Genomic DNA, 72,089 nt, shown 5'->3' on the forward strand with positions numbered 1-72,089 from the left:
TTGGCTTTCTGACCACTCTCCTGCTCAGCGTTTTGTACCTCGCTCACTCCTGGTTTTACTCGGCTCGTTCACCACTCTTGTTGCTAACGGTGTCTCCGTGGGCAGCTGCCCCGTTTCCCTAGCTTCTGTGTACCCCTGTCTGTTTTGTCTGTCTTGCACTTACTGAGCGTAGGGACCGTCACCCAGTTGTACCCCGTCACTTAGGACGGGTCGTTGCAAGTAGGCAGGGACTGAGTGACGGGTAGATTAGGGCTCACCTGTCTGTCTCCCTACCTTGTCATTACATATGGAAGATGGAGTCAGTCTCACAGACATAGGAGCAGGTACAGACTGATTGCCCACGGGCGTCGACACAGAACCTGTGTCTGGCAAATCCTTTACACTTGCTGGCTACCGCTTGCCTCAGGCTGGCACATGTGGGAAGGCTCCTGCCTGTAATCCACCACTGTTTACATGACACTTGCACACCACGTAGATGGTCCTGCCGCCACCCGCAACACGTTTCTGGACCCAGAATTAGGACTAACGTCAACTCCACAGCTTTCTCTCCAGTTCCTCTGACAGCATTTATCTCTCTCACTCTCCACAGCTAGTTTCCTCCTCTTGTACCTGAACACTGGTTGGCGGAAACACCGCTGTTTTATAGAACAGGCGCCACCCCCAGCATCAGGATGCGGCGTAGCCACGCTGTCACATCCTGGCACTGTTATGGCACAGCAGAAATTTAGCAAAGACAGCGTACGGGCCGTTTTAAAAATAATTTCTTATGGTAATGTTAGTGTATTGACTGTAATTTCGGGTCATATTAAATGTACCTTGATAAAAAGATCTTTGAAAAACTGAGAAATGCAGTGATTCCAAACTGAATATCTGTAGTAAATCTATAACGCTATGTTGATCTCTGTTGCTTATTATGTACAGAGTTTGGACTTACCAAGCCACCAACACGACAACGTTTTACTGCACAATATATAAATGCAATCGTTTTAAATATGGCGTGTAATAGGATCCAGCATTACAATTTATTGCAATAGGTAAAAAATATAGAATTTGAAATGACATTAATTATTTATAACGCTTCGGCTCCTCTGGATATATTTTGGATGTTGACTAATACAGACGTACAACCTGCAGATGTCACTGTTGTCGTTACCATTTGGCTGCCTGTACGATCCCATATATAATTCATTTAATTGCTTTTACTGAGTAGCGACAGCTGTTGTCCAAGTGATACCGACCTGCATCATACAATGTTAATTAACATGGGATCCATGTATGCTAGACATTTCACTTTAGGTACAGTGGCATGGTATGATTGCCTGCATATAGGAATGTAATGTTATTTTGAACTAAACTTGATGTTTCAAAGCTTATTTATTCTGAATACGTAGTGTAGCATATAGCATATGTTGTATTGACGAGGCAACGAGGCACATGCCTGGTGGGTAATGAGGCACCTGCTGCTAAACAAAGCCAAGTTTAAGTGGATGTAAAGCTCATTATATCAGCTACAAGTTATCAAACACAGACAAAACTTGCTATTTGTGTTGGCTAGTCGCAGGGTGGCAGAAGGGTGGTGGGGTGAATTGCTTTATAAGTATGGCATCGATAAAAAAAAAGTCAGTATTGCACATGGGAACCAGTTAGATTCTAGTTTTCATTTTCCTAGAGCGTATTTAAAATAGGTGATCCAAGGTGTAGTTGTAGGGGGCGAAAATATAGCAGTATCTATTATTACAGTAATGAAGATAACTAATATATGTAGGCTTTTTGTTTTTATGTAATGTATGTGTAATGGCAGGAAGGAGGTGAAGGGAAAGTGAGCCCTAATCTACCCACCGCCCTGTCCCTGCCTACTTGCAACGACCTGCCCTAGGCGACGAGGTACAACTGGGCGGCGGTCCCTACGCTGGCTAAGTGCACAGGAAGACAAACAGGGAACACGCAAGGGAAGGGGCAGTAGCCACGGAACGCCACGAGGAAACGGGGCGGCGAACGAACAGTCAGGACCAGGACGAAGTGAGTACACCCGAGCGGCCACGGAGACAGAAGCAAGCCATGGCAAGCAAAGCAGGTCAAGCAGAACTGCAGCAAGGCAGAAGCACGGCAGAAGCAGGCTGGAGCAAGCAGCAGTGGGGCCAGGAATCCAAAAGAATTACAAGCACTGAGGGAGAGCACAGGGCAGGTAATAAAGGGCAGGGGGCGGAGCTAACTCCGAGAGACCAGGCCGCGATAGGCTCTCCCACTCCTGAGCCTGCCACCCTGGTTGGTGGGAGAAGGTGTCAGTCGAACAGGTCTGGCCTCAGGTGTGGATTGATTAATCCCAGGAGTGTAGCTAGATGAAGTACCTGGCAGATCCCTAACAGTACTCCCCCTTTTATGAGGGGCCACCGGACCCTTACTAAGGGGACCCGGTTTAGTGGGGAAGAGGAGGTGGAACCTCCTGATCAATACTCCAGCGTGAACATCACGGGCAGGTACCCAAGTCCTCTCCTCCGGCCCGTATCCTCTCCAATGGACCAGGTACTGGAGGGAGCCCTGGACCATCCTACTGTCCATAATCTTGGCCACCTCGAATTCCACCCCCTCAGGGGTGAGAACGGGAACAGGAGGTATCCTCGAGGGGGACCAGGACGGGGAGCAGCGTTTAAGGAGGGAGGCATGGAAGACGTCATGTATGCGAAAGGATGGGGGGAGCTCCAGACGGAAGGATACAGGGTTGAGGACTTCAATGATCTTATAAGGTCCAATAAATCGGGGAGCAAACTTCCTGGACGGGACCTTAAGGCGCAAGTTCCTGGACGACAACCAGACCAAATCCCCGACGACAAACCGGGGGTTAGCAGAACGTCTACTATCCGCCTGAATCGGCGAACGAACAGTCAGGACCAGGACGAAGTGAGTACACCCGAGCGGGCACGGAGACAGAAGCAAGCCAGGGCAAGCAAAGCAGGTCAAGCAGAACTGCAGCAAGGCAGAAGCACGGCAGAAGCAGGCTGGAGCAAGCAGCAGTGGGGCCAGGAATCCAAAAGAATTACAAGCACTGAGGGAGAGCACAGGGCAGGTAATAAAGGGCAGGGGGCGGAGCTAACTCCGAGAGACCAGGCCGCGATAGGCTCTCCCACTCCTGAGCCTGCCACCCTGGTTGGTGGGAGAAGGTGTGGTGTGGATTGATTAATCCCAGGAGTGTAGCTAGATGAAGTACCTGGCAGATCCCTAACAGTATGGGCAATAAAATATGTGGATATTTCTTTATTAGAATTTTCGTGTAACATTTTTTTTATCCCATGAAGAAAACTTTTTGACAACTTTAATTTATACTTAGAATGTATTAGCATATTCCTGTCCGTATGACACAGGCTGTTGTTAGGGCAACACATAGTGTGGTTGATGCTTCCTTGAGGAGTTTATTGGGGATTGGAGGTTCCTCCGATCCCGGCCGTATTGACAGAACTGGAACTGGAGTGCTCATTATTCTCTTCTGAAGCAACGCCGAAAGACGTCATTGAACACTCCGGAAGGGGTAAATGCCTGTTATAAAATGTGTTTATAAATAAAATCTTCCCTGGTTTTTTCCACCCAGAAGTTTCAACACAAACAAATGTTTGAGTATTTCTTTATTGTTAACAAACCTGGCCTTATGAGGAAAATGGGAGCTCCGGACCCTTCAGGGGGAGGGATGTCTTGATCTAGGGGAGAAGAGGAGGGACAATGATATCAGGCGCTCCGAGTAGTGGTAGAGCACCAATGAAGGGAAAGGTATCACCCTTCTGTCCACCCTATAATATGAGGGGTTTGCCCTGAATTTCTAAATGGGGGACTGAATGACATGGAGGGATAATTGTTGAGTACTGACGTTTTTTCTTTCATGTTGTACTGTACCGTTTATTTAAAAAAAAAAAACTGTAAAATAAAAACAAAAACGGAACAAAATATTTTTTTAAAAGTGGGGCTATATTTTTATTATATTTTCTATTTGGCTGCTGTTTTGGTTTTGTTTCAAAACGCAAACATATACACTACCGTTCAAAAGTTTGGGGTCACTCAGACAATTTTGTGTTTTCCATGAAAACTCACACTTATATTTATCAAATGAGTTGCAAAATGACTAGAAAATATAGTCAAGACATTGACAAGGTTAGAAATAATGATTTTTATTTGAAATAATAATTTTCTCCTTCAAACTTTGCTTTCGTCAAAGAATGCTCCATTTGCAGCAATTACAGCATTGCAGACCTTTGGCATTCTAGCTGTTAATTTGCTGAGGTAATCGGGAGAAATTTCACCCCATGCTTCCAGAAGCCCCTCCCACAAGTTGGATTGGCTTGATGTGCACTTCATGCGTACCATACGGTCAAGCTGCTCCCACAACAGCTCTATGGGGTTGAGATCTGGTGACTGCGCTGACCACTACATTACAGATAGAATACCAGCTGCCTGCTTCTTCCCTAAATAGTTCTTGCATAATTTGGAGGTGTGCTTTGGGTCATTGTCCTGTTGTAGGATGAAATTGGCTCCAATCAAGCGCTCTCCACAGGGTATGGCATGGCGTTGCAAAATGGAGTGATAGCCTTCCTTATTCAAAATCCCTTTTACCTTGTACAAATCTCCCACTTTACCAGCACCAAAGCAACCCCAGACCATCACATTACCTCCACCATGCTTGACAGATGGCGTCAGGCACTCTCCTAGCATCTTTTCAGTTGTTCTGCGTCTCACAAATGTTCTTCTGTGTGATCCAAACACCTCAAACTTCGATTTGCCTGTCCATAACACTTCCAATCTTCCTCTTTCCAATGTATGTGTGCTTTTGCCCATATTAATCTTTTCCTTTTATTAGCCAGTCTCAGATATGGCTTTTTCTTTGCCACTCTGCCCTGAAGGCCAGCATCCCGGAGTCGCCTCTTCACTGTAGACGTTGACACTGGCGTTTTGCGGGTACTATTTAATGAAGCTGCCAGTTGAGGACCTGTGAGGTGTCTATTTCTCAAACTAGAGACTCTAATGTACTTGTCTTGTTGCTCAGTTGTGCAGCGAGGCCTCCCACTTCTCTTTCTACTCTGGTTAGAGCCTGTGTGTGTTGTCCTCTGAAGGGAGTAGTACACACCGTTGTAGGAAATCTTCAGTTTCTTGGCAATTTCTCGCATGGAATAGCCTTAATTTCTAAGAACAAGAATAGACTGTCGAGTTTCACATGAAAGCTCTCTTTTTCTAGCCATTTTGAGAGTTTAATCGAACCCACAAATGTAATGCTCCAGATTCTCAACTAGCTCAAAGGAAGGTCAGTTCTATAGCTTCTCTAAACAGCAAAACTGTTTACAGCGGTGCCAACATAATTGCACAAGGGTTTTCAATTGTTTTCTAATCATCCATTAGCCTTCTAACACAGTTAGCAAACACAATGTACCATTAGAACACTGGAGCGATGGTTGCTGGAAATGGGCCTCTATACACCTATGTAGATATTGCATTAAAAACCAGACGTTTGCAGCTAGAATAGTTATTTAGCACATTAACAATGTATAGAGTGTATTTCTGATTAATTTAATGTTATCTTCATTGAAATAAACTGTGCTTTTCTTTCAAAAATAAGGAAATTTCTAAGTGACCCTAAACTTTTACGGTAGTGTATATGTGTGAAGCTAGGTGTTGTGTTGCATGCTGATGCCCGAAGGAGTAAGGCCCCATGCACAGGACCGTAAAAAAACTCTGGAATTGCGGACTGCAATACGATCCGCATTTACAGACCCGCCCGGTTCTATTGGCCGCGGGCCCCTTTTCGTATCGCTACGGAAGTCTCCGTGCTGTAGAACCGTGCCGGGAATTATGGAGCATGTCCTACTTTTCAATTTTTACGGGCCGTGCTCCAATACTTTATAAATGCGGCCTGCGGCAGTCGGCGGCCGGCCATGCTCGCAATCGCGGGTTGTGATTACGGGCTTAGCAGTTTGCATGAGGCCTTAGGGTTTATGTGAGGACTTGTATTGTTCTTTTTGGTCTGGGATTGTTGCTTTGTGGAGGCAGTCCACAAGCTCTAGGGTCCGGACTGGTGTACATGCTCTAGTGATAGTTATAGTTGGGAAGGGGGAAAAAAACAGATCATAAGTGAACAGAAAGGGGTGGTCACGGTACTCACCCTCTGTGTTTGTGCAGGACGGTCGGCACAATTTGATTCTTAAACATGGATAATTACAACAAACAGTAAAATAAATGATAAAATAGCGACACGATTCAACCTAGTACCTAGGTCTTGAAGGAAGACCTAGGTACTAGGTTGAAACGCGTCGCTATTTTTTGTTGCAATTATCCACATTGTTTTAGAGAAATAAATCATTTATTTTACTCAACCACCTGGGAACTAAGTACTTACCTTTCTGGCACAAACCACAAGCAACACAGGAGCGCCACACGAAAGATTGAGTTTTATCTATTTCGAATTCATTGGACTAGTGATAGTTATATATTGGTTACTATGTAGACAATGGGTGGTTGATGCACCCTCGAGGTGTTTGTGGATAAATGTTTAATCCCCTTTATAAATTGTGTTCATTAATAAAATCCGCAATGTTTGAGTATTTCTGTTTTGTTAGTAAACCTGCCCTTACGTGAATCATGTTGGCTGCAGTTACTACCCTCTGGAACATCCCTTTTCTCTATTTCTGCTATGTGGTCAATTGGAGTTATGACTACAGTCAGTGTAGACAACAACGATCTGATTTGTTACAAAAATGTATGTCAAATATATTTCTGTGCCTTAAAATGTATTATCATCAGAAATATATTAAACATATGCATATTGCTTATTAACTGAATCACAAAGCTCCATTGCAGACTCTAGACGGGAGAATTCAGCAATAGGATTAACATTTGATCTCACAGGTATTTAGCCAAATCAAACAGCCTCCATCTGTCTAACTGGTTAAGGAACGGGATCGGCTTCTGTTCCTTTGTGGCTCGTTCTTCCTGTTATCATTCCCATTTTAATGTTTTTCAGTAATGTTATATTCAGGAACAACACATGATTCTTTACCTACAGTCATTGTCACTATATGTAACCAGCAGACTTTGCTTTACATGGCACATGCCTCCGAATCAAAAGTTGGGCATCACGGCAGCATGGTTTATATGAAAAAATAATGTTCTGCGATGGTGAAGTTCATATAAAGGAACTCTTCTGATAAAAACAAGAGGCAATAAACCTCACTGACTCCTTATAATGAATCCCTTTACAGGGAAATGTAAAAAATCCAGAAAACATGTTCTGTATTACTCATGCACCTCAGGGGTATTAGGAAGATGGTGAGCATGTAAGTTTTTTGACCTTTCCCATCCATGGAGACACCGGCTTCATAATGCTTGTCCTGCTGTTATTGTGAAAAGGCAGCAGTATCTTCCCCAGTGTTAACATGAAGGAAAGGTTGTCACTGTAAAGACCTCACAGCAGACCAGGACAGAATAGATTGTCAAATCTTAAGAAATTAGATTTCTAAAAATGTATTAAACCGTTAAAAAATATAAAATGTGAAAATCCGGCACCCCTTAATCCAGAACGTCTCATAATCTGGCATTTCCTGCACAGAACTACAGTAAAATGACCATAAAGCAGGATAAGAAAAACATAGCAACTTTTCTTTCCAAAAACAGTGCCATACTTGTCCGCAGTTTGTGTGTGGTATTGAAGCTCAATCCCATTCACATTCACTTCAATGGAGTTGAGCTGCAATACCAGTCACAACCCATAGACAAGTGAGGTGCTGATTCTGGAACAAAGCTGCCACGTTTTCTAATCCTGGACAACCCCCTTAAGGGCTCATGCACATGACTGTATTCCAGTTTAGTAGATCCTCCAAGTTGCTCTGAGCCATAATAGAAGTCTACTGGGCCCTAATGTACCTCTGTATGGATATCTTCTATACAGAGGAATACAGAGGTTCTTTTCTGTCTTATTCATACAGCATAGCTGTGATACAATGCCGTACGGTGGACCATGGAGTGCCTACAGCGAACCGCAGGGACTCCATGTTCCTATGTACATGACACCTAAGCGCTCATGCACACAGCCTTATAACGGCTCCATTTTTTATGGAGCCCTAATGGGGCCATAGAGGTGCATGGGGCCTTTACTATACCTCCGTATGCTTACCATACAAGGACATACAGAGGTTTTTTCTGTTGGATTCTATATGCGATTATCAGTTTTAGTTTTTCTTTTTTAACTATCGGCTTATTTTGCCATCATCCAAATAGTTATTCTATATTTTATGTGTCCATGTTTGTATCTTTGTTGCTGTTTGCAACATTCATAGACACTATTATATGATCTCTGAAAATTATGAAATCCCTTCCCCTCTGGACGGGGACAAGGGATATAGACTGAAATCTAACAGTAAGGCCCTGTTCACACAGATTTTTTTTGCAGATTTCCAGAAAGAATTTTGAGGCAGATTTTGACCTGCCTGTACGCTGTTTGCCGCATTTTCGCTGCGTTTTTCGGCCACGGCCATTGATGTCAATGGGGGGTCAGAGACGGAAACGCCCAAAGAAAGGGCATGTTGCAAAAAAAAACGCTTCCACCTTCCATTGAAGTCGGAAACCGCGGCAAAAATCTCTATGTGAACAGGGCCTAAAGCTGCTACATATCGACCCCCCCCCCCAACATGATTCTCCATCATTTACGGCTTTATCAGTGAGCTGGAATGACCCTCTGATAATCCAGAATATTTTATAATCCGGCACCTATAAAGTCCCTTTGATGCCAGATTTAGGGATTTTTACTGTATATTGTTATGTATATGTAATGATGGAATCAGTTCCAAAATGAAAAAATAAAATAAATTAGAAAACATAACTTGTTATAAGTAACTGTAATAATCTTCAGTACCATGGCCCTGTCTATACTGAAAGATACAGAAAACTCATCTCTATATGATACTTCACCTCTTTACTGCTCTTCTCAGGGTCATAATTGTCATCGAGTCTGGACCCGCTACATCTGGGGTCCTCACAGTACTACTTCAATAGCCCCTCTTTTAATCCACCACAGACTATTACACATGTCAAACAATACTACAGCCAGGATGTTAGATAGGGAAATTATTCTGAACCTTACTGGACCTTCTCCAGCCTCCATTACTTCTCCACCATGAATATCATTAGAATCTAGCACATAATATTAAGTGTTTTTATAATAATTTGTTTTCTAATGCATATATTTTTCCTTTTCTGTGCAGAAAGAAAGCATTATTCTTGAAAAACGCCTGTTTGAATTTATAGATATTTGCTAATGCATTTTTTTACTGCTACAAGAAATATTGAATGCATCCAAGAAGTAACATATTTGTAAAAATAATAGCACAAATGAAATCTAAAAATCCAGCCATAGCATTTGTTTTACAAGAGGTTGTGTTTCACGCCAGTATATGACTATGGAAGATGGTGTAATACTAAACCAAATGGCTCATCATGTGGTAATTTTTGGGGATAGGGTCAAAGATGGGCAAGTATAGATCCTCTTCCCCCCATGAGCCCGGAGAACTCACATCAGCTTTTCCTACCATTTTAGAAATGTTGGCATGAGTTTGTCTTAAACCCCTTGGGGCTCATACATATGGTTTTACTATGCATCCATATTGTATGGATTCACAATAGGGCGCCCAGAGTCTGCTTTGGGCCCATACTGTACCTTTTTTCTGGAGGCACACAGAGGTTTCATCAAATCCCACATTAAATAGAATATGGTTTTTATGGGTCAGTGATATGAACTTTGTGTGTTGCCATAAAGAGTATTTTCTGTGTGTATGAGGCATTAGATTCATAACACATAAGAACATGTGTGGCACATTTAATTCTATCCCCCAATTGACACTTCTGTTGACTGGAATATTATACCCAAAAGTTGGCTTTCAGGTGACCTTTCAGAATATGCTGTCATATGTGTGTACATGAGGCATAACACAATTTCTGGCCATTATATGACATGTATTCTGCATTTTTTTTTAGAAGTTTTCCCCTCTGCAGGCTCTGTAATTCTTAAATTTCCCTGAGCCAATGGGTGGAGCCTAACTGCTATAATGTCTTCTATATACAGCAGACATATAAGACGAGAATCCTGTTCTCCTATTTCTATCTATCACATATAGAAGCAGTGTAATGGCAGGAAGGAGGTGAAGGGAAAGTGAGCCCTAATCTACCCACCGCCCTGTCCCTGCCTACTTGCAACGACCCGCCCTAGGCGACGGGGTACAACTGGGCGGCGGTCCCTACGCTGTCTAAGTGCACGGGAGAACAAACAGGGAACACGCAAGGGAAGGGGCAGTAGCCCACGGAACGCCGCGAGGAAACGGAGCGGTGAATGAGTAGTCAGGACCAGGATAAAGTGGAGTATACCCAAGTAAGCACGGAGGAGGAAGCAAGCCAGAGGCAAAGCAAAGCAGGTTAAGCAGAACAGCAGCAAGGCAGAAGCACGGCAGAAGCAGGCTGGAGCAAGCAGCAGTGGGGCCAGGAATCCAAAAGAATTACAAGCACTGAGGAGGAGAACACGGCAGGTAATAAAGGACAGGGGGCGGAGCTAACTCCGACTGACCAGGCCGCGATAGGCTCTCCCACTCCTGAGCCTGCCACCCTGGTTGGTGGGAGATGGTGTCAGTCGAACAGGTCTGGCCTCAGGTGTGGATTGATTAATCCCAGGAGTATACCTAGACGTAGTACCTAGCAGATCCCTAACAGTATTCCCCCTTTTATGAGGGGCCACCGAACCCTTACTAAGAGGACCCGGTTTAGTAGGGAAGAGAAGGTGGAACCTCCTGATCAATACCCCAGCGTGAACATCACGGGCAGGTACCCAAGTCCTCTCCTCCGGCCCGTATCCTCTCCAATGGACCAGGTACTGGAGGGAGCCCTGGACCATCCTACTGTCCATAATCTTGGCCACCTCGAATTCCACCCCCTCAGGGGTGAGAACGGGAACAGGAGGTTTCCTCGAGGGGGACCAGGACGGGGAGCAGCGTTTAAGGAGGGAGGCATGGAAGACGTCATGTATGCGAAAGGATGGGGGCAGCTCCAGACGGAAGGATACAGGGTTGAGGACTTCAATGATCTTATAAGGTCCAATAAATCGGGGAGCAAACTTCCTGGACGGGACCTTAAGGCGCAAGTTCCTGGACGACAACCAGACCAAATCCCCGACGACAAACCGGGGGTTAGCAGAACGTCTACTATCCGCCTGAATCTTTTGTGCGCTCTGGGACGCCTCTAGGTTCTTCTGAACCTGGGCCCAGACAGTGCACAGTTCCCGATGAACATCCTCTACCTCAGGATTATTGGAACAACCAGGGGAAACGGAGGAGAACCTTGGGTTAAACCCGAAATTACAGAAAAACGGGGAGACCCCTGACGAGTTACTGACCCGGTTATTCAGGGAAAATTCAGCAAGGGGAAGGAATGAGACCCAATCGAATTGACAGTCAGAGATGAAACACCTTAAATATTGTTCCAGGGATTGGTTAGTCCTTTCCGTTTGGCCATTAGTTTCGGGATGGAAGGCGGAGGAGAAGGACAGATCAATCTCCAACTTTTTACAAAAGGCTCTCCAAAATAAGGAAACAAATTGTACCCCTCTGTCAGAAACGATATTGACTGGGGCCCCATGGAGACGCAGGATGTGTTTCACAAACAAAGAAGCTAACGTCTAGGCGTTAGGTAGCTTCTTAAGGGGCACAAAGTGGCACATCTTGCTGAAGCGGTCTACTACCACCCACACCACCGACTTGCCCTGAGATGGAGGCAAATCGGTGATAAAATCCATGGAGATATGGGTCCAAGGTCTCTGGGGAATGGGCAAGGAACGTAGTAGGCCCGCAGGTCGGGACCTAGGGGTTTTGGACCTAGCGCAAACCTCACAAGCGGCGACGTAAGCCCTAATGTCTTTAGGCAACCCAGGCCACCAATAGTTTCTGGTAATGAGGTGTTTGGTGCCCAAGATGCCAGGATGACCAGATAGAGCGGAGTCATGGTTTTCCCTGAGTACCCTTAGCCGGTATTGCAGGGGAACAAACAGTTTGTCCCCAGGGACGTTCCCGGGAGCTGCACCCTGATCAGCCGCGATATCAGAAGCTAAATCAGAATCCGTGGCAGAAACGATTATACCAGGGGGTAAAATACCAGCAGGATCCTTCTCGGAAGGAGGATTGGCCATGAAACTACGTGACAGGGCATCAGCCTTAATATTCTTGGACCCAGCCCTATAGGTAACCAAGAAATTAAATCTGGTAAAGAATACTGCCCACCGAGCTTGTCTAGGATTAAGCCTACGGGCCGATTCTAGGAAAACCAGATTTTTGTGATCCGTAAGGACCGTTACCTGGTGTCTGGCCCCCTCCAGGAAGTGCCGCCACTCTTCAAAAGCCCATTTAATGGCTAGAAGTTCGCGGTTGCCAATATCATAGTTACTCTCCGTGGGCGAAAACTTCCTAGAGAAGTAAGCACAGGGGCGGAGATGGGTGAGGGAGCTGGTACCCTGGGACAAGACGGCCCCCACTCCCACCTCGGATGCGTCAACCTCCACAATAAATGGCTCCTCTTGGTTGGGCTGAATCAGCACGGGGGCCGAGATAAAGCACTTCTTGAGGGGCTCAAAGGCCTGGACGGCCTAAGGGGGCCAACGGAGGACATCAGCACCCTTGCGAGTAAGGTCCGTAAGAGGCTTAGCGACGACCGAGAAGTTGGCAATAAATCTCCTGTAATAGTTGGCGAACCCTAAAAAACACTGTAACGCCTTAAGGGAGGCAGGTTGGACCCATTCCGCCACAGCCTGAACCTTGGCAGGGTCCATGCGGAATTCATGAGGAGTGAGGATTTGCCCGAAAAATGGTATCTCCTGTACCCCAAAGACACATTTTTCAGTCTTAGCAAACAGATTATTCTCCCGAAGGACCTGGAGCACCTTCCTGACATGCTCCACGTGGGAGGACCAGTCCTTGGAAAACACCAGTATGTCATCAAGGTACACAACAAGAAAATTACCCAGGTAATCTCTCAGGATTTCATTAATAAAATTCTGGAAGACAGCAGGGGCATTACACAACCCAAAGGGCATGACCAGGTATTCGAAATGACCCTCGGGTGTGTTGAACGCAGTTTTCCACTCATCCCCCTCTTTGATGCGGATAAGGTTATATGCCCCCCGTAGATCGAACTTAGAAAACCATTGGGCTCCCTGAACCTGATTAAAAAGATCCGGAATCAAAGGAAGTGGGTACTGGTTCCTTACGGTGACCTTATTCAGGTTACGATAATCAATGCACGGCCTAAGACCACCATCCTTCTTCCCCACGAAGAAGAAGCCAGCACCTACAGGAGAAGTCGAGGGGAGAATGAAACCCTTGGCCAGGCATTCTTGGATATACACCCTCATCGCTTCACGTTCAGGACATGAAAGATTAAATATCCTACCCTTAGGAAGCTTGGCACCAGGCACCAAATCGATGGCGCAATCGTAATCTCTATGGGGGGGCAACACCTCGGAGGCCTCCTTAGAAAACACATCGGCGAAGTCCTGAACAAACTCAGGAAGCGTGTTTACCTCCTCCCGGGGAGAAATAGAGTTAACAGAAAGACATGACATAAGACATTCACTACCCCATTTGGTGAGATCCCCAGTATTCCAATCAAACGTGGGATTATGCAACTGCAACCAGGGAAGACCTAATACCAGATCAGACGATAATCCCTGCATCACCAGTACAGAGCACTGCTCCAAATGCATGGAGCCAACCAGGAGTTCAAAAACAGGAGTATGCTGAGTAAAATAACCATTAGCAAGGGGAGTTGAGTCGATACCTACTACAGGGATAGGATAAGGTAAATCAATAAATGGCATCTTTAGAGACATAGCAAATTCCACAGACATGATATTAGCAGATGAGCCAGAATCCACGAAAGCACTGCCCGTGGCAGACCGGCCAGCAAACGAGACCTGAAAGGGAAGCAAAATTTTATTGCGTTTCACATTAACGGGAAATACCTGTGCGCCCAAGTGACCTCCCCGATGATCACTTAGGCGCGGAAGTTTTCTGGCTTTTTATTCTTGCGCCTGGGACAGGTGTTCAGAAGATGCTTGTCGTCCTCACAGTAGAAGCAGAGACCATTCATTCTGCGAAACTCCCTACGTTGTCGAGGGGACATGGAGGCCCCGAGTTGCATAGGTACCTCCGAGTCTTCCGTGGAGGGGCGAGGAGCCGGGACCTCGGGGGGGGATCGCAGAAAAGTCAGAGGGGAGCACATGGAAGCGTTCAAGCTGACGTTCCCTGAGACGTCGGTCAAGTCGTACTGCTAGGGCCATAACCTGGTCAAGGGAGTCAGAAGAGGGGTAGCTAACCAGCAGATCCTTCAGGGCGTCAGATAATCCTAACCTAAACTGGCACCTTAGGGCCGGATCGTTCCACCGAGAAGCTACGCACCACTTTCTAAAATCAGAGCAGTATTCCTCAACCGGTCTCCTACCCTGACGTAAGGTCACCAGCTGACTCTCGGCTAAAGCAGTCCTGTCAGTCTCGTCGTAAATGAGTCCGAGGGCAGAGAAAAAACGATCAACAGAGGAAAGTTCAGGGGCGTCAGGAGCCAAGGAGAAGGCCCACTCTTGGGGCCCTTCCTGGAGTCGGGATATAATGATACCCACCCGCTGGTTCTCGGAACCTGAGGAGTGGGGTTTTAGGCGGAAATACAGTCTGCAACTCTCCCGGAAGGAGAGAAACGTCTTACGGTCCCCTGAGAACCGGTCAGGTAACTTGAGGTCGGGTTCTAGAGGTGAGGTGAGGGGAACTACTAAGGCAGAGTCACCCTGGTTGACCCTCTGGGCCAGGTCCTGGACCTGTAGGGAGAGGCCCTGCATCTGCTGGGTCAGGGTCTCAAGGGGGTCCATGATAGCGTCAGCGTAGGAGAAATGGTAGACTAGGTATGGGCTTGTAATTATGTAATGGCAGGAAGGAGGTGAAGGGAAAGTGAGCCCTAATCTACCCACCGCCCTGTCCCTGCCTACTTGCAACGACCCGCCCTAGGCGACGGGATACAACTGGGCGGCGGACCCTACGCTGTCTAAGTGCACGGGAGAACAAACAGGGAACATGCAAGGGAAGGGGCAGTAGCCCATGGAACGCCGCGAGGAAACGGAGCGGTGAATGAGTAGTCAGGACCAGGATAAAGTGGAGTATACCCAAGTGAGTACGGAGGACGAAGCAAGCCAGAGGCAAAGCAAAGCAGGTTAAGCTGAACAGCAGCAAGGCAGAAGCACGGCAGAAGCAGGCTGGAGCAAGCAGCAGTGGGGCCAGGAATCCAAAAGAATTACAAGCACTGAGGAGGAGAACACGGCAGGTAATAAAGGACAGGGGGCAGAGCTAACTCCAACTGACCAGGCCGCGATAGGCTCTCCCACTCCTGAGCCTGCCACCCTGGTTGGTGGGAGATGGTGTCAGTCGAACAGGTCTGGCCTCAGGTGTTGATTGATTAATCACAGGAGTATACCTAGACGTAGTACCTGGAAGATCCCTAACAAGCAGCAGCATGGAGGAGATTATACAGCAGTAATGAGCAGTGTAGCTGAGAATTCAGCACTGGGTGAGAAATAATACTTACCAGAAGCTACAGCACATCTGTCTTTGTGTTTCTTTCTCACTCATGCTCTCAGACTTGTATTGGCAGCATGTCTATTTCACTCTGCTCCTGCTCCCTCCTCCTTCTCCCTCCTCCCCTCTCTATGGACTTGTATGAGTAGCGTGTTTGTGTCTCCATGCTCTCTTCGCTTGCTCTCCTCTTCATAGATTTCTATGGGCAGCAACTGTGTGTCTCTCTCTGCTCCAGCTCCCCCTCCATAGACTTCTATGGGCAGCATGTCTGTGTCCCCCACTTCCTGCAGTCCGTCTCCTCTGCTCTGTAACTAGAGATATATTTTGATTGACAACAGGGGGTGGAAATCAGATTACAGGAAGACATCTACTGGTAGTAACTTCACACAGAATTTACATGAATAAAACAATTACATTTTAATAGTAAGTAAATTACAAAGTTGATATATATCAGTTATACTATTAGATTAGCATAAGTTGTTTGAAAAGTTAATGTCCATTTAACTTTTCTTGAATTACATTAAGTTAAACAATTTGCTGTGATACCAATTCAATACAGTCTCATACCATCTTGTAAAAAAACGTATATATCTGTAAAGGATCTGCCAGGCACAGCTTCGGGGTTAACGCCCATAGGTAATCAGTCGGCACCTGAGTCTATGTCTCTGAGACTGACTCCAGCTTCCACCACTCAGGCTGGCAGGCTTAGGAGTGGGAGAGCCTATCGCAGCCTGGCCAGACTCAGCTAGCTCCCGCCCTCTGTCTATTTATACCTGCCTTTCCTGTTCCTCCTTGCTTGTGATTCTTCTCGTGTGGTTTCCTGGCCCAGCTACAGCTCCTGACTATTTGATCCTGCTCCATACTGACCCTGGCTTACTGACTACTCTCCTGCTCTGCGTTTGGTACCTCGTACACTCCTGGTTTGACTCGGCTCGTTCACCTCTCTTGTTGCTCACGGTGTTGCCGTGGGCAACTGCCCCATTTCCCTTAGCTTTGTGTACCGTTGTCTGTTTGTCTCGTGCACTTACTGAGCATAGGGACCGCCGCCCAGTTGTACCCCGTCGCCTAGGGCGGGTCGTTGCAAGTAGGCAGGGATAGAGTGGCGGATAGATTAGGGCTCACTTGTCCGTTTCCCTACCCCTATTGTTACAATATCAATGTATATATTTTTTTAACATGGGAGTCTTTGGGCGACAAATATCAAGGTATCCGTCAAAGCCATCCATAAAATTGCGTCATAATGTGTCACATGACGGAAACCAACGGCAGCTGACAGAACCCAATGATTTTAATGGGTTCCGTCAGTGTCCATCGTTTTGCCAGACAGAATTTTGTCTGCGGAATCTGCGACGGAGGCCCGTAACTGAGCCTCTGATGCAGACATTAGCAGAGCTTTAGACACATCTGTAAATCTTAGACTATGTTCATACCTGCTTCTGTGTGCCGTTGTTCTACTTCGTCAGAGGAGCAGAACAAGGCAATAGCGGAAGCAAATGTTCCAAGGCACAACGGATACCGACATCGCCGACGGAACCCATTGACTTCGGGGTGTCTATGATTTTGCGCTATTGTTTCCGGTAATCCCTGCCAGATCTGCGACGGAGGCCCCCAACAAAGCCTCCAACGCAGATGTTAACAGGGTCTTACTCTAGCTTTCGGTGCTGTTCCTCAAGGGGATACTTACCACAGAGGCCATGCGGCTGCCATGGTGCCCATGGCGAGAGGGGTTCCAGCACTGGGTTGGTCCATGCGCCAAATTTATTATGTGATTCAAACACTTTTTGCACCTACCTTGATATTTTGAAAAGTGGCTAGAAAAGAGACGGGGCTAAGAAGGATTGCAAAATGTGCCAAATTTATTAACGGCATACACCATTTTTTGGCGCACAATAGTGTTATACACCAGTCATGAAGTAACCAAAGGAACAGGAAACTGTCTATAATAATAAAATATGTCTATTTACAAAAAATACTTATCTTACATGACTTGAATACAAATTAAATGTTAGTAACAGCAAAATTCCTCCAAAAATGAAAATGATGATACAGGGAGTGGGTATGAGATTGAGCAATGAATCTCTGAATGTTTGAATATTTAATTTATGCAAACACCATCAAGTGATTGCTTTCCGTAGTAAATCCAATGTGAATTAGCTAATTGAAGTCAGGCGCGCGCAGATATTTTTTCCTGTTGATACCGCACACCAATGTTCTTATTAAGCTGAGCAGGGTGTAAATTATATAATTCAAATTTATTTAACTTGTTAGGAAATATCCTGCCTACTGTGAGTGGTTCTCATTCAACTGACCAGTTAACACTTTCCCTAGCAGTTTAGGTTTAGGGAGAGTAGTAGCAGCTTTTTATGAAGCATGTTCAGTCTCAGGCCTCCACATCACGCTCCTAACAGGCTCTAGCCTAAAACACTGAATAGCGAAGCAGGGAGCTAATAGCTCTCTGCCCCAGCATAGTATTCAACTTTTGAAAGTTAAAAGTGGTGTTTACCTGGGAAAACCGGGCCATTGAGCCAAAAGTTTGAAGCTTGTTTCCCGGATGCCCGATGCTAGCGACGCCACTGAAGTTAGTAAACAGATAACTCCATGATACACACAAGGATTTTATACATGATGGCTAATATTATGCAGACATATAGAAAACTACAGTTATGCTACCTACTGTATGTATTTAGATGTTTGTTCACACAGTTGAGGAGTGCAGTTATATACATTCACTATGAGGCTAGGGCCACACCGCGACATGTATTGCACAACATCAAATCGTATGAGCGTCGCACGATCTGATGTTGCGCAACTTTTTTGGGGGCCTGACTTGTGTGCGAGTCGCATATGACAGCGACTCACAATGTTTTTCCATGACTTTATAAAGACATGTTGCATCACATTTTCACGCGAGTCGCAGTTGCAGGTGATTTTTTACATTGCTGTCCATGGAAACCCATGTTGCGTGCCACTTGCGACCCAACAGCCATGGGTTTGGATTTTTTGCAACAGCCACATCAGGTAACGTGTCACATTGCAACCCCATAGATAATCATTAAATGCGATGTCACAAGTGACATGGCGATTTTCTTGTAACACGTAAGAGCTTAATTCATTAGTGGCATGCGGTTGTGCAATAAGAGGGGGCAGTTGTGGTAAATGGTCACAATCTCCAGGACTGGAACCACATTGGCAAAAATCAGCAGTGAACGTGACAATATGGCTTTTTTTTACCCCCGAATCCTGTAGCTTTGTAATAACGTATTGAGACGCTGTAGCGCTGCTTAGAGTACATGTTCCAGGAGAGAGGGAGAAGTCAAGCAGAGATTTCAAAGCAGATTGTAGGAGTGAGAGATGGGAGGCGTAAATGCCAGATGGCAAAATATTGCAGTAATCCGCATGAGGGCATAAAATAATGTTCTTACAGCGGCTTGTCACAGCAAAGGATTTTAGTGATAATATACTTGAAGAAACAACAGGTTTAAGCTAGAGTGAATGTATGAAAAGGAAGGTGTCAGATAATATTCGTAGGAGATATATAGCCTAAAATAAAATTAATGCGCATTGCGTTCAGTCTCCAATATTTTTCCTACACTTATTCTGTCATCTATCGGAGCTCGTCTGTGGTTGTCGAGTCTATGAAGTGAAGCTGCAGCTTGGAAAAGGACACAAATCCATCAAGTTCAACCTTTGTTAAATCTCCTCTATATTGATCAAGAGTACGGCAGACACATTTGTATTCAGTTCCAGTGGGGTAGCCGTGTGCAGAAAAGTGTCCTATTTTAAAAAGTACAGGCAATTGCACCGGAGGAACGGTCCCAAATGTCAGGGTTAGGAGCAAAGTGGCTAGACGCACTGCTGCAAGGCTGACATGCCAGGATCCAGATAAATGTACTGTATATAGGCAATGTATAAGTAGCTACAGAGCAGGATGTCAGAGAAAGACAATGTTATTTTAAGGGCTGAATATAGGGAAAAAGAGTGCAGCAGCGGAATAGAAAATAAATAAAGCCCCCCACCTCCCAGGTACTGGTTTGCACTCTCAGACCCAATTCTCCTATTTTTACAAACTTTCGTTTACCAAGGAGGGATATTGGTACGCATCTTAGGGCATTACAACAACCAGAAAATGCACCTAAGCTCTTCAAAATAAAAGACTTTGTATTACATTTATAATTTAAATTCTGCACCCTCCCGGCTGCTGTCCTCCATTGTACTGTGTGAGCTGAGCCCCCGAGAGATCATCACATGAGCACACCAGGTTTTTATTCACTGTAAGTAAATAATTAGGCCATGTTCACACGTGCCAGAGTTTTTCCGCTGCAAATGTTGGTGCAGATTTGGGGCAATTACGCAACGAATCTGCACCAACATTTGCATATTTGACAGGTAATTCAGACGTTGCAAAAAACACAGCGGACTTGCCACAGATTTCAGTTTTTGTATTGCAAAGGCTGAAATCCGAAGTGAAATTCCGCTTCTTCTCCGCAACAGACAATGCATGCTGAGGAGGGAAAATTCCGCACCGCAGCCTATCGTCCGCAGCGGAGTTTTCCACAATGTCTGAACTAACTTGCCTAAAAATGCATTGAAACAAATGTAAAAAACGGACGCAGGAGAATTCCACTGCGGACTGTTCCGCCACGTGTGAACATCCCCGTAGGGTGGCTTCGCACACAACGTTTTTAGGAAAAGTGACACGTTTTAATTAGTGTTTTTCCTGGTATTTTTTTACCACGTTTATTTTGCCCCATTTCTGTTCTGCAGCTTCTTTATATCCACTGTACATAGAAACCGCAGAACGCTCTTATCAACTGAATCCGTCAGTGAGTTGGAATGATGGCTCGGCTGACAACGGCTTCTGTTTACCTCATCTAACTCTAAGGACGGGTTCCCACAGGTCGGATACGGAGTGTATCACGCAGCGTGTCCGACCTGGAACCCGCAGTACATTCCGTCTGAAAAAATCACACCATTATGGTGCGGTTTTTCAAATTTCTGCTGTGGAAGAAAGCGCTCATACTTACACCCTCCATCTTCTCTATACATAGTCTGCCCTCCTACGATTGCGTTGCAGGTCATGTGACGCTGCAGTCTGTTATTGTCTGCATCGGTCACATGGGATGAAATGTCATCCTAGGAGGCCAGACTGGGTATGTTCACACGTAGTGACCAAAAACTTATGAAAATACGGAGCTGTTTTCAGGCAAAAACAGCTCCAGAAGAGGCTGGACGGCAGCACGGAGGGCTTAACGGGAAGCCTCCATGACTGCCATAGAAGGGACAGCCAATAGGGGAAGAGAGGGTTAGTTGAGGCAGGGAGAGGGAGGAGATGGAGCGGGGAGGAGCTGGGGGTGTTTCTGTTCTTCCCGCTGTTTTCGGCATTGAGCCGGAAGCAGCGGGAGGAGCAGCAAGTAAAATAATCAGCTCCCCTGCTCCGGCTTACCTGATAGGCGAGCAGCAGCAGTGGATCACGATCCGGGCTGGCTGGAGGAATCAGGGGCGACGCTGGCCCGGATCCTTCAGGCGGGCCCGTCTTCGCGCCGAGCCCGGCGCTCTGTGTCGGCGGCCCGCAGGGATGCGCTCCCCTCCCCCGCCCCTGTCTCAGACGCTGGTCACAGGGCTGTGGGGGGAGAGGTGAGGATCACTGCCCCTGCTCCAATAAAGCAGGGGGTGTCAGGGGAGCGGCGGTAGCTTAGGATAGGTCACCCCGCCGCTCCCGGAGGTCCCGCCACCTGATCGGGTGAGTCCGGATGTGGCCCCCGCGGGCCCGCGTCGCAAGGGACACCCTTAGGGACGCTGTAGGCCAGGCTGCTGGGACGGGCACCTCCTCCCAGGGCCTGCGTCCTGGCAGGAATCCCCGGCCGCGACGGAGCTCGGCGGTTAACAGGGAGTCACAGGCCGGGCTCCCTGTCACACTTCCACAATCAGAGGCAGTTTTCGGCATGCAGTCCACGGCCGCCCCGCATGGTGATGTTCCGGCCCGGGGGCAGGCTTCCTCAAGAGCATCGGTGAGGACGTCAAGATCTGCGACGACGACGCGGCAACAGGTTAGGTCGGGAATCTGGGTCCCTGAGGTCGGGCGGCAGGTTGTCGGCCCCTCTGCCAGCGTGCCTGGATCCCTGTGTCGGAGATGTCGGTGCGAGTACCAATCGGCAGCAAGAGAGGATCTGGAAGATGGGGGAGCTGGATGAGTCGCAACGCGGTCAGAATTTTCCGGCTGGCGGGAATACAGTGCCTGGGCAGCCTGGTGAGTGTATAACTCTTACTCTACCGTATTCAGCAATTTTCATGTCGGGTGTTGGGGGTGGGGGGCAGCGAGCGCGGAAGTATCGGCGGTCGGTGGCGCGATGCATACCAGTTTTAGTGGGTTGTTTGCGCGAGTTGGTCGGGCGATTGGATAGGGCAGCGGCGCCTGTAGTTCCAGCGGGGTCCTCGGGGGGAGGTCCGTGACCGGATTTGGAGGACAATGTACGTGGTAATTTTCTTTTCTGCCGCTTGCTTAAGTCAAGTTGGAATGGCAGGCGGGATGAGAGTAAGAAGGGGGAAGAGGAACGTCGGCGGTATAGGCTTATCCCGCAGACGTTCGTCAATTGGTCCCAAGTTTTGCTACTTGGCAAGCGTGAGCGGAGAAAAGGTGCCGGAAAATTTCTCGGCGTTGTTTTTTATGGGTATGCCATCGGGTTGGCCTATCGGGCGTACGGGGGGAAGGGAGATTGTTCAGGGGCATTGTACGGTGTACGTAGCTACCAAAACATGGCAGTCTCCACTTCTCTGTGTTGTCTTTTTGTTCTAGAAGTTGACTGGCCTCTATCCTCTTTTGTCAGGCTTGGTTGCGGCCCGGCCGGCGATCAGGGGATCAAAAAGGATATTGCGCGGTGGTTACGAGCTACGGCCCGGTTAAGCAGTCCTTTCCCGGGAGCGTGGGCAAGGTGGTCAGTCTAGTCAGTCCGGACAGGGCTCTGGGTCAAAAGTTGGGGTTCTGATGGCAATTCCGCGATGGCCGATGTAAGTATGGTGCCACGGGTAGATTTGAGCGTGTCTGTGCGGAGCGCAACGGGTACTGGCATTGGGCCGGAAAAGGCATGCGGAAAGGTATGCGGCCGGGCCCTCAGTCTCCTGCCTTTGGTCCAGTGATGGCCGCCGGTGAGGGTGAAAAGGATGGCCCGGTATCTAAGTGATGGTCCGGATAGAGGTGCAGCTAGGATAATTTACGAAGGGTTTTTGTGTGGTTTTTGTTATCCCTCCTCCTCCACACGAGGTTCCGGTTACCCGTCGCATCCTTGAATCGGCTTATTTGCACTCGGCGGTCGGCTCGGGTGAACTTTGGAAGGAAGTGTCGTTGGGTCGCGGGCCGGGCCGGTTCCGATCCGCCGATAGAGAATCTAGTGGTATTCCCCTTAGGGTTTTGGGCCAAAGCGGGGCCTCATAAATTCCGGCTGATTCAGCATTTGCTTTCCCAGGGGATCGTACGTGAATGAGGGGATAGATAACGACTTATGCTCGGATTGTTTACGGGTTATTCGACACGGCGGTGCATTAGTGCGGTAGGCGGGGCCCGGGTCGGTGGTGGAAAAAACTGACCTATAGGCAGCTTTCCGGTTGCTGCCTGTACATCCAGAGAGCCAATGGCTGTTGGGTTGCTTCTGGAACGGGGGGTTTCATGTCGATAGGTGGCTTCCGATGGGATGCTCTCGGTCTGGCGCATGCTTTGAAGCAGTTAGTAGTTTCGTGGAATGGGTAACGAAGGGTGTAGCTGGGGTGGATTTATTAATACATTAGCTTGATGAGTTCGTGCGTCGGCTCTAGCGGTTCCCCTGTTTGCGGTAACGTATTGTATTCATCGCAGAAGGTTGCGACAGATTTTGGAATCCCTCTGGCGCCTGGTACAACCGGGGGCCCGGTTTCTACCATTTGTTTTAAGGGATCGAAATGCATTCAGTCGCAATTTAGTGTAGGCTTCCTGAAGGAAAAAATTACTGCCATTGCGGCAGGAGGTGAGGCGGGCTTGACGATTGTAGAAGATCATTTTGCGCGATCTCCAGTAGCTGCTGGGGAAGTTGAAATTTGCCTGTCGGATTATGCCAAGGGGTAGAATTTTAGTAGGCGATTGGCGGCAGCAACGGCGGGTATCCGGGCATCCCGCTATTTTTTGGGAGGATTGGTTTGGATCACAAGGCTGATCTGCAGGTCGGGGATGCGTTCCTAGGGCAATATAACGATAGATCGCTGTGGATGTCACCGGTACATGATATGGGCAAGTTGGAGCTGTTGACTGATGCGGCGGGGCCGGTGGCTTTGGCGCATAGGCAGGAGGTCAATGGTGTGCGGGGAACGGGCCGGATAGCTGGGTGACCAGGGTATTATGCGGAATCTGGCCCGTCTTGAGCTCTCCCCAGGGTGGTTGTGGTGACCATTTGGGGGGGGGGGGGATAGGCCCAGGAATAAAAGGTTCGGTTCCACTGCAATGATATGGGGGTGGGTTAGCAATTAACAACTTATCTTCTCCACCTGTGGTTTCAGTTTTGTGTCATCTAGTTTTGGTGGCTTGTCTTAAACACGCGGGTTGTTGCGCTGCATGTACCAGGGGTTTCCAATTGTATTGCTGATGCTCTTTCTCACTCGCAGGGGGATCGATTTCGCTAATTGGCACCGGCAGTGGAGCTGTTCGGTTTGGTTTGCCCGGAACATCTCTGGGATCGGGTTTTCGGTACCGGGGAACGGTTGATGGGGCGGTCGCTGGCTAGGGTGACTTGTAGCACTTGTTCGGCTTGTTGGCAGCAGTGGGAGGAGCGGGTGAGAGTTTGGGGTAACATCAGTACGGAAAAGGACCGGTTGGTAGCATGGTTGTACTGGGGGATGTTGGGGAGGTGGTGGGGGGGTCGCATCGGGGGTATGCGTCCCCCAAAAAAGGTACATGGTTTGAAGACTTCATAGGGTGTTATCCCTTTGAAGTGGTCTTCTGGTGGTTGGAGCCATCTGCAGAGGTGAGTGGGGCCTCCGAGCTGGTTCACGGCTGGAGGTAAGGTGTTGGTGGTGGTTGCAGATGGCTAACTCGAGGTAAAGCATATCTAAAAAGTCGTTCCCTGGCCAAAGTGAGTAGTTTGTTGCTGGGGGGGGCGTTTTGATTTAAATCACAGGGTTTCCAGGATGTTTCCAGGAGGTGTCCAAGATGTGACCCAGATGTGGGTCTGTGGGGGGATAGACTGGAGTTGTTTTGCGGCGGTCCAAGACTGATCAAGTGGGTCGGTAGTGTTTTGCCCTTCCGGGGTCGGCGATGTGTCCGGTTGCTTTTACGGTTGCTTTCAGCCATGCGGTGGGGTGCCGGAGTCGCCATTACTCCGTCATGAGAATGGCTCGATTTTGTCCGAGTATCAAGTTGGTGCTAGATGTTAAAAATGATTGGCTGAGGTTGGCGTGGGGCAGGGGTATTACTCGTCCCACTCATTCAGGATCTGCGCTGCTACTGAAGCGGGGCGTTGGGGGTTGGAGGATGAGGGTGTTCGTCGCAGTAGCCGATGGGAGTCCGATAGGTTTCGGTCTTACGTGCGCCCTCATTTGTTGGGTGTGGGTAATGGTGTTTGATTGTTTTCATATGAGGGGTGCGCCCATTTCGGGAGTGGGTGCGGGAGATTAAGCGCAATTTATTGTGTTTATGGGCATCTTATCCTCACCTAGTGATTGTGTGGTCGGACATAGTTCCAAGGAATATTGGCGTTTAGCGAGATCAGCCGAGAAGGTGAACAAAGCCCGCAGTAAGGTGAACCGGGCGGTGTCACGTTTTGTTGCCAAGAACGGGGGCATTTGTGTTTGTCACATGGACCTGGAGTCAGGAGTCGGGAATTATTGGAGGGGTGAGGGGGTACATTTGACCGAGGTTGGAATTGATCCTGGCCTTAGCAGACGGAATTGAGAGGGCGGTGGTGGTTTGGAGGGACTCACAGGCTTAAGGTGGTCAAGGCCTGTTTCGCTGTGGCGGGGGGAGTCCTTGAGGTTGGTCAGTACAAAATGGTGGGGGGGTCGCATCGGGGGTATGCGTCCCCCAAAACGGTAGATCATTTGAAGACTTCATAGGGTGTTATCCCTTTGAAGTGGTCTTCTGGTGGAAGGTATATCACTTGAAGGCTTCATCGGGTGTTATCCCTTTGAAGTGGTCTTCTCGTGGAAGGTATATCATTTGAAGACTTCATCGGGTGTTATCCCTTTGAAGTGGTCTTCTGGTGGTTGGAGCCATCTGCAGAGGTGAGCGGTGCCTCCGAGCTGGTTTACGGCTGGAGGTAAAGAGTTGGTGGTGGTTTGCAGATGGCTAACTTAAAGGAAATCCGGTGTTAAAAGGGCTTCAAGGACTTCCCCTGCTCTGTTAAGTGTTAATAATGTTGATTGTTATTTATGATTCTGACCCATGTTGGGTCATGGAATTATAGGAGGAATTCTCTGGTCAAATTCCTAAGGGAGTTATCCGAATGTTTCGGATTAAATTGCATTAAAAAATAATGTCAATTAAAAACGGTTGCTGTGGCCATTTCACATCCAACCTCGGTTGTCACGTGTCTTTATGGGAAGGGAAAGGGGAATAAAAGGTTAACAGGGTCAATCAGCACAGGACTCTACTTAGGCCAGTCAAGAAGAGGCTGGACGGCAGCACGGAGGGCTTAACGGGAAGCCTCCATGACTGCCATAGGAGGGACAGCCAATAGGGGAAGAGAGGGTTAGTTGAGGCAGGGAGAGGGAGGAGATGGAGCGGGGAGGAGCTGGGGGTGTTTCTGTTCTTCCCGCTGTTTTCGGCATTGAGCCGGAAGCAGCGGGAGAAGCAGCAAGTAAAATAATCAGCTCCCACCCTCCCGCCCTGAATTAGGTGGTAATTTTGGGGGATCTGGATTGGTTTGTGGGTTTGTCTATTTTATCGTGCTTTTGAGGTATGCTTATGTAACTTGTGTTTTCTTTTATTTCTTTTGAGCAGGTCCGGGTGTCATGGCAGCTGGCGGGGGGAGTCCTTGAGGTTGGTCAGTACAAAATGGTGGGGGGGTCGCATCGGAGGTATGCGTCCCCCAAAACGGTAGATCATTTGAAGACTTCATAGGGTGTTATCCCTTTGAAGTGGTCTTCTGGTGGAAGGTATATCACTTGAAGGCTTCATCGGGTGTTATCCCTTTGAAGTGGTCTTCTCGTGGAAGGTATATCATTTGAAGACTTCATCGGGTGTTATCCCTTTGAAGTGGTCTTCTGGTGGTTGGAGCCATCTGCAGAGGTGAGCGGTGCCTCCGATCTGGTTTACGGCTGGAGGTAAAGAGTTGGTGGTGGTTTGCAGATGGCTAACTTAAAGGAAATCCGGTGTTAAAAGGGCTTCAAGGACTTCCCCTGCTCTGTTAAGTGTTAATAATGTTGATTGTTATTTATGATTCTGAACCATGTTGGGTCATGGAATTATAGGAGGAATTCTCTGGTCGAATTCCTAAGGGAGTTATCCGAATGTTTCGGATTAAATTGCATTAAAAAATAATGTCAATTAAAAACGGTTGCTGTGGCCATTTCACATCCAACCTCGGTTGTCACGTGTCTTTATGGGAAGGGAAAGGGGAATAAAAGGTTAACAGGGTCAATCAGCACAGGACTCTACTTAGGCCAGTCAAGAAGAGGCTGGACGGCAGCACGGAGGGCTTAACGGGAAGCCTCCATGACTGCCATAGGAGGGACAGCCAATAGGGGAAGAGAGGGTTAGTTGAGGCAGGGAGAGGGAGGAGATGGAGCGGGGAGGAGCTGGGGGTGTTTCTGTTCTTCCCGCTGTTTTCGGCATTGAGCCGGAAGCAGCGGGAGAAGCAGCAAGTAAAATAATCAGCTCCCACCCTCCCGCCCTGAATTAGGTGGTAATTTTGGGGGATCTGGATTGGTTTGTGGGTTTGTCTATTTTATCGTGCTTTTGAGGTATGCTTATGTAACTTGTGTTTTCTTTTATTTCTTTTGAGCAGGTCCGGGTGTCATGGCAGCTGGCGGGGGGAGTCCTTGAGGTTGGTCAGTACAAAATGGTGGGGGGGTCACATCGGGGGTATGCGTCCCCCAAAACGGTAGATCATTTGAAGACTTCATAGGGTGTTATCCCTTTGAAGTGGTCTTCTCGTGGAAGGTATATCACTTGAAGGCTTCATCGGGTGTTATCCCTTTGAAGTGGTCTTCTCGTGGAAGGTATATCATTTGAAGACTTCATCGGGTGTTATCCCTTTGAAGTGGTCTTCTGGTGGTTGGAGCCATCTGCAGAGATGAGCGGTGCCTCCGAGCTGGTTTACGGCTGGAGGTAAAGAGTTGGTGGTGGTTTGCAGATGGCTAACTTAAAGGAAATCCGGTGTTAAAAGGGCTTCAAGGACTTCCCCTGCTCTGTTAAGTGTTAATAATGTTGATTGTTATTTATGATTCTGACCCATGTTGGGTCATGGAATTATAGGAGGAATTCTCTGGTCGAATTCCTAAGGGAGTTATCCGAATGTTTCGGATTAAATTGCATTAAAAAATAATGTCAATTAAAAACGGTTGCTGTGGCCATTTCACATCCAACCTCGGTTGTCACGTGTCTTTATGGGAAGGGAAAGGGGAATAAAAGGTTAACAGGGTCAATCAGCACAGGACTCTACTTAGGCCAGTCATGAATTTCAGACGTTTTTGCAAGTACTCGCGTTTTTCGCGGCGTCTTTTACAGATGTTAATGGAGCTGTTTTTCAATGGAGTCAATGAAAAACGGCTCCAAAAACGTCCCAAGAAGTGACACTTCTTTGATGCGGGCGTCTTTTTATGCGCCGTCTTTTGACAGAGACGCGTAAAATTACACCTCGTTTAAACAGAACATCCTAAAACCCATTGCAAGCAATGGGCAGATGTTTGTAGGCGTAATGGAGCCGTCTTTTCAGGCGTAAATTGAGGTGTAAAACGCCCGAATTATGTCTGAAAATAGGCCGTGTGAACATACCCTAAGGCTTCGTTCACATCTACTTCAGGGTTTCCGTTACTCTGCTCTGTCATAGGAGCAGAACAACAAAAATACTGGAGGCGCTGGATACATTGCATGACGGACACCATCGGCGCCGACGGAGCCATTGCCATTAATAGGTTCCGTCGGGCTTCCGCCATTGCGTCCATAATTTTTCCGGACAAAATAGCGCCACATGCTGCTTTTTTGTCTTGCATTTTTGACTGGATCTGTGATAGGGGACCTTGATGAAGCCTCCGATGCATATGTGAACGAAACATAATACTTAATAATCTAAGTTTAGAAAAAACGTTAATACAAAAAAATGACATAAGCGATTTTGTATGCAAAAATACATACAGTACAGTTCATTAAAATAAAAAAAATAAGGCACGAATTGTGTCCATAGCCTTTAAGGTTCCTACTGATTGACTGCAAGCAGAGATTTTGAAAACTGTGAGGAATATATACAGAAAGTATGTTGGGAAATTGTATAACTTTTTATTAGGACTCCACACTTGCGTATAAAAATTCTGATCAAATACGGATACACAATAAGGATAGGTTTTTTTTGCAATTTGTTCAGTTTTTGTTTCCGTATGATATAAGTTTTTGTTCTGTATTTTATCATGAGTTGTCCATTTTTCACCCATATTTCTTGCATTCTTTGTTAAAGAATTACATTAGGTCCATAAAAGTCTATGGATATGTTCGGCGTATATACGCCAGTAAATATAGTCACAAGCAGCAGATTTGTTGCAGAAATGTAAGCGACTGTCCCATTTATCTGAAGGAGAGCAATGGAGCGGGGCGAAGCCGTAGTGGAATGCGGCTTGACTGGGGTAGAATCAGGGAGGCTGAGAAGTTACTGTAAGGGGTTAACGTTGTCAGGAAGCTATAGGGTTAAAATGTAGGTGGAGTGTGGGTGGGCTTTGGCAGGGGACAGGTTACTTAAGGGGCTTAAATGAGGAAGTGAGGCAGTTTGGCATGCAGAGGGAGAAGTTCCCGCCCTTAGATTTGTATTTTATTTCAGATTTTTATATTGCGCTAACATGATTTTCTTTTCAGGGATTGGAGCTTTCTTATCATAGCAGCGGTTGTTTTTGTGTTTCGTGGAGAGGGAGTTCCTTCGAGGCAGAAAATTGATGGTAAGGTGCACCAAAATGGGCCGTGCATCGGATTGGTGTAAAATACACCAGGTGGAGTTCCTGGGGGGGTGGAGTCCCCAGAAGCAGTTTACAAGGTGTATACGGTGCCTTTGGGTCAGGTGTTGACGGCAAAGGGTAAAATTAGTATTGGAGGCTGCCTTCTAGGAGCTCTTCCTGCCTCCCATATTTGATATATGCTATTATGTTATTATTTGTTATTATTGGTTATTTATATGTAATACTTATATATTTATGATTATGCTGAATTTGCATATTTGGATGAAAATGTTAATAGATATGGCTGCTACGGCCTTTCACCACAACAATTGTCTGAGTCTTATTCAGGGGAAAGAGAGAGGGGTGATGGGGCTTGCAGAAATCCATGCACATGCCGCAGAAACAACCTCATTCAGATGTACCGTATAGAAGGGAATTTTATTCTCAGAAATTTCTGGAACGAATATGCCCTGTGCGCTGCAGGGAATTCTGGGTGAAAAACCTCACCGAACTGTGGTGCAGTTCTTTGCTCGGAATGTCCGCTGCAGAAAACTGCAGCACTTAGCCGGCCTGCTAGGAGACCGCACCCTGTGATTGGCTGCAGCGGCGCTCACATGAGATGAGCGTCATCCTAGGAGGTCGGCCTGCTGACATCATTCAGGTTGGCATTCTGGGATGTTTTTCCATCCCATGTGACCGCCGCTGCAGCCTTTGATTGACTGGATTTTTTTCTTGAGTTGCGTTTTTTTGTGACGGAATCGCAAAAAAACGCAATAACTTCTATTTGTTGCAGGTTTTACCTCCCAATTGAATTCAATAGGGAAAAGCCGCAACAAATAAGCAGCGTTTACGCAAATACAATTGACATGCTACAGAATAAAATTTCGCACAGCAGGACAATTTCTGAGCGGTTTTCCGCCGAGTATTTACGCAGCGTCTGGATGAGATTTGTTTTATTCCGTTGCGGAAAATCCACAGTATTTACACAACATGTGAACTGATCCTTAAAGTGCAAATACATGATAATAAATAGAATATGCCTCGGGACCCTCTTAGTGTTCCAAATTCAAGCAGGTTCCACTTTGAACGTGGCCCTCGCCGATTTACTAATCTTATAGAAACGAGGGGACAGGATCCTAGGAAAGGCACCATCTCCACACGGAATTCATTTTTCTATATATGGTACAAATATAAAGATTTCCATTAACATGGACTTTAATCAGTTCTAATTCGGAGCATATTTCTCTATTTTTTCTAGAAATGTCCCTTTCAAACAGGACAAAGCACGTGCCCGAACAAGTCCCTATTCTCCGAAAAACTAGGTCACGGTACAAATAAGAGATTAGGTAGTTATATCCTTAAAGAGTCCCTCACAAAAGCTGGCGCCTTAACTAGGAAGCTACATTTCCATGCTGGCCGACCCTTGTGTCTCCAGACAAATATTGCTGATCCTTGTTTTCTTTCCTCATACAAGTCTAATTTCAAAGCCATCGATTGATAAAGGATTGATACCAAGTTATATCCAGCTTCCTTTCCTTACTCCGTAAATAATTAAAGGAAGAAACTATAAAGATTTTACCTCTAAAGTGTGGTAAACATTTAGATGATATTTTATGTTTTAGCCTGAGTCTGTACTCTGGAGAGCACACAGTTAAAATAGGAACCTTGGCGAACAATGAATTCTGCGCAAGGTATTGATCCGCGCCTTTCCAAATGCAGCACTGCAGTATGGATTTTTAATGAGTGTGTTTAACCCTTCTAGCTCTGGTGTATATTGCTAATAGAGGGCAGAGGTGTAACTGAAAGAGGATCTGTCGCCCCACCTGACCTGTCTGTTTTAGTGGATAATTGTATAATAAACATTTCTGGAGCATCTTTTCTTAGAACTTTATATTGTGCCGTTCCTCTGTCATTCATCCTAGAAATTGATGAATAAATAGACTACTGGATGTTACCAGTTGGGGGTGTGTCCCTTAGTATACTCACATTGTCCAATCAGTGCTGAAAGAGTGAGGCTGAGTAGGGACACGCCCCTTTGACAAGTAGAATGGTAACACCCATTTGTCAATTTATTTACGCATTTCTAGGAGAAATAACAGAGGAATGGTACCAATGCAATTTCTAAGAAAATATGTTCCACAATTGTTATTTCATGGGGAATACAAGTAATTACTAAAATAGACATGTCATGAGAGATGACAGGTCCTCTTTAAAGCCCTTGGGCTGCAATACAATTTATAATACTGGCGCCTACGTTTGTGACAGAGGGTGCGACTGCTATGCCACTGATAGAGGGTACTACCAATAGCCACGTGTAATTGATACCAAGGGCGGAAAAAATAAACTAGATCTCTCACAACAACAGGAACATAATACCGGTTTTCCATAAACTGTCAGCAAATGCAGGTAAAAGATAACAGTAAGTCACATACAGAACCGGCTACAAATATAAACATTCCAGAAACTCCTAATAGGATAATGTGATAACTAATCGTATTGTTTTATAACTGTTTGGAAACCGCTGGGAGCCGAACAACAAAAAATAATCTATCACAAGTCAGTCCATGATTTTAACCTTTACTCATACGTAATAGCTACTATCAAGCATCACTTAATTTTTATACGTCAACCTAACCGTTAACAGCTGCCGGTTTATATAGATGCCACCTTTCATTCCTAATGAGCATGCTGTAATAATTTAGTGCCGTGAACCAGCTACATTGAATAATTAATTATGAGAAAGGAGAGAGTGATGATAATTGTTACACAAGGTTAACAGCTGGGGAGGCCCGCAATAAGAAGTATATATAGCAAGGTATGAATAATAGTTCAGGTAATTATGTGGCCGATCTGTCACTCCGGTAGATGCATGGCGCATGGAGGCAAATGCATTATATATTTCCAGAAGCAAAGAATAATATTAATAAATCATGTTAGTGCTTTCTACATTTTCACCTGCGGGGTCAGATTTTACTGCATGAAAATGGATACAGTGGTTAATATGAAAAATAAGCAGACCTTTCAGAAGGTGGTGGGTAGCACGGAGGTTGTGTAATCGGTAGCAACAAATTATTCTTAAAGAGCATTAAAATGTCAGACTATAATTAATATATAATTATGGATCATGTTATTTTGTAGTGGACCTTGTTTTAAAAATGGTTTACTTCTTAGGGCTCATGAACACGACTGTATGACGCCTCTCAGTTTTGTACGGAGTAATAGTTCGGCCATAGTGGTCTATGAGGCCTCTACTGTACATGATCCCTTTGCCTCCGGTTTCATATGTACAGATTTACTCTCCACTAGAAGCATGTGCAGGGCTCTGCTGTGTTCATGAGCGCTGAAGGAAATCAGTCACCAACCACTTTAAAGGGCACCTGTCATTGAAATTATGCTGATTTCACTCGTTTGCTTAAGTTAAGCTGTTTATGAGAGCTTACCTGCAGAGTCCAGGCAGCCCTGTCTACGATAAGTCCAGCGTATTCATGAGCTGCAGCTAGCTCCGACCACTCGACGTTAGCTCCGCTCCTTCTCCACTAATGGACAGGTGCCTCCCTATGCAAAATAATAAGGAGACATCTGTCGATCAGTGGATAGTGGGTGGAGCTCACAGAAAATAGGCGGAGCCAGACTCTTCATTGGCAGCGCTGCCCGGACTCTGCAGGTCAATTTTCATAAATGGCTTCACTTAAGAAATGAGTGTTAGACCGCTGAAATCAGTGAGGGCAGCATAATATGAATAACAGGTTCCCTTTAAATGTGATCAGCTATACAAATGCACCTACTAAACAACTCCTGATTGTGTGGACAAAATGAATTCCCCCAATATGCTAATGAATGCCCGACCCACACTGCCACTCTGTAGTGGTGTGCCCGAGTTATGGGTGGGTTCCGGGGTATTTGTCCTGGGAGCCATGGCGGGTCCAACAAGACTTTGCCTTGGCTAGGGCAGCAGTCTGGATCTTTCCCTAGGTGAAGGAAAGCCTAGCTACAACTCTGGTGGCGTGAGGGTTTATGTATCCACTCCCCTGGCCTTAGACTAGTTAGTAGCAGGAAGTGCGTTTAATTAGCATCCTGCTGTCGTCACATTAACATGTAAAAAAAAAAATTGGCCCTTGCCGGTGTCCACTCCAAATCGGTTTCGTCCACAGATCATTGTAATCTTGACATCTTAATCTTTCTGCATCAACATGGTAGAATCTCACATTGCTGCTCAGTTCTGCTGTTGTACCCTGCTCCATCCCCCATCTATGTGACTTATTCTTGGCTCAACTAGGCTTCTCCTACATTGGCGACTTTGTAACTGTGTCTTAATATCTTATCTGGACAATTTATTTTACTTTCTATGTTCTTTAAACATTGACATACAAAGCAATATGGCTACCCTACCCAAACAAGAGAAAAATGTGTTAAAACCGTGAAACGTGAATTTTTTTTGAAAAGTTTTGTTAGCTATGGGCCATGGCCGTCTCATCCATTGCCTAATGAGGTTCCGAAATGGCCTGACTATCAAGTGTCCTCCTATTCATACTGGGGTAATATTAAATTTCTCACATTTACTTTGCAATCGCACTTTCTTAAGACCCTTTTACATGGGCCAATTATCGGGCAAACCAGCGTTCACAGAACGCTCGTTCCTTATAACGGTCCTGTGTAGACAGGGCAACAAACAGCCGAAGAATGAGCAAACGATCGTTCATTGGCTGATTGTAACGTTTAGGCAGCTGAAAATATTATCGTTGTCGGCAGCACATCTCCCTGTGTAAACATGATAGAAATGTATGGGGACGAGCGATCACATTAACGAGCGCTCGTCCTCATAATAGCTCCTTGTGAAAGGAGCAAACGAGCGATCATCAACGAGCTGTCTCGTTGATCGGCGTTCGTTTACATGCCCCACGTCGGGCCGTGTAAGAGGACCCTTAGCCTAAACTGATTAAATAGAGATAAAGGCAATTTTTTATCAATTAAAGTAAGTCAGCTCCTGTTATTGCTAATTTAAAGTGTAAAAAGTAAAAACTATTATCACACTGGAAGTCGGCATTGTTATATCAGCGGTAGCATGTTACACATTTTATTATACTAAGGGGTTAATTGTTGTTGTTGTGCCTGCCATATCCCTGATTTTTTTTCCCGCCTGCCTAATGAATTTATCTATTCCCAGGTAAGAATGATGACATTGGTATTGTGGCAGGAATACAATATGACAACTAGGTGGTGGAATTCATGAATGTGGTTTCCTGGGAGTTTATAGCTGAAATAACTAATCACTAGACGCGCTCTAATTTCCTAATATAGGCTTTGTTAAAAGTTCATTCACAATAGCTGATCTCTAGGACTGCGGCTGTGGAGCTGATGAACATACATATATCGCCAAAAGTATGTGGACACCCCTCCTAATTATAGGGTTCTGGTGTTCCAGTCACACCCGTTGCAAACAGTTGCATAAAATCAAGCACACAGCCATACAATTCCCATAGACAAATATTGGTAGTAGTATGGGTCGTACTGAAGAGCTTAGTGATCTTAAACATGGCACTGTCATAGAATGCCACCTTTGCCACAAGTCAGTTGCTGAAATTTCTGATCTGCTTGATTTGCCCCAGTCACCTCTATGTGCTGTTACTGTGAAGTAGCATCTCGGAATAACAGGGAATTTATCAAAATTTGTGGGAAAAGCAGGTGGAGCTTAGTGAAAAGCTGGCGCAGTCAGACAAATATATTATATTTACGATGGAAGCTGGCAGAAATCATAGTGTAACTCTACGTGAGCTAGGAGCCATTGTAAGGCCCTTTACCATCTCCCTCCCATGATTGGATGTTAAAATAAATATATATAATTGAAAATAAATGAAGAAAAAAAATTACTTACCTCACCACTTCACTTCTCCCCCCAAGATCTCCTAAGTCTCCAACATCAGGCTGCGGCACATACCAGGTCCTAATGTCATGCGGCGTCTGGGCTTACATGCGACCATTGTGCGCTGCGTCGCAAATAATGTCTTGACGCTGCTCGGCGTCAGGACCTTGTATGTGCCGTGGCCTGATGTGGGAGCCTGAGGTGATCGGGAATGGGGGGGGGGGGAGGGGAGTAGTGAGTCATTTTATTTTTTATGCCGATCGTGGGTGGAGTGGGGAAGAGGGATGGGCTCGGCAGTGCCACCACGATTTTTACGCCACAGTTGCGGCGCACAGCCAGCCGAAAGATGCGACACTTTCATTAAGAAGTTTTGAAATACAGCTTTCCCTTACTTCAGCGAACAATATGTTAAGCCTGACTTATGAAACACCAGTCTTAGACTTCGTTCACATCTGCGTCAGGGTTCCGTCAGACCTTTCCGTCAGGGGTACCCATGAACGGAAACCAAACGGAAACCATAGCTTAACATTTGCATTATCATTGATTTCAATGATAACGCTTTCATTGTTAATGGTTTCCGTTTGTCTCTGTTCTGTTAGGTTTCAGTTTTTCGGCGGAATCAATAGAGCAGTCGACTGCGCATCGATGTCCTGTACTGGTGCGTGCGCACAACGGGACATGATAGTTATAAGTAGAGATAGATACAGAAACATACATCTAAATACAGACTTCATTTCATATATAAAAAAAATAATATTATACAGGTATATATATATATATATATATATATATATATATATATACATACACATACATAATGAATGAGTGGGTACGCACAAACATACAAAAGTATATGAAAGGAAGAGAGAGATGTTAATCTCATGGTTAACAAAACATAAAAGTGTAAGACTGATGTTTGCAGGTAGTGAAGCCAAAAGTATTAAAATGACCACTAGAGGGCACTGTTGTACTGTGCATAAAAACAGACAATGACAGCAGTAACAATGACCTAATACATAAGACAGCATTATGAAAAAATTTAAATGAAGAGAAATTGTAATTAAACTCCAGTTTCGCTTACAAACATTACGCAGTACAATAAAGCAGAACCGAACAATGGAGTTAAGAAAACGTTTGGTTCATTTCTCTTTCTCTTACATAAAACCTGAACAAGCTTTGTTTCCTTTATTCCTGCCTTCATAAAAGCAAATTAAAGTGCCGTGATTGGGAATAGGCTTTGTTAAAATAAAGAGCAAATATACGTCTCTTTCATCTTTAGTGCAGGTCAATAAATTAATTTACATTGCAAATGTCCTTCACTTGACCTTCACTGGAATAGACGTTCTATTGAAGTAAGTCAAAGAAGGATCCATCTCCCTGATTGCATCAAACAAATTGGAAATCACCACTAGATGTCACTGTTGTCTCACTGAAGAGTATACACAGCCGCGGTGATATATTAATTCTACAAAATACAGCTAAATAGCTAAATTGCCTTAAAAACAAAGATTTAAAAGGAACATTGGGTACATGTCAAGATGCAAACGTATACTGGGGAATACAATCAGTAATGTTGACTGGGACCTCTGAGCTAAAGAGGTAGACATTAATTTGGCATGAATTCATTATTAGGATGATCTGAGCGGCGTGTATTTTGTACGGGGTAATTTACATATGTGTCTGGCATACTTTTCGATAAAGCCTATACAAATAATATATTTGACATTGTATAAAAAACACACATTTTTACTAACAATACAAAGACAGTCATTTATGTGTCAAAATGTTACATTTGAAGTGTTAAAAACAATTGAATGAGAGCAGTCTTGTTTTTAATTCCAGTTTACCTCATTTTTCACCTAGACAATGTTCAGTGTTTACATTTTCGCTGAACTACAACTTCCAGCAGGCTATGCAAGGGACTGGGTGAATATGCAACATACTAAAACCATAAAAACAATAGCCTTTTATTTCCATAAACATTACATACATGGCCAAATGTACCATAAAGGCAAGGGGGATTCTATCCACTCTGCTCTCTGAGGCTAAATGGGAAATGGCGCCCCCTATGCAAGATAGTGATGGGAACATGAGATGAGTGCATGTGGCTCACTCTGCTCATCTTTTTAAACTGCTCCCAATCATTCCTCAAGTCAATACTGACATTACATATACAGTAGTAAACTGGCCATAGTGCTGGCCTCCTAATAGTCCTCATAATGCCAACCTCATAGTAGCCACACACAGCGACACACTCATTGTAGTTCTAGTAGTACCAGCCCCAGCGTGAAGAAGGAAACTTGTACCACCTAACCCGCTGCTCTCCTCCGGTGTATGCTGCAGGAATAGAAAACATTCTACTAAAAAGCTATTACCTGCACTAAGAAACAGGTGCTCACCAAATCTATCTATCTATCTATCTATCTATCTATCTATCTATCTATCTATCTATCTATCTATCTATCTATCTATCTATCTATCTCTCTCTCTCTCTCTCTCTCTCTCTCTCTCTCTCTCTCTCTCTCTCTCTCTCTCTCTCTCTCTCTCTCTCTCTCTCTCTCTATCTATCTATCTATCTATCTACCTCATAACTATCTATCTATCTATCTATCTATCTATCTATCTATCTATCTATCTATCTATCTATCTATCTATCTATCTATCTATCTATCTATCTATCTATCTATCTATCTATCTATCTATCTGACAAATAGAAACTGGGGAGGAGACCTCCAGCTCACCTTTCACACTCCAGTGTGGTGTGGATTGTGGATGGCGCTCGGATCCTCGTGTCGGCACACGGCAGGCTAACGAAGAAGGAAGAAGGTAGGAGGTAGGATCCAGCGCTCGGTGTAGTTAAAACGGATATTCTGTTCCAAGTTTATTGGAGGTAGATTAAAAGGAAGTCCAGTTGCATGTAGTCCTGGGTGAGTGAGAAGTGGAGGTGTATGTCCTCGGAGCCTACGCGTTTCGGACGACTATCCGCGTCCTTAAACTTGGCTGTAGTGATTTTTGAAATGAGCGCGCTGTCATTTTATACTTAGTCAGCTGATTCATGCGTGTCATCGTCTGAGTTGTTTTGGAACGCACAGCCGGAAATGATCCATTTATACTCAGTCAGCTGTTAATTGATGCGTGTCATCCTCTGTTCTGCGTTGGAACGCAGACCGGCAATGGTCGTGGGTTCCTATGTTATCGGTTGGATCTTTTCCGTAAGTAATAGGATTATTCTAAATCTTTATCTGACCTAGACAATTGGGATTGTATGATATGTTATAACTGTTTGTGATAGGTGCTGTATGTTAACAATAATTTTGTTTTGATTTAATTGTGACGTTTCAGATTTTTCAGTGGATATATAGCAATCTCGGAGTCTGGTTTAGAAGTATATCCAGGTCTACACGAGCTCCCAAAAACCATCATGAACGTTCGTGTTGGCCGTGAGTAATATTAAAGCGTGGATTTTTACTCGTATAACCGATGATTTATATACATAAGGTTGTGTTTATTTATTGGTTATAGCGAACATCGGGGACCTATCGAGCTGGTCTTGATGGGTTATCCAGTCATGTAAAAGTGGCCATGAAAATGAATTGGGATTGGTGTTGTTACGTGACTGATGTTGTTTGCCTGAAAATGAGGTATGCATGAAGGCCTCTTAGAATGTGACAGCGTGATCTGCATTGATGATGAGGACCATGTGGGGAATGTGTAGGAAGGACTCAACTGGATCTACAAGGGAATTAGGAACACGTAAATGAACAACAAGACTAGGTGATATGTGAATTAAAAAGTGTGCATGACAAAAAGCACATGTTATGCATGCATCACTTGGGGGATTTGTACCTCGCATGGATTCGCATAATTGATTCGATTTTGATTTTTGTAAGTCGTAACTCTATCCTAATGTTATGTTTGTGTATGGCTGATATTGCTTCTATATGTAGTGATTGTATTTGTTAGCTAGTAATATTTGTATGTATGATGACTTTTTAGTATAGATACATTAGTTCTTTTCTTAGGTTTAGGCCTTTTGGATATCTAGTATTGAGTCTGTATATCCAGTAAGCTTCCCTAAGATGGATTTTGTGTTTTATGTCCCCTCCTCGTTTGCAGGGATGAATTTTTTCTATTGCGTAGCAACGAAAACATTTGATGGATCTATGATGTTGGGAAATGAAGTGCTTAGCGGCATTTGATATATTTAGAATGTTTTCATTTCTGATATAGCTGAGGTGTTCTAGAATTCTTACTTTAAACTTCCGATTGGTACAGCCTACGTATTTTAAATTGCATTCAGTGCACTCTATGATGTAGATGACGGCTTCAGAATTACAATTGATGTAGTTTTGAATGTTGAAACTGTCTTTTTTTGTGGAGTCACTGAAAGTTTTGGTAATCTGTACATGGGAGCACACTTTGCATGGGTGCTGCCCACATTTATAGAAGCCAATAGTCTCTAACCATGTTGTTTTTGGTTTTTCGTTGGCAGTGAATAAGGATGGAGACAAGCTGGTACCTAGGGAGGAAGCTTTCCTTGCCACTATTTTGCACCCTCCGGACAACACCGTGCGTAGAGTGTCATCTTCCATAAGAATAGGTAGGTAGTTAGTTACTATTTTTTTGATTTGTGTAAACTGATTACTCTGTTGTAGGATCAACGTTGGTTGGTTGTCCATCTGTTGCGTGTTATAAGTTGAGTTTACTGTTTTGCTACGGTGACCTAGAAGTTGGGGTCTGCTTTTCTTGGTCATAATGTTACTGGCCCGATTGAGTGACCATTCGGGATAGCCTCTTTCTTTGAGTCTAGTTTTAATTATTTCTTGTTCTGCTTCAAATTGTTTTTGTGATGTACAGTTCCTTTTAGCACGGTGCATTTCTCCCACCGGAATGGCTTTGATGGTATGCTTTGTATGATTGCTTTTCGCATGTAATATATTGTTAGTTGCCGTGGGTTTTCGGTGTGTTTTGGTCAAGATGTTTTGGCCATTGATACCCATAAGTTCTAAATCCAAGAAGATGATGTTTGTGACATCAAAGTGGTACGTGAATTTTAGATTGCAGTCATTATTGTTGAGGAATTGTGCGAACTCAGGGATAATGTTGGTGTCTTCTCTCCAGATAATCAATATATCGTCGATATATCTACCGTACCATTCTATGCAATGACTGTATGTGTTTTCGGTTGAAAAGATATGAAATTGTTCCCACCAAGCCATGACCAAGTTGGCTATTGAGGGGGAGAATTTGGCCCCCATGGATACCCCTTTGAGCTGCAAATAGTATTTTGAATCAAATTGGAAGTAGTTATGTGTTAGGAGAAAATTGAGTACCTCAAGTATGTATAATTGGAAGTGTACATCATATGTACTATGTTTGGTAAGATGATAATCAAGTGCAACGTGAGCAATTCGATGTGGGATTGAAGTATATAGTGACACGACGTCGCATGTAAGCCAGCTGTATTTTTTGTCCCAACGTTTGTTGAATAGTAAATTTAGGACATGTTTAGTGTCTCTAAGAAAGCCAGGTGTCGTTTGTGCCAATGGTTGTAACAATGTATCTAACCATTCTGAAAGTCTCTCTAAGATCGATCCAATACCTGAAACAATCGGTCTCATAGGTGGAGGGAATAGCTGTTTGTGGATTTTTGGGAGTGCATGGATAATTGGGGTGATTGGTTGATCGATGTAGATAAAGTCCATTTGTTTTTGGTTGATAAACCCACCCTGAAGCCCATCATTGAGTAGTTTTTTCATTGCCAATTGGATTGTTTCTATTGGGTTTTTGTCCAATTTTTTGTAGGTGGTTTCATCCGACAACATGTTTAAGATGGAATTTTTGTAATCTTCTTTGTTTAAAACTGTAACGTTGCCCCCTTTGTCTGACATTTTGATGATTATTTGTTTGTTATCTTGTAATGATTTTGCTGCTTCTTTGAGTTTGATTGACATGTTCTTTATCGGGCGCTGTCCTTTGAGGTTGTCAGCAAGATGGTGTAGTTCTTTTTCGATGACCATTTGAAACCGATCCATGGAATCTGTACGTGAGCTGGTGGGGTAAAATTTGGGGTTTGATGTTTTGAAATTGGGAGCTGTAGTTACTGTTTGATTTGGCGTTTCATTCCTCATATGATCAAGGCTAACTATCGTTGTGAGTTCTTCAAATGAAAAATTTGATGGCTGAACCGTCAATTCGGGCAATGATTGTGCCTGTCTTTCAGTATCTGAAGTTGAGGATGATGTTAATGTGCTGGAATCTTCTGGTTTTGGTTCGTGTTGAATGAAAAAATGCCTTTTGACTGTCAAATTACGGATGAATTTATTGATATCAAGTATGGTTTTAAAGAGGTTGAAGTTTTTTTTGGGGGCATAGTTTAGGCCTAGAGATAGGACTTCATTTTGTTCCACAGTTAGAGGTATGGAGGAAAGATTGGTGACATTAGTGGTTAATGTTGTTGGAATTTCCTTGAGCGGAGGCGGCGGTTCTGTTCTGTATTTGATCGACTTATGTTTTCTGCCGCCCCTCCTTCCCCGTTTTTTGACTGGAACATATTGTTATCTGATCTAAAGTTGGCGTGTGGATGTGTTCGAATGTTATCGTCTTCTGAGAAACCATCGGCAGAATCTGGTTCTGTGGAGCTAAAACTGACTCTGTTTGGTAGATCCCTGATTTGTTTGTGAGTCTGGTTTCTTCTTTTTAGGATTGGTCTCGGTCTGTTGTAATTCCTTGTTTTGTGGCTCCAGTTATAAACTTCGTTGCATGAATAATCTTTAATGTCTCTTTGAAATTTGTTTTTCTTTATGTCTGCAATAGCGTGATCAAGTTTGTCAGTGGCTGATGACGTCCTGGTGTAGAGAAGGGTGAACGAAGGTGAGTTTGAAAAGACTTCTAGTGATTTCTTTATGTCCACAATGTTGACATCTAATTCTTTGAGTTTGAGTTCCTCCTGTTTTGTGATTAATTTCATTAAATTTATCGAGCATGTTGATAGGATTTCATTCCAGTCCTTTAAAAAGTCCTCTGTATAGATGAAGCTGGGTGTTTTGCGTAACCGTAACCCTCTAGGGATCATGTCCTTTGCAATGTAGTTTTTTAACGTGGTGAGATCCCACCAGATTTTAGCTTGTTGGGCTAAGTTTTTTTCTAGTTTGTGAAAAAGGTCTTCCATGTCTTGGTTTTCTTCAGTATATTTATCATAGTTGCCAAACACTTTTTCAGCCAGTTCTGTACGAGAAACTTGAGTTTCTTGAGTCATGATACTTTGAAGCTATTCAGATAAGGATTTGAGGTAAGGTACAATGTGCAAGTGAGTTAAAATCAGAGTATATTTTATAGGTCAACCGGCTTGTTATTTAACAATATTACTTGTATTATTAGTAATGATATTTGCTTGTAGATTAGTTGTGTCTACTTTATCTAAGTGGCTGGCATGTAACACTTCACTTATCACAACACCCGCCTGAGTTAGGACTTGTATTGGACGTATGTCCGGACTAACTAGTGTTCTTCCTAGAACAACTAGTGTTGAGGGAGCTCGAGAGGTATAGGTGACCGAACTTGCAGACAAATAGAAACTGGGGAGGAGACCTCCAGCTCACCTTTCACACTCCAGTGTGGTGTGGATTGTGGATGGCGCTCGGATCCTCGTGTCGGCACACGGCAGGCTAACGAAGAAGGAAGAAGGTAGGAGGTAGGATCCAGCGCTCGGTGTAGTTAAAACGGATATTCTGTTCCAAGTTTATTGGAGGTAGATTAAAAGGAAGTCCAGTTGCATGTAGTCCTGGGTGAGTGAGAAGTGGAGGTGTATGTCCTCGGAGCCTACGCGTTTCGGACGACTATCCGCGTCCTTAAACTTGGCTGTAGTGATTTTTGAAATGAGCGCGCTGTCATTTTATACTTAGTCAGCTGATTCATGCGTGTCATCGTCTGAGTTGTTTTGGAACGCACAGCCGGAAATGATCCATTTATACTCAGTCAGCTGTTAATTGATGCGTGTCATCCTCTGTTCTGCGTTGGAACGCAGACCGGCAATGGTCGTGGGTTCCTATGTTATCGGTTGGATCTTTTCCGTAAGTAATAGGATTATTCTAAATCTTTATCTGACCTAGACAATTGGGATTGTATGATATGTTATAACTGTTTGTGATAGGTGCTGTATGTTAACAATAATTTTGTTTTGATTTAATTGTGACGTTTCAGATTTTTCAGTGGATATATAGCAATCTCGGAGTCTGGTTTAGAAGTATATCCAGGTCTACACGAGCTCCCAAAAACCATCATGAACGTTCGTGTTGGCCGTGAGTAATATTAAAGCGTGGATTTTTACTCGTATAACCGATGATTTATATACATAAGGTTGTGTTTATTTATTGGTTATAGCGAACATCGGGGACCTATCGAGCTGGTCTTGATGGGTTATCCAGTCATGTAAAAGTGGCCATGAAAATGAATTGGGATTGGTGTTGTTACGTGACTGATGTTGTTTGCCTGAAAATGAGGTATGCATGAAGGCCTCTTAGAATGTGACAGCGTGATCTGCATTGATGATGAGGACCATGTGGGGAATGTGTAGGAAGGACTCAACTGGATCTACAAGGGAATTAGGAACACGTAAATGAACAACAAGACTAGGTGATATGTGAATTAAAAAGTGTGCATGACAAAAAGCACATGTTATGCATGCATCACTTGGGGGATTTGTACCTCGCATGGATTCGCATAATTGATTCGATTTTGATTTTTGTAAGTCGTAACTCTATCCTAATGTTATGTTTGTGTATGGCTGATATTGCTTCTATATGTAGTGATTGTATTTGTTAGCTAGTAATATTTGTATGTATGATGACTTTTTAGTATAGATACATTAGTTCTTTTCTTAGGTTTAGGCCTTTTGGATATCTAGTATTGAGTCTGTATATCCAGTAAGCTTCCCTAAGATGGATTTTGTGTTTTATGTCCCCTCCTCGTTTGCAGGGATGAATTTTTTCTATTGCGTAGCAACGAAAACATTTGATGGATCTATGATGTTGGGAAATGAAGTGCTTAGCGGCATTTGATATATTTAGAATGTTTTCATTTCTGATATAGCTGAGGTGTTCTAGAATTCTTACTTTAAACTTCCGATTGGTACAGCCTACGTATTTTAAATTGCATTCAGTGCACTCTATGATGTAGATGACGGCTTCAGAATTACAATTGATGTAGTTTTGAATGTTGAAACTGTCTTTTTTTGTGGAGTCACTGAAAGTTTTGGTAATCTGTACATGGGAGCACACTTTGCATGGGTGCTGCCCACATTTATAGAAGCCAATAGTCTCTAACCATGTTGTTTTTGGTTTTTCGTTGGCAGTGAATAAGGATGGAGACAAGCTGGTACCTAGGGAGGAAGCTTTCCTTGCCACTATTTTGCACCCTCCGGACAACACCGTGCGTAGAGTGTCATCTTCCATAAGAATAGGTAGGTAGTTAGTTACTATTTTTTTGATTTGTGTAAACTGATTACTCTGTTGTAGGATCAACGTTGGTTGGTTGTCCATCTGTTGCGTGTTATAAGTTGAGTTTACTGTTTTGCTACGGTGACCTAGAAGTTGGGGTCTGCTTTTCTTGGTCATAATGTTACTGGCCCGATTGAGTGACCATTCGGGATAGCCTCTTTCTTTGAGTCTAGTTTTAATTATTTCTTGTTCTGCTTCAAATTGTTTTTGTGATGTACAGTTCCTTTTAGCACGGTGCATTTCTCCCACCGGAATGGCTTTGATGGTATGCTTTGTATGATTGCTTTTCGCATGTAATATATTGTTAGTTGCCGTGGGTTTTCGGTGTGTTTTGGTCAAGATGTTTTGGCCATTGATACCCATAAGTTCTAAATCCAAGAAGATGATGTTTGTGACATCAAAGTGGTACGTGAATTTTAGATTGCAGTCATTATTGTTGAGGAATTGTGCGAACTCAGGGATAATGTTGGTGTCTTCTCTCCAGATAATCAATATATCGTCGATATATCTACCGTACCATTCTATGCAATGACTGTATGTGTTTTCGGTTGAAAAGATATGAAATTGTTCCCACCAAGCCATGACCAAGTTGGCTATTGAGGGGGAGAATTTGGCCCCCATGGATACCCCTTTGAGCTGCAAATAGTATTTTGAATCAAATTGGAAGTAGTTATGTGTTAGGAGAAAATTGAGTACCTCAAGTATGTATAATTGGAAGTGTACATCATATGTACTATGTTTGGTAAGATGATAATCAAGTGCAACGTGAGCAATTCGATGTGGGATTGAAGTATATAGTGACACGACGTCGCATGTAAGCCAGCTGTATTTTTTGTCCCAACGTTTGTTGAATAGTAAATTTAGGACATGTTTAGTGTCTCTAAGAAAGCCAGGTGTCGTTTGTGCCAATGGTTGTAACAATGTATCTAACCATTCTGAAAGTCTCTCTAAGATCGATCCAATACCTGAAACAATCGGTCTCATAGGTGGAGGGAATAGCTGTTTGTGGATTTTTGGGAGTGCATGGATAATTGGGGTGATTGGTTGATCGATGTAGATAAAGTCCATTTGTTTTTGGTTGATAAACCCACCCTGAAGCCCATCATTGAGTAGTTTTTTCATTGCCAATTGGATTGTTTCTATTGGGTTTTTGTCCAATTTTTTGTAGGTGGTTTCATCCGACAACATGTTTAAGATGGAATTTTTGTAATCTTCTTTGTTTAAAACTGTAACGTTGCCCCCTTTGTCTGACATTTTGATGATTATTTGTTTGTTATCTTGTAATGATTTTGCTGCTTCTTTGAGTTTGATTGACATGTTCTTTATCGGGCGCTGTCCTTTGAGGTTGTCAGCAAGATGGTGTAGTTCTTTTTCGATGACCATTTGAAACCGATCCATGGAATCTGTACGTGAGCTGGTGGGGTAAAATTTGGGGTTTGATGTTTTGAAATTGGGAGCTGTAGTTACTGTTTGATTTGGCGTTTCATTCCTCATATGATCAAGGCTAACTATCGTTGTGAGTTCTTCAAATGAAAAATTTGATGGCTGAACCGTCAATTCGGGCAATGATTGTGCCTGTCTTTCAGTATCTGAAGTTGAGGATGATGTTAATGTGCTGGAATCTTCTGGTTTTGGTTCGTGTTGAATGAAAAAATGCCTTTTGACTGTCAAATTACGGATGAATTTATTGATATCAAGTATGGTTTTAAAGAGGTTGAAGTTTTTTTTGGGGGCATAGTTTAGGCCTAGAGATAGGACTTCATTTTGTTCCACAGTTAGAGGTATGGAGGAAAGATTGGTGACATTAGTGGTTAATGTTGTTGGAATTTCCTTGAGCGGATATTTCATTTTCATGGCCACTTTTACATGACTGGATAACCCATCAAGACCAGCTCGATAGGTCCCCGATGTTCGCTATAACCAATAAATAAACACAACCTTATGTATATAAATCATCGGTTATACGAGTAAAAATCCACGCTTTAATATTACTCACGGCCAACACGAACGTTCATGATGGTTTTTGGGAGCTCGTGTAGACCTGGATATACTTCTAAACCAGACTCCGAGATTGCTATATATCCACTGAAAAATCTGAAACGTCACAATTAAATCAAAACAAAATTATTGTTAACATACAGCACCTATCACAAACAGTTATAACATATCATACAATCCCAATTGTCTAGGTCAGATAAAGATTTAGAATAATCCTATTACTTACGGAAAAGATCCAACCGATAACATAGGAACCCACGACCATTGCCGGTCTGCGTTCCAACGCAGAACAGAGGATGACACGCATCAATTAACAGCTGACTGAGTATAAATGGATCATTTCCGGCTGTGCGTTCCAAAACAACTCAGACGATGACACGCATGAATCAGCTGACTAAGTATAAAATGACAGCGCGCTCATTTCAAAAATCACTACAGCCAAGTTTAAGGACGCGGATAGTCGTCCGAAACGCGTAGGCTCCGAGGACATACACCTCCACTTCTCACTCACCCAGGACTACATGCAACTGGACTTCCTTTTAATCTACCTCCAATAAACTTGGAACAGAATATCCGTTTTAACTACACCGAGCGCTGGATCCTACCTCCTACCTTCTTTCTATCTATCTATCTATCTATCTATCTATCTATCTATCTATCTATCTATCTATCTATCTATCTATCTATCTATCTATCTATCTATCTATCTATCTATCTATCTATCTATCTACCTCATAACTATCTATCTATCTATCTATCTATCTATCTATCTATCTATCTATCTATCTATCTATCTATCTATCTATCTATCTATCTATCTATCTACCTCATAACTATCTATCTATCTATCTATCTATCTATCTATCTATCTATCTATCTATCTATCTATCTATCTATCTATCTATCTATCTATCTATCTATCTATCTATCTATCTATCTATCCCTCTCTCTCTCTCTCTCTCTCTCTCTCTCTATCTATCTATCTATCTATCTATCTATCTATCTATCTACCTCATAACTATCTATCTATCTATCTATCTATCTATCTATCTATCTATCTATCTATCTATCTATCTATCTATCTATCTATCTATCTATCTATCTATCTATCTATCTATCTATCTATCTATCTATCTATCTATCTATCCTGTCTACCAAATCTCTTTATCTACCATCCATCCATCTTACACTTGATGAATCTTTCCTCCTCAGCCAGGATATATCATTTTAATTTACTCACATTATAACATGAAGTTTTGTGTGGTTATGGAGGTTTCTATGACTATGCCAATGTTTCCATGACAACTGTACGGTCATTTATAAAGTAATTTCATATTATATTTTCCTTCCATCTCTTTGGTAATTGTTCAGGAGAGAGGTTATCCGTTGCGTCACGGGTCATCCCAACACATACTACTCCACCTGCTGTGAACTTTGCACTTGTGTTAAGTAAATACAAGAAATGCGACAGCCCCGGCAGCACTATCCACAACCCTCTAATAAAAAGCAGCAATTGCTGGGCTGTCGGCTTCACCTTGACACTGGATCTTTCTTCATTTAAGTCCTTGTTCTTTAATCTAGCGGAGTCCTTATCCTCGGGTACTCAGTCCACTTCAGCTGTTATCACTTGTTATTCTGCCTCTGTTCTGGAAAACAATGGCTCCAATTGTCTGTATGCATTTTTATGTACACGCCGGCAAGACACAAACCTGTGCTTTGCATTTAAATGGCCATGAAGGTATTTTCTCTCTGCTGCCCTGTAATATATGTGGGTTGTTCTTGTTCCTTTTATTATAATGCCTGGCTTTTCGCGTGAAGTCCATATTTCCCCAGTTCACACAAGTGTCCGTTACATTCACTGAATAATAAATGACCCGTGCTCTCAAATGATGGGCATTTGCAACCCACCGGATGGAATTATTGACGACTTTATTTTTTTTTGCCTTGTGCTATTGATTTCCTTACGGAGCATATTTTCAGAACGGGAGGATGAGGTTTGTTATGTATATCCATATGGATAGCTAGAAAGACTGAACAAGCACAATAGGTATTTCTTGCCTTTGGCAAATGACATATAAAATCGCTTGGCACAGCTCTCTCTTCATGCATTACACTGGATTAAGCCGTGTCTGGCATATGAAATACACGGGGAGTGATATGTCAGCTAGCCTCCTGGAGGATTCTTCCAGCGTACGAAATCAAATTATTTCATCTTGCGTTTACAATTTGTAATATTAAAAATGCCTCCACATTCCCGCACGTATGCGGCGGAGCTGATAATCCTGACGGTAGAGCATTTCTGCCGGCTGATACCAGTAATAGCGGCGAATAGTTTGATATTAACACCCAAATGACTATTTAGAAAAGGATATGCGCGCGTGCTTCTCCAGACGGATAGTGACACTGATGATCAGGAAGATAAAGAGACCGCCGCTGCCGCCTGTTTCGGTGGAGCCGTTCTGATTTCCGCATCTCTAATCCGATGCTTCACATCTTTAATAGACGGCTTTTTATTTTTTTCTAGATGCAAGAGAACAAACTCCCAACTGCATCTTTTTTTTCCTGCCTTTTAAAATAAATGACAGTCATTTGCTTCAGTGTATTTGACCTTCAAATTTTCAAGAAGACACGTTGAAAAGACTGAGGCGTCGCTTTTAAATAAATCAACTTACAAGTCGTGTCTATGCGGGTTTTATACGCTCTGTACTTTGTATTGGATGGTAAATGTTTGCACATTTTTAATAGCCGTATCATAAAGTACAAGTGTGCTTATCACATGTAGCAGCCAATTACATATTGACTCTTAATAATAGGGTCATTTTCGGTCACCCTTATGTAAATCTATAACAAACCTTTCTTCTCTTCGGTAGATAGTGACCTGGCACCAATTATTGAGTTTGGGAGCAAGCCTCTTGGATATTGTCACTTAACAGGCTTGTTACATGGTAATAAAGGTTAAAAAAAACGCCGGCGAATCAAGTTCAACCTTTTAGAAGAAAGTTATGAAAGTTTACAAGTAGCATTTCCATTTATTTCTTTTTATACAATGGCCAGAACAGATCTCAGAGAGGGGAATGAATGAGAATTAAGACGTTTCTCTTTTTTTTTTTTTTTGCTGTGTCCCTGATAGAGAAGGACATAAGCAATCCATAAGCACAGCAACGTTAACAAACAAGTAAGGGAAAAATGGCCACTGCTGCCCTTCTACAAGGGATGGGAAGGGGGGCACCCAGGGCACCCACTATTCAAAATCACTGCAATATTAGCAAGTAAGTAAAGGTGTAACATATGAGCTTGCTGTCAGCTGAGGGTTCTTGCACAGAGATAAAGTCAGGAGAGGTTTGATAGCTCTCAAGGATTTGTATGGCTACTACAGCACCAGATGGGGCTTATTTAGAATTTGTTGTCTGATTGCTGGGACCCCCCAACCAGTCCTACACAATGTAACCACTACTTTTCTATGAATTGCTTCAAATATATACTGCTACAACTTATTTATTTCAGTTACTTATATAGCGCCAACATATTACGCAGTGCTGTACAGAGGTCCTCTATTTTTACTGTCCCCATTGGGGCTCACAATCTAAATTCCCTATTGGTATGTTTGTGGGGTGTGGGAGGAAACTGGAGTACCCGGAGGAAACCCATGCAAACACAGGGAGAACATACAAACTCCATGCAGATGTTGTCCTTGGTTGGATTTGAGCCCAGGACACCAGCGCTGCAAGGCAATAGTGCTAACCACTAAGACACCGTGCTGCCCTACAACTGAAACACATTGATGGTTCTAGTCAGGGACGGCCTTTGGGGTGTGCGACCTGTGCTATCTCCCAGGGCGCATCACTCCAGCAGGTGGAAGGGGGCACTGCGCTGGCTCCCTTCCCCTGCTCGTGTTTCTGAGCCATCCGGGCCCAGCGACTCTGCGGCTGCCTTTCCGCCCAGCTGTCCTTCTCTGCAGTGGCGTAACTACCGCTGTAGCAGTCAATAGCGGCTGCTATGGCGCCCACGGCATGAGGGTGCCCATGCTGTTCAGCCTGTATGCTATCCCTGTACAAGCCCGCATGATGATGTCACAGCTCCGTTCGTCGCGGAAACGGGGCCTAGGTGAGTACAATTTTTTGTTTTATTTGTTTGGGGGGCTGTATTGCACTGTCTACAAGGGGCAGTGGGGGGCTGTATGGCACTATTTACAAGGCAGAGGTGGGGGCACTGTCTACAAGGGGGAGGTGGGGGGCTGTATGACATTGTCTACAAGGGGGAGGTGGGGACTGTATGTCACTACTTACAGGGGGGCTGTACTGAAGAATCTACAGGGGGGGCAGTATGACACAATCTACAGGGGCACTATCTACAAGGGGGCTGTGTGAGGCATCCAATTGAGGGGGGACATTATACTGTGGTGGTCACTACAGAGGGCAATAGCCTGTGTATGTCACTTAGGGGGAATTATACTGTGTGGGCACACTTAGAGGACAAAATACTGTGTCCTTAAAGGGGTTATAATATATTGTTAAATATTATTATAATACTACTGTATGGGGCAGCTATAGGGGCATTATACTGTATGGGGGGCACTAAAGTGGCAATATACTGTGTGGGAGAAACTAAAGGGGCATTATACTGTGTGGGGCCACTTAGGGGACATCATACTCTGTGGGGGGCACTAAAGGGCGCATTATACTGTGTGAGGGCACTATAAAGGGCATTATACTGCGGGGGCATGATACTTTTTGATGGGGCATTTTTTCTATGTTGGGAGTGGGCCACCGAAAGAAAATTGGGCCGCTATCTATCCTAAGGCCGGCCCTGGTTTTAGTTTATACCACTTGTGTTTCATTTTACTACACTATTTCTATGTTGTTTTGTGTATAAATATGTGACTCTCCAGTTTATGTGTGAAACCATACCTGATGAAAAGAGGTAAGTAGTTGTTATCACCTTTTTAGTTAGCCATCAAAAGGTATTAACTACTGAAGACTTTTATCTCATCAATCTACTGGCTTAGGCTATGTTCAGACTTAACAAAAGCCGCAACGCTCTGCTGAATCTGTTGTTAGACGAATACCAACATAGTCTGACAGACCCCCATTGACTTACAATAGGTTCCAGCAGGCTGTCCGATGGGCTGCATGCAGTGCCACTTTTGCCATAAAATTTAATGTAATCTGCGACGGAGCCTCCAACTCGCTCGTGAACAGAGACTAAAATATACTAAAATAATATAAATTTTCCTTTAACATCCAATCAGTAATTATCAGTGGATGTGACTGTAATAATCGTCATCAGATGTCAGCAATCTATATTTTAACGCTCCTAATATAAATTGCTTCAGTTCCAGATATTTTCACCCACCAAGTTTCTAATTGCATGATTGTGTTTGAAATACAGGATTTATCTGTGAAGGAAAATTTCTGACATATGAATAAAAGTCTTGCTTCCCTATTTGTTGACCAAAGGAAAAACACAAAAGCTCCTTTGAGTCTGATTTATGTCACTTTTCTAAGGTGTTTCCTAATGATCCTTCTCCTGCCACGCAGCTGCTGCTCTAGTACTGGGCAATACATTGAACCACAAAGGTCCTAAGTGACTGAACAAATGGGTTTACCTACTAAAAAATATTTATGCCTCAAATGTCTGATAGGTGGGTGTCATACCTCTGAGAAAGCAACCTATACGGGACTACAGGGGTCCACTGACCCCCGTTCTAGAAGCAAACACAGACAGCAGCGGCCGCACAAAGGAAGAGACTAGAAGAGTGGGTCTGCATTTTAGCAAAACCGACTCGCTAAAAATGGCGTCTGCCATTTTACAGATCAGAAGAAGACAAGATGACAGAAAAAAAGCATCCCATGACCTCAGGCAGTGGCCCGGCGGACTTACCCATAATGCCTTGCAGCACAGTCAATAATGAGAGGTATAGGTCTGAGTCGCTGATGAATGTGTCTTATGAGTCATAGCCGCTATAAACAGCTAAACCAGGAAATGGTGCTGCAGATACAGTATATGGACAATAGTATTGGGACACACCTCTTAATCATTGAATTCAGGTGTTTCATTCAGTCCCATTGCCACAGGTATATAAAACCCAGAACCTCGCCATGCAGTCGCCTTTAGAAACATTTGTGAAAGAATGGGTCTTTCTAAAGATCTTTAGAGTGCGGCACTTTAATAGGATGTCACTGTTGCAACAAGTCACTTCAGGAAAATTCTTCCCTTCTAGATATTCCACGATCAACTGTGAGTGGTATTATTGCAAAGTGGAAGCGTTTAGGAACCACAGGAACTCAACTACGAAGTGCCAGATCACGTAAAGTTACAGAGTGGGGTCGCAGATTCCTGAGGCACATAAAAGTCGCCAACGCTCTGCTGACTAAATAACTGCAGAGCTCCAAACCTCTTCTGGTATTAACATCAGCACAAATTCTGTGTTCACCGGGAGCTTCATGACATGAGTTTCCATGGCTGAGCAGCTGCATGCCAGCCTTACATCACCAAGCGCAATGCCAAGTGTTGGATGGAGTGGTGTAAAGCACGCCGCCACTGGACTCTGAAGAAGTGGAAACGTGTTCTGTGGAGTGATGAATCACGTTTTTCTATCTGGAAGTCTGATGGACGAGTCTAGGCTTGGCAAATGCCACCAGAACATTACCTGCCTGACTGCATTGTGCTAACTGTAAAGTTTGATGGAGGGGGTTAAGGCTATGTGGTGTTTTTTCACGAGTTGGCCTAGGCCCCTTAGTTCCAGTGAAGGTAAATCTTAATGCTTCAGACCAAGATAGTTTGAAATTGTAGCTTCCAATTTTGTGGGAACAGTTTGGTGAAGGCCCTTTTCAGTTCCAGCATGACTGTGAACAAAGAAAGCCATAATGTCATGGCTGGGTGAGCTTGTTGTGGAACAACTTGACTGGCCCGCACAGAGCCCTGACCAAAACTCTATTGAACACCTTTGGGATGAACTAGAACAGAGATTGGCACCAGGCCCCCTCGTCCAACATCAGTGTCTGACCCCACAAATGCTCTTCTGGGTGAATGGGCAAAAATTCCCATAGACACCCTCCAAAACCTTGTAGAAAGCCTTTCCAGAATAATAGAAGCTAGCTGCAAAAGGGGGGGGGACTGTCTCAATAATAATGTCTATGGATTTAGAATGGGTTGTCATGAAAGCTCCTGTAGGTGTAATTTGTAGGTTTCCCAATACCGTTGTCAGTATATTGTAGATAGTGGATTAGTGTCAGCGAGTGTGTTTCATAGTGAGGAGAAGAGAAAAGATAGTTAGATTGCAAAGCTCTGCACATGCCCACTATTGTTTTATTTCATTATATTTTCATGGGTTTCTAAGAGAGCTTGTAAGAGGTAGAACTGAGGGTAGATTAATTTACCCTTTAAGAGTCGTTCGCAGACATTACAGTTCAACAGATATTTTTACTAAATTCAACTGGCACCAATAACGCAGTGGTTACAGTTCACTCTACAAAGAGCGCCATATGCCTGGTGATTGCAGTTCACGACAGGTGGCGCTGATGCTTTTAGGCTGCTGGTCATTCTGGAGGGCAAGGTCACTTGAACCTTGTGGAACCTAACACACATATATCCTTTCATACCAAACAAACAACTTGCTCACAGATCACTACTAATAAAAATACAGCAACTTTCAGTCCACACTGGCCACTGCTGGCTTCACAGAGACCACTGGCCAATGTTTTATTCACACCATCCTCCCTCTTGCTCACACAAACAACAACTCTCAAAATCACACCTTTTTGGCCCCGTTCTCTTCAGCCTGTCACTTTCTCTGGCACAGTTCCTGCATCTCAAGGGTGGCAATCTACAAGGGATAAATCTCTCAATCAACTCTGACTCTCAAAGGTCCCATTTATTGCAACTGCTCAGTATCCCGCTTAGCACCGCTCTCTGACTCCCAATAGTAAGGAAATTTAAAGGGCACTGTCAGGTCTCCTCCTATACTAGTCAAAACAGGAGCAAGGCAGTCTTCTCTCGAGGGCCCTAACCCCCAAGGTTTACCAAACGCTACCACTCCACTGGCTACTCCAGCAGTCCAGACTTTCCCAGGGCTGGAATCACTAGGCTACGTCTCAGGCTTACAGGTCAACCAGTCCTCACTGTAGCTTCCTCACATGCCCATCAATACACGGATTCCTCTAGTCCACTCACTGGGCCCCCACTACAGCCTCCCCCAGTTTCATCACAGTACCTTATTTCTGTCTACTGGTCCCCACACTCCACAAACCCAGCAGACTCCCCAGAGCTAACCACTCTGACCGTCAGTATTCTGCAGCCATTACCGCTTCAGCAATGGCCTGCAATCTGTCCAGGGTGCTGAAAGAGTTAAACGATCGGCAGTAACTCTTTCAGCACCAGGGACAGTGACTGCCGATCACAATATAGATAAAGCTGTAAAAAAAAAAAAGACGTTCATTCTTACCCAGAACCCCTGCTTCTTCCTCCAGTCCGGTCTCCTGGGATGACGTTACAGCCCATGTGACCGCTGCAGCCAATCACAGTCCAATCACTGGCTGCAGCGGTCACATGGACTGCGCGTCATCCAGGGAGGTTGGACTGGATGTCAAGAGAGGGACGCGTCACCAAGACAACGGCCGGGTAAGTATGAATTTCTTTTACTTTTATTACGGAAAGGGCTGTCTCTTCTCTCTATCCTGCACTGATAGAGAGAAGGGCTGCCGATTACTGCAGTGTAATTTTGCAGAGAAAACGGATCCGTAAATACTGGTGCAATACGGGTCGAATATGTGTGACCAAGGACCCGTATTTACGCCAGTATTTATGGGTGGACAAAAATATGGTCATGTGCATGGGGCCTAACTGAAATGTCGTCCAGGCCATTTCTCCGGGCGCTAAATCCCTTAAAGCTACAGAAGCCGCCGTTGCCTGTACCAGCACCAAACCACAATATGAATCACAGTACAAATGACATGCAATATACAGTACCACAGGAATATGTCTTCCTCCAGAACTTGAACCTGGGGGCAAAAAGCACATTAGAGTCCTTGGGACCCTTTAGGCCCAGTTCACACAGAGTTTTTTTATGGCGCTGATTTTGACGCGGAAACCACATTGGAATTCACGCCAAAAAACAGAGGCGTTTTTTTTTCCTCGGGCGGCTTTTAGCAGCTCGCTGGAAAAAAAAGCTTCATGTCCTTTCTTGCCGCAGTTCCGCCTCTGTACTTCTACTGATATCAATGGGAAGCAGAAAAAACTTGTGGCATTAGTTTCCGAGCATTTTTTGCCCGCGGTCCTTGCATTAACTTAAATGGCCGTGGGTGAAAAACACTGAAAAAAACGCTGCAAAAAAATACTGCAGGTAGGTCAAAATCTGACCGAAGGAATTTTGAGGCAGATTTTTTCTGCCTGCAAAAAACTCTGTGTAATCTAGGCCTTAAGGATTAGGGTATGTTCACACGCTTACTAAAAAACGTCTGAAAATACGGAGCTGTTTCCAAGGGAAATCAGCTCCTGATTTTCAGCTGTTTTTTAAGCAACTCGCGTTTTTCGCAGCGTTTTTTTGCAGCCATTTTTGGAGCTGTTTTTCTATAGAGTCAATGAAAAATGGCTCCAAAAACGGCTCAAGAAATGACATGCACTTCTTTTTTGCAGGCGTTTTTTTACGTGGCCGTTTTTAAAATTGGCAGATGTTTGGAGGCGTTCTGCTTTCAATTCCTCGGCCGTTTTTCGGCCGTTTACGGCCCGAAAAACGTCCGAAAATAAGCCGTGTGAACATACCCTTAGGGTCACTGCCACATTTTTACAGGATAACCCATTTAAGCTGTCTTAGGCTTGTTCAAAGCAATCGTATCATTAAGGATGTCAATACATCAATAGATGGCTGTCTACTCCCATAGCTAGCAGACATGATATATGTATCCACCTTTGAACACCATTTTACAGTTACTTATAGAATAAATCAACATAAAAACTTGAGTAAATGTAAATACATTGCATTCCATATATTGTACTGATCCAAAGTACTTTATTATAGGCCAGAGCTATATCCTCAATTCTGCAGCCTTCAGAGCTGAAATCCCCCAGCATTCCTCATAGCTTAATATGTGCACAGAGCTTACGATTTTGATTTTGATTCTGAAAAGCTTTTGTTTATATCAGGGAAAATAACCGTTTCGTTACATTATAGGAGCTCAACTAAAAGCTGTCGGGGATGTGTCTCCAATAACAACCAGTAGAGTTGTGAATTTAGCTTTAGACTGTAAGGCTATGTTCACACAGGGCGGATATGCTGCGTAAAAGCACACAGCGTATCCGCCCTGGGCGCTGCAGGGAATTCAGGGCAAAAAACGGCACCACATCGTGCTGCAGTTTTTCTGCCGGGATGTCAGCTGCGGAAAACTGCACATTAAAAAAAATTAAAAAATTCATACTTATGTAGCTATGGTGACACGTAATATACTTCTGTTTTCAATACGTTTTTCAACATGTATTCTGCATGCAAACAGAGAGAGAGAGCGAGGGAGAGAGAGGGAGAGAGAGAGAGAGAGAGGGAGAGAGAGAGAGAGAGAGAGAGAGAGAGAGAGCTGTATTGAATGTAAGGGTATGTTCACACGAGGGCGTCCGTTACGGCTGAAATTACGGGGATGTTTCAGCCTGAAAACATCCCCGTAATTTCAGCCGTACCGGCATGTGCAGGCGCTTGAACGCCGCGTCCATTACGGCCGTAATTAGCGCTGCTATTCATTGGAGTCAATGAATAACGGCTCCAATTACGGCCAAAGAAGTGACAGGTCACTTCTTTGACGCGGGCGTCTATTTACGCGCCGTCATTTGACAGCGGCGCGTAAATATACGCCTCGTGTGAACAGACAAACGTCTGCCCATTGCTTTCAATGGGCAGATGTTTGTCAGCGCTATTGAGGCGCTATTTTCGGACGTAATTCGGGGCAAAAATGCCCGAATTACGTCCGTAAATAGGCCGTGTGAACATACCCTAAAAGTAAGCAGGCACACCAGATCTATCCTTGAAATCCTGGCTCCGGGATTGAATCATCAAGGTACGCATTATACTAAGTGGCAACAATTTTAGTGTTGTGTTAAATTAATGTAATTTATGGAAAGTTGACAATTCCTTTACAATCTCTAATATTGTGCAAATTGATATATGGCTTCCTGTAATTGTTATTCTGTAAGAGCTTTCTTATCACTGCTAGATGTAGTAAAATGCTTCCAAGGTGCCTAGTTGGTAGTACACTAGCATGTCTCACAGTGATTAGCACTGCTGCCTTCATCACTTTCATCCTCTAAATGCTTACTACCAGTCTCCATTGGTAGGGTGTCACAAATATCATGTTTACTTAGGAACAGAACTACTTTTTAGCCTTATTTTGCCCAATCTATATGCAAAATTAAAGGGATCGTCCATAAACAGCTGATCGGTTGGGGTCCGACTATCGGAAAGCCTGCCGATCAGCTGATTAAACGGGTTGCGGTGTTCGCTTTTGCATCCTTTTCCCAATTTACAGGCACAGCACTGTGCACTTCCATAGAAACTGTGCATGGGTTTGCAGGTCCGGTCCCATTCAATGGGACTGAGCTGCAATCCCAGGCACAGCCGCTACGTATGTGTGCGGTGCTATGCCTGGTAAACACAAGAGGCCAGGACCCCTGCAGTCAACTGATCCGTGGGACTGCCAGTAGTCGGACCCCCACCGATCTGATATTGATGCCTATTCTAAGGATAGGCTTTCAATATCAAATGCCCTGAGAACCCCTTAAAGGAGGTGATAAAACCCATGACATTCAGCTGAGGGCTATAATTAGTGTGTCACAGTATTGCAGCCTTCTCCCAATGAAGTGAATGAGAGAGGAAAGTTGCAATACCTGTAAATTGCCGCTACATCTGTGTCGACGATTCACAGTGAGCAAGTAGAAATGAAGGGGAAGCAGTGCTCGTACGAGTGCTGCATGCTCTTCAAAACAGCTGATCGGCGGGAGTCGGACCCCGACCGATCAGCTATTGATGGCCTATCCTGAAGATAGGCCATCAATTTTTAGGGACTGGAAAACCCCTTTAACCTCAGAGACTATAGAAAATGGTTACTATTTGCCTTCTAAGGCCTTATTCACACTGCGTTTTATCCCTCATGTCGGAGATATATGTCGGGAGGAGCAGTGGATACGTCACCCGAACTCTCCAGGCACAGCGCTACTTGTAGTGCTGTGCCCTGGGAAGCCCCTGACATCACTGTCCATATATCGGGGCTTTCAACTATGTTCCCGGTCAGAACACCGCAAGCGCGCTGACCTGCGACTCCTGTCCTGATAGAGCCCTTGACGTCACTGTCCATATATGGACAGTGATGTCTGGGGTATCTCCAATCCTGGATTCTTCTGCCAGAGCGCTACCGTGCTCTGGTCGTGGACTACGTAGTCAATGTACAGTGATGTGAGGGGCTTCCCCAGGGCTCCCGGGGCCAAGCGCTACTTAATGATCTTCCTGGGGACTCCAGTGTACATTTTTTTAGCGGGACCACTCAGGATGGAGTAGTGTAGTATACTACTTTATTCCATCCTGCAAAAAAAAAACCACATAACGTCGTACACCAGTCCGACGGAGGCCAAATGGACACTCTTTTTGTCTCCATCAGTCTCATGGAGCTCTCTGGACACGTTTATCATGTACACCATCTTTCCCAATGTACACAATAAACGTAGGGCACAAAATGTATGTGAATCAGGCCTTACAAGTCTTCTTTCTCTTTATTAGTCTCCCCCATAGTTTTTAAAGAAGAATGTTTTCGTTAACAGTTTTGTGATAGGGGCGTATATCTGGGAAACACTGGGCCCCATAGCAAACTTTTGACTGCCCCCCTCCCCTGGGTGCCACACACAGCCTCCCTTGTAGATAGTGTCCCCTGTAGATTGTGCCATACAGACCCCCATGTAGATTCTGCCATAGAGCCCCCCTGTAGATAATTCCATACAGCCCCCCTGCAGATAGTGCCTTACAGCCCCCTTGTAGATAGCGCCCAGTGGCGTAACTACCACTGTAGCAGCCATAGCGGCTGCTACGGGGCCCGCGGCATAAGGGGGCCCGTGCCGCCTACCGGCACGGGCCTGCGGCCCCACCCCCGTGGCAGGAGGCTCCACTTGCAGCCGCTATGGCTGCTACAACGCGATGCCACTGAACACTACGGCAGAGCAGGGAGGTATCTCCCCGCTCTACCATTAAAGGGGTTGTTCCTGCAGAACACATGTATCCCCTATCCACAGGATAGGGGATACATGTGTGATCGCTCAGACCCCCTAGCGATATGGAGAACGGGGAACGAAAGTCCCCCTGATTTTCTCCATGAGAAACCTCGGACTTCTGGGGTCTGTGTCGGCATCTCTGTAGAAATGAATGGAGCACCGGTCGCGCTTGTGCGCATGCGTGACCAACAGTCCTTTCATTTTTATCGAGCTTCCTGACGCAGACCCCGATAGTCCTAGGTTTCTTATGGATAGGGGATACATACATACATCTTATGTGGGACAAACCATAGGCTACAGACCGTTTTTTTGAGGGGGGGGGGGAGGATTGGGGCTGTATGGCGTTATCTACAAGGGGGGCTGTATGGTGCTATGTAGAGGGGGACTGTATGGTGCTGTACACAGGGGCGCTGTATGTTGCTATATACAGGGGGGCTGTATAGCGCTATATACGGGGAGGGGGCTGTATGGCGCTAACTACAGGAGGTTGTATGGCGCTATCTACAGGGGGAGCTGTATGGCGCTATATACAGGAAGGGGGCTGTATGCCACTTCTACAAGGGGGCTGTATGGCGCTATTTACAGGGGCGGCTGTATATCGCTTTATACAGGGAGGGGGCTGTATGGCGCTATATACAGGGGGTTGTATGGTGCAATCTACAGGGGGCGCTGTGTGGCGGAATCTACAGGGGGCACTATCTACAAGAGGGGGTTGTGTGGCACCCAGGGGAGGAGTCAAAAGTTTGCTATGGGGCCCAGTCTTTCCTAGTTATGCCCCTGATAGTGCCATATAGCCCCCCATGGATTATACCATACAGCCCCCCTGTAGATTCTGCCATACATCCCCCCTTGTAGACGGCACCACACAGCCTCCCTGTAGATAGTGCCCCCTCCTCCTTGTAGACAGTGCAATACAACCCCCTTGTAGATAGTGCCCCCACCTCCCCCTTATAGATAGTGCCACCCACCTAACCCTTGTACATAGTGCCATACAGCCCCCACCTCTCCATTGTAGACAGTGCCCCCACCACCCCCTTGTAGACAGTGCCATACAGCCCCCCACCTCCCCCTTGTAGACAGTGCCTCAGAGCCACCCACCTCACCCTTATAGATAGTGCCATACAGCCCCCACCTCCCCCTTGTAGACAGTGCCATACTGCCAACCACCTCCACCTTGTAGACAGTGTCATGCAGCCCACCACCACCCCCTTGAAGACAGTGCCTCCCAAACGAATAAAACAAAACAATTATACTCACTCAGGCCCCGTTCCCGCGACGAGCAGAGCTGCTCCACAGTGCCGACAGGGTCCTTGCGTAGGCCGGTGATCCAGTGTCGTCACCATGCCGGCGTTCGCGATAGGCTGCAGGCCGAATGGGCTGTGGCCTATTAAATGGTAGAGCAGGAAGATACCACCCTGCTCTGCCATAGTGTACAATATCATCTGCGTCCTAAGGACGCAGATACTATCGAACATTGCGTCGCTACCACTGTAGCAGCCATAGCCTAGTGATAGAATGCAGTCACATCCTGATGCAAAAAGCCTGTGGTACTTGCCTCAACCTAAAGATGCCCTCGCACACAAGTGACCTCTCCCTGTTGACATGTAACTTCTTACCCGTCAGTGAAGTTTACCAGTGCAGGACGTAGAGTGAATACAGTGGCAGACACTCAAAAGGGCACTATAGCTGGCAAATATATGTGGACACTCAGTGTAGCTTATGGTGGTATCGTGGCTGGCACTCCAGGAAACATTGTATGGTGGCAATAGGAGTGGCAGTGTGGCTTTCATAAACACATTACTGCAATTTTTTAACACAGACACATAGTGGACCTGTACTTGTAATATTCTGCTCTGAATGGGGTATATTATAGGTGACAGAGTCACTTTTCCAGACACCTTCACTATTGCTGCTGAAAATTCTTTCATTATCTAATTTATCTTTTTTAGAGTCTTAGACTTTTTTCCGTTGACCCTAAAGGATCAAACAATATCTTTGTTACGCATTACTGACACACGGCGACTACTTGTACCAGCACCCTTAAAGGGTTGTCCCATCTTGATAACCCATATTCGTTACCACATGCAATCAGGTTGCCCAATGCTATAGGTTTGAGAGCAGAAACCCCCTGCTTTCAACTGTTATCACTGGGGGAAGCTGTGGGTGGCCGCACAATTCTCTTGCAGTGGCATTATATTGCGCACATTAAGGCTGGGTTCACACACCCTATTTACGGACGTAATTTGGGCGTTTTAGCCCCGAATTACGTCCGAAAATACAGCTCCAAAGCGGCAGCAAACATCTGCCCATTCATTTGAATGGGTTTTACGATGTTCTGTGCCGACGGTCATTTTTTTTACGCGCCGCTGTGAAAAGACGCCCGCGTCAAAGAAGTGCCTGTCACTTCTTCAGACGTAAATGGAGCCGTTTTCCATGTACTCCATGGAAAAACAGCTCCAATTACGTCCGTAATAGACGCAGCGAAAGATGCCTGCGCATGCCATTACGGCTGAAATTACGGTGCTGTTTTCTCCTGAAAACAGCACCGTAATTTCAGCCGTAACGGAGGCTGTCGTGTGAACATACCCTTAAAGTAAATGAGCAGCTTCTGCTCTGGTTGCGCTAAATATTCCAGAGCAGGAGCCACTCATTTCATCAGCTCTCCAATCTGTCCTAATAGGGCATATGGACAGGGGTTGTCTTTAAATAATATTTAATTATTATTAAATATAATTATAAATTTACTACTTACAATAAAATATGTCTACAACAAAAAGAGGACCTATCATGTCTCCTAACATTTTATTAAGTACTTGTATTCCTTATGAAGTAACTCTGTGTTGGGCTATTCCTCTGTTATTCCTCCTGAAAATGGAGTAAATATACAACTGGGTGTCACAATACCCCTTGTCAAGGTGACATGTCCATACACACTCTGACATTGTCCAATCAGAGCTGCCAGTCAGGGGCGTAACTAGGAAAGACTGGGCCCCATAGCAAACTTTTGACTGGGGCCCCCCCTCCCCTGGGTGTCACACAACCCCCCCTTGTAGATAGTGCATTTTTTATAGCCCCCCTGTAGATAATGCCATACAGCCCCTTCTGTAGAGAACGCCATACAGCCCCCCTGTAGGTAACGCCATACAGCCCCCCCTGTAGGTAACGCCATACAGCCCCCCTGTAGGTAACGCCATACAGAGTCCCCCCCTGTAGGTAACGCCATGCAGAGTCCCCCCTGTAGGTAACGCCATGCAGAGTCCCCCCTGTAGGTAACGCCATGCAGAGTCCCCCCTGTAGGTAACGCCATGCAGAGTCCCCCCCTGTAGGTAACGCCATGCAGAGTCACCCCCTGTAGGTAACGCCATGCAGAGTCCCCCCTGTAGGTAACGCCATGCAGAGTCCCCCCTGTAGGTAACGCCATGCAGAGTCCCCCCCCTGTAGGTAACGCCATGCAGAGTCCCCCCCTGTAGGTAACGCCATGCTGAGTCCCCCCCCTGTAGGTAACGACAATGCAGAGGCCCCCCCTGTAGGTAATGCCATGCAGAGTCCCCCCCCTGTAGGTAACGCCATGCAGAGTCCCCCCCTGTAGGTAACGCCATGCAGAGTCCCCCCTGTAGGTAACGCCATGCAGAGTCCCCCCTTTAGGTAACGCCATGCAGAATCCCCCCCTGTAGGTAAGACCATGCAGATTCCCCCCCACTGTAGGTAACGCCATGCAGAGTCCCCCCTGTAGGTAACGCCATGCAGAGTCCCCCCTGTAGGTAACGCCATGCAGAGTCCTCCCTGTAGGTAACGCCATGCAGAGTCCCCCCTGTTGGTAACGCCATGCAGAGTCCCCCCCTGTAGGTAACGCCATGCAGAGTCCCCCCCTGTAGGTAACGCCATGCAGAGTCCCCCCTGTAGGTAACACCATGCAGAGTCCCCCCTTTAGGTAACGCCATGCAGAGTCCCCCCCCTGTAGGTAAGACCATGCAGAGTCCCCCCCACTGTAGGTAACGCCATGCAGAGTCCCCCCCTGTAGGTAACGCCATGCAGAGTCCCCCCCTGTAGGTAACGCCATGCAGAGTCTCCCCCTGTAGGTAACGCCATGCAGCATCTCCCCCTGTAGCTAACGCCATGCAGAGTCCCCCCTGTAGGTAACGCCATGCAGAGTCCCCCCCTGTAGGTAACGCCATGCAGAGTCCCCCCCCCTGTAGGTAACGCCATGCAGAGTCCCCCCCTGTAGGTAACGCCATGCAGAGTCCCCCCTGTAGGTAATGCCATGCAGAGTCCCCCCGCCCTTCTAGGTAACGCCATGCAGAGACCCCCCCCTGTAGGTAAGACCATGCAGAGTTCCCCCCTGTAGGTAACGCCATGCAGAGTCCCCCCCCCCGGTAGGTAACGCCATGCAGAGTCCCCCCTGTAGGTAAGGCCATGCAGAGTCGTCCCCCCCTGTAGGTAACGGCATGCAGAGTCCCCCCCCTGTAGGTAACGGCATGCATCCCCTATCCACAGGATAGGGGATACATGTGTGATCGCTGGCACTGATAAGGAGAATGGGGGACCGAAAGTCCCCCAATGTTCTCCATGACTATCCTCTGACTTCCGGAGTCTGCGCAGCTCAATAAAAATGAAAGGAGCGCTGGTAACGCATGCGCACAAGCGCGACCGGCGCTCCATTCATTTCTACGGAGCTGCCGACACAGACCCCGGAAGGTTTGTGATGGAGAACTTCAGGGGACTTTCAGTCCCCCGTTCTCCCTATCAATGCCAGCGATCACACATGTATCCCCTATCCTGTGGACAGGGGATACATGTCTTTTGTTTAATGGCAGAGTGGGGAGATATCTCCCTGCTCTGCCGTAGTGTTCAGTGGCGTCGCGCTGTAGCAGCCATAGCGGCTGCTAGCGGAGCCTCCGGCCATGGTGGGGGCTCGTGCCGGCGGGCGACACGGGCCCCCTCATGCCGCGGGCCCTGTAGCAGCCGCTACGGCTGCTACGGCGGTAGTTACGCCACTGCTGCCAGTGTCAGACTGTATGGAGATACTTCCTATTGACAAGGGGAAAGTGAAGGACATAGTGGTCAATTTATTCATACATTTCCAGAAGGAATAACAGAGGAACAGCACAATTCAGAATTCTAAGAAAAGATTCTCCAGCATTGTTATTTCGTGGGGCATAAAAGTGTTACTAAAACAAACATGCCAGACGAGCTGACAGTTTCTTTTGTCGATATTTTTGCTCTACGTTTTGTTGCAGAATCCAATATGAAGAAATTATTTTTTTGTATCTATATTGATAGAAATATTGTCTGTTGAAGAAAAAGGAGAAGACGACCTTTTCTTAAATGTTTCAGGGCAATGTTAAATGTAACGCATTGGTCACATATTGCTCAATGTGCCATTTACAAACTTTTGTCATCTAAGCTTTTTGAGCAATATTTGGACCATATTTTTCAGTTTCTGAAACCAGAATATGAAGGAGTTTATTGAATAATTTAGGAACTGTAATTGTAGTACTTCATGAAATGTGACGTCAATACTTACCACATCTTCCACAATAACAATATGTACTCTGTCCTCGAAACCTTTAGATTGAGCCTACACACAGTTTGGTTTGTAAATGACATTATGGAATTTTTTCAAGCTTTTCCAGTGGAAATGTAAAATGTGCTAAGAAGAATTGTAGGCCAGAAACACACTAATGATAGTCCTCAGCTGAATGTCATAGGTTTTACTACCTTTTGTAAGGGGTTCTCCGGCATTTGATATTGATGGCCTATCCTTGAAATATCAGATCATTGAATGGGACTGGACCTGCAATCCTATGCACAGCCTTTATGGAAGTGCCCGTCAATGTTCCTGTAAACTTGGAAAACACCGGGGCCCCCATTTCTGGGAGTCGGAATGATATTGATGGCCTATCCTATGAATAGGCTATCAATATCAAATTTCTGTACAATTCCTTTTAAAGAGTACCTAACAGCATTTATGCACTGTAGTACCACATTGTAAAGGGTTTGGAGCTCAGTAGCCTAGAATTTGCTAGCTACCTCTGCATATGGTGATTTGCTAACTATATAGAATTCAGTAGCATTTGGCCACCACTAGGGAGAATAAACTGAATTATTGATTTATACTGGGTCATTCAACTCAATCCAAGCTCCATAGAAAAGAAATTGAGTTCAAACACCTCATTAGAACGCTAATGAAATACAGAACATAATAATTAATATATTAAGGGCCCATGTACACGACCATATTTTGAATCCGTAATTACGGACCGCAATTACGGACCCATTCACTTCTATTGGCCACGGACACCTTTCCGTATTTTTACAGATGGGTGTCCGTGCTGAAAAAATTATAGGACCTGTCCTATTCTTGTCCGTAATTACGGTGCGGACTCTCCCATAGACAGCTGATTAGTGTCGGACACGCACGGATGATATACTGATGACCTATCCGGAGGATAGGTCATCAATTGTCCGGTAGTGAACAACCCTTTTAAGTTCATTATCTCAAAACATATTATAATGACATATATCTAATGTACTTTTGCTCTTATACAAAAAAAAAATGGGCAAGACAGTACAAGAGGCATCTGTTTTATGTTATTTGAGAAAACCCCAGATTTACAAAACTATATTAAGCAAGAATTTATAATTGCAGTCAATGTAGGTGTTGCGTTGGTTAAGTAAAAATTAACCCTAGGGGACATGTCATGTGAAGGCATATAGATGGTTTTTCTGCTGAATTCGAATGGATTCAGAAAGAAAAAATATTGAGACACTCTCCATCGGATACTGTATTATGGAGGGATTATGTAACGTAGCTTCTAGGGGAAAAATTCTCCTTAACACTGTGCAATATGAAGGCACCATATGACAGCACATGGAGTTCAGGACTCTGTGTAGTGCCACACAATCTTTATGCACACGGCTCTGCCATGTATATGAGGCCTTAGATTTAACCGTGTAGTAATTCATAGACACTGGCGTAGCTATAGGGGTCGCAGCGGTCGCAATTGCGACCGGGCCCCGAAGCCAGGGGGCCCCTGTTACTATAGTAACATACTTTACTTACCTTCCTGGTTACGGATCGCAGCGGAGGTCCTGACGTCAAGCGCTGTGCGCAGCACATGACGTCACAGCGCTATGCGCCGCGCACAGCATCGAGGCGACAGAACTCCCGCCGCGGCCGAAGAGGAAGGTAAGGTTAGCCCTGACTGGCGGGGTCCGACTCCCGGGACCCGCCAATCAGCTGTTTTGAAGGGGCCGCAGCACTCGTACAAGAGCTGCTCCCCTTCATTCCGGTCACACTGTGAATCCGTGTCGGCGATTCACAGTGTGAGCGAGTAGTGAAATGAAGGGGAAGCAGCTCTCGCACGAGTGCTGCGGCCCCTTCAAAACAGCTGATTTGCGGGTCCCGGGAGACACATCAGCTATTGATGGCCTATCCTGAGGATAGGCCATCAATGTTTAGGGACTGTACAACCCCTAAGCCTACGATGTAGCAGGCTTAGGGGGCCCATGAGACAGGATCACAGATTGTGTGATCCTGTCTGCTGGGCCCTGTATCTAAGCCAATCACATGGTAGGCTTAGATACATGGCCCATGTGTGATCCTGTCTGCTGGGCCCTGTATATAAGCCTACCACACTGTAGGTTTAGATACAGGGCCCCAGCAGACAGTAATCTTATACTTTATAAGATTACTGTCTGCTGGACCCTGTATCTAAGCCTACGTTGTGATTGGCTTAGATACAGGGTCCCACAGACAGGATCACACATGGGCCCTGTATCTAAGCCTGCCATGTGTTACTAATCGTTTTTTTTGTGTGTTTTCTTACAGGTTAGCTTTTTTTTTATTATCAATAAAATGGTTAATGAGGGTTGTGTGTTTTTTTTTTTTTATTTCAATAAAATATTTTTTCTATGTCTTTGTGTTTTTCTTTTTAAACTATATTACTACCGCCTTAGTAATGGCCGCCGGCTGATTGACAGCGTCCATTGCTAAGGCGGGGCTTAGTGTTAGCCGATGCAGAGGCGAACACTAACCCCCTTTATTACCCCGGTACCCACCGCCACCAGGGGCGCTGGGAAGAGCCGGGTACCATCCAGTACCTGACCATCTGTAGTGATGGACGGCCACTGGGGTGGCCGCAGGCTGGTATTATCAGGAGGGGAAAGGCCAAAAACAGTGGCCCTTCCTACCCTGGTGATGCTAGGCTGCTGCTGCTTTATTGTATCTGGCTGGTTATGAAAAATGGGGGGGATAAATAAAAAATAATTGGAAAGAACGATGTGGGGTCCCCCCCATTTTTCATAACCAGCCAGATACAACACAGCAGCAGCAGGCAGCATCACCAGGGTAGGAAGGGCCACTGTTTTTGGCCTTCCCCAGCCTAATACTACCAGCCTGCGGCCACCCCGGTGCCTGCCCGTCACTACAGATGGTCCGGTACTGGTTCGTACCCGGCTCTTCTCAGCACCCCTGGTGGTGGTGGGTATCGGGGTAATAATGGGGGTTAGTGTTGGCCTCTGCACCTGCTAACATTAAGTCCCGCCTTAGTAATGGAGGTTGTCAATCAGCCAGCGGCCATTACTAAGGCGGTGATAATAAAGTTTAAAAAGATACAAGCACATAGAAAAAATATTTTATTGAAATAAAAAAACACAACCCTCATTAACCATTTTATTGAGAATAAAAAAAAACGCCGTCATTGAAGTCCTCGAATCCGAAGTCCAACAACCGAACCTGTAAAAAAACACAAACACACAAAAATAATCAGTAACGCATAAAGAAGCAAAATTATTATTCTTACCTTTCCTGGGTCCAGCGCTGGAGACGCAATGTCAGCGAGCGGAGTTCTGTATCTAATCCAATCATGTGTGATACTGTCTGCTGGGCCCTGTATCTAATCCAATCATGTGTGATACTGTCTGCTGAGCTGTGTATCTAATCCAATCATGTGTGATACTGTCTGCTGGGCCCTGTATCTAATCGTATCTTGTGTGATACTGTCTGCTGGGCCCTATATCTAATCCGATCATGTGTGATACTGTCTGCTGAGCCACTGTATCTAATCCTATCATGTGTGATACTGCCTTCTGAGCCACTGTATCTAATCCTATCATGTGTGGTACTGTCTGCTGAGCCACTGTATCTAATCCTATCATGTGTGATACTGTCTGCTGGGCCACTGTATCTAATCCTATCATGTGTGATAAAGCCTTCTGAGCCACTGTATCTAATCCTATCATGTGTGATGCTGTCTACTGAGCTGTGTATCTAATCCGATCATGTGTGATACTGTCTGCTCAGCCACTGTATCTAATCCTATCCATAGTTTATAGGGTCGTAGTGCTATAGATATGCTATGCTGTCTCCTATACACACATTTTTTTGGGCGGACACATATGTATTGGGGCTATTTCCCTGACATTTTAAGCCCTGAGGGTATGTTCACACGGCAGCGTCTGTTACGGCTGAAATTACGGTGCTGTTTTCAGGAGAAAACAGCACCGTAATTTCAGCCGTAATGGCATGTGCAGGCGTCTTTCGCTGCGTCCATTACGGACGTAATTGGAGCAACTCAGAAGTCGCTTTTCCGCCCGGGCGCTTCTTCACTTAGTGCTGTCGCTACCGCTGTAGCAGCCATAGTGGCTGCTAGTGGCAACACCGGCCATGAGGGCGGTGGCGCCGCTAGCAGCCGCTGCGTCTGCTACAGCGGAAATGACGGCACTATAGCAGAGCAGGGCGGTATCTCGCTGCTCTGCTATCTACTAGCGCCACTGTAGTTCCCTGAAGGAGCGTAATCCCCGCGTGGCCGGGGATTACGCTCCTGGAGCGCTCCTTGATGTCTCTGTCCATATATGGACAGTGACATCAGGGGAAACTCCTGCAGCTGCAGCGGAATCCCCGTCCACAGCGTTGCAGACGCTGTGACTGGGGATTCCACTCCAGGAGAAGCCAATGACGTCATTTTCCATAAATGGACACTGATGACAGGAGCTTCTCCTGGAGTGGAATCCTCGGTCACAGCGCCGGCAACGCTGTGGACGGGGATTCCACTGCAGGAGTTTGCCCTGATGTCACTGTCCATATATAGAGACATCAAGGAGCACTCCAGGAGCGGAATCCCCGGCCACACGGGGATTCCGTTCGTTCAGGGAGCTACAGTGACGCTATCTACAGGAAAAAGGGGGGTTTTCTATCTACAAGGGGGCTGTGGGCTGTGTGGCACTACCTACCAGTGGGCTGTGGGCTGTGTGGCACTACCAACCAGGGGGCTGTGTGGCACTACCAACCAAGGGGGCTGTGTGGCACTCCCAACCAGGGGGATGTGTGGCGCTACCTACAAGGGGGCTGTGTGGTGCTACCTACAAGGGGGCTGTCTGGCCCTACCTACAAGGGGGCTGTCTGGCACAACCTACAAGGGGGCTGTCTGGCGCTACCTACAAGGGGCTGTGTGGCGCTACCTACAAGGGGCCTGTATGGTGCTACCTACAAGGGGGCTGTCTGGCACTACCTACAAGGGGGCTGTGTGGTGCTACCTACAAGGGGCTGTGTGGTGCTACCTACAGGGGGAATCTGTGAGTGGTGGGCTGATAGTCATTTTACTGTGAGTTGAGGGCTAATGGTCATTTTATTGTGAGTGGCGGGCTGATGGTCATTTTACTGTTAGTGGTGGGCTGGAGGTCATTTTACTGTGAGTGGTGGGCTGATGGTTATTTTACTGTGAGTGGGGGGCCGATGGTCATTTTACTGTGAGTGGGGAGCTGATGGTCATTTTACTGTGAGTGGCGGGCTGATCGTCATGTTACTCTGAGTGGGGGGCTGATGGTCTTCAAGTGGTTTCCGCCTCTGACCTCCAATTGAAATTAATAGGAGGCAGAAAATACGTGCAGCGCCCGTTTGGGGCTTTTTTGCCTGCGTCTTTTGCATTAGCTTTAACGGCTTAAGAAAAAACACAAAAAAAAGGTCAAACAACGCTGTCAGTTCCAGAAGGAATTTTGAGGCAGATTTTTTTTGCCTTACAAAAAACGCTGTGTGAACATTTCCTACGAGTGTAGTACTTGTTTTTAGCTGTTTTCTGTCTTTCTCTAAACAATTTTTGGTAGGGGTGCCCTGAGGAAATTTTATTTTTCCAGTGCTGCCTTTCCAGTGCGAAAAGGTTGGGAAACTGTACTATGCTACAGGATCCCATCGTGGAGCAGCTCAGTACGTCGTGGGAATAGGGCCTAGGTGAGTACAATTTTTGTTTTTGTTTGAGGGCACTGTCTATAAGGGGGAGGTGGGGACTGTATGGCACTGTCTACAAGGGGGAGGTGGGGGGAGGACTGTATAGCACAATCTACAAGAAGGAGGTGGGGGATTATGGCACTGTCTTCAGGGAGGCTACATGGCAAAATCTACAGGGGGCACTATACTGTGTGGGGGCCACTAAGCGGACATTATACTGTGTAGGGGTACTACAGGTGGCATAATACTGTGGGCATAATTAGGGGACAAAAATACTGTGTCCTTGTAGGGGTTGTAATATATTATATTATTAAATATTATTATTATGCTGTATGGGAGAACTAAAGGGGCATTATAATATTTTTATGGGGCATTTTTTTTAATGATGGGGTGGGGCGCTGAAAGATCATTTCGCACATGGCACCATCTATCCTAAGGCCGGCCCTGCTGTTAATAACCTCTTCTAACACTAATATTGTCTTTAGTCTATTCAAGGCTGTCGGTATTGGCATCGACTCAGTGCTGTGCCCTGTGTCCCAAGCTGGGTGTCTTGTCTATGT

The 72,089-nt window shown here is 45.2% G+C and overlaps 1 long non-coding RNA gene across 1 annotated transcript; it reads left to right on the plus strand.

Annotated features, from left to right (window-relative positions):
* The first annotated feature begins 38,925 nt into the window (after positions 1 to 38,925).
* LOC142658642 (uncharacterized) lies at positions 38,926 to 45,024 on the plus strand. Its single transcript, XR_012850140.1, has 5 exons — positions 38,926 to 39,014; positions 40,067 to 40,174; positions 42,391 to 42,447; positions 43,777 to 43,874; positions 44,927 to 45,024. It is a non-coding gene; the product is annotated as an uncharacterized LOC142658642 (long non-coding RNA).
* Positions 45,025 to 72,089: the final 27,065 nt, after the last annotated feature.

Source organism: Rhinoderma darwinii, chromosome 8 (assembly GCF_050947455.1).
Source record: "Rhinoderma darwinii isolate aRhiDar2 chromosome 8, aRhiDar2.hap1, whole genome shotgun sequence".
Lineage (NCBI taxonomy): Eukaryota > Metazoa > Chordata > Amphibia > Anura > Rhinodermatidae > Rhinoderma > Rhinoderma darwinii.